The sequence below is a fragment of the Cupressus sempervirens genome, chromosome 5 (assembly GCF_028749045.1).
Source record: "Cupressus sempervirens isolate cs-2001-9-10 chromosome 5, ASM2874904v1, whole genome shotgun sequence".
NCBI classification, from domain to species: domain Eukaryota; kingdom Viridiplantae; phylum Streptophyta; class Pinopsida; order Cupressales; family Cupressaceae; genus Cupressus; species Cupressus sempervirens.
This window is the reverse complement of record NC_143122.1, coordinates 973,394,861-973,466,949: the sequence shown is the minus strand read 5'-3', so window position 1 is coordinate 973,466,949 and position 72,089 is coordinate 973,394,861. Positions and strand designations below refer to the sequence as shown.

The 72,089-nt window shown below is 36.2% G+C and overlaps 1 protein-coding gene and 1 long non-coding RNA gene across 3 annotated transcripts in view; one reads left to right on the top strand and one right to left on the bottom strand.

The window, feature by feature from the left end:
* LOC149559195 (uncharacterized) overlaps window positions 1-4,937 on the top strand; it is a 24,193-nt gene extending 19,256 nt beyond the window's left edge. The window contains exon 2 of the long non-coding RNA XR_016364327.1: window positions 4,326-4,937. This is a non-coding gene — a long non-coding RNA (uncharacterized LOC149559195). The remainder of the gene's footprint in view (window positions 1-4,325) is intronic.
* A 14,798-nt stretch (window positions 4,938-19,735) lies between these two features.
* On the bottom strand, window positions 19,736-62,092 carry LOC149559194 (putative RNA-dependent RNA polymerase 1). Of its 2 annotated transcripts, XM_089833123.1 has the most exons (5): window positions 61,419-62,092; window positions 60,433-61,221; window positions 58,400-60,306; window positions 56,669-56,819; window positions 19,736-20,733 (listed from the first exon to the last, which is right to left on the bottom strand). In XM_089833123.1, exons 2-5 carry the CDS (start codon window positions 60,946-60,948, stop codon window positions 19,972-19,974), a joined length of 3,336 nt encoding a protein of 1,111 aa, XP_089689249.1. In that variant the 5' UTR covers window positions 60,949-61,221; window positions 61,419-62,092; the 3' UTR covers window positions 19,736-19,971. The 2 variants fall into 2 exon arrangements, with proteins under 2 accessions (XP_089689249.1, XP_089689248.1); XM_089833122.1 differs by having other exon boundaries at window positions 60,433-62,092.
* Window positions 62,093-72,089: the final 9,997 nt, after the last annotated feature.

The window sequence follows — 72,089 nt, the reverse complement described above, 5'->3', positions numbered from 1 at the left end:
CATAAACATTGATAAGTAGGCTTGAGAAGTTAACTATCTTGGATGTAAATTGCATTAATTTTCAATGCCTCAATTTGGAAATAGGGGGGCATAGAAACTGTTTTAAGATTCCACAGAATCGCTAATCCCCCGGAAGTGCCAACTGAGTGTACGAAAAACCTGACCAAAGCTGGCGAAGACCAAAAATTCTTGCCGCACTTTCAATATCTAACTTTGTCTCTTGCACACAAATGAAATTTGCTTTCGCCTGATCAAGAAACCTCTTGATCAGAGTTAGGAACTTCATGGCCGCTTGGGAGAGACAATGTCTCTACCAGATCTGCAGCTTCTAGCAGATGTTGATGTGATTTCCTTTGTCTAGGATTGCCAGACTTAGCTTTAGATGATTTAGCCTTAGTTTGGGAAATGGATTCGACTTCCTCAATTCCAGCATCATCCAAATTTCCTAGCAAATCTTTAGCCTCAATTAGTTCCCCATTGCCAGCTTCTGCCCTTTCCATCGACACCAAGATGTGAGGAGTTACCAGCATATCTATTGTTGTAATCGGATCCGTAGGGATATTGGCACTATCCTTGGGATCACAAAAACCCTCACTAGTTTGCAAGGCAATGTTTTTTAGCATAAGTTGATTGTTGTTTATAATTGTTGAGGCTAATCTTGCCTTGAAGCCCGGGAGTTGTTTCGAGTCTAGATTTTCATCACCAGTTATTACCAAATGTATTGATCCACGGTCCTTATAGCCAGATCCTAGTGCTCCCACCAAGAGACAATCCATCAGAATTGATATCCTCGGCTTTAGGTTGTTGAGGAAAGGATTCCTGGGCAAAGGGGGAATTTGCGCGATGTGGCTTGCCAGTTGCGAACAATAGTTGATCTTCCAGAGCCGAAGCTTCTTTTCCTCTCCCTTGCTGTTTGGACAAGCAGTCTACTTCTATATGACCCCATGCTCTATGATTTCCTTGACTTGAATTTCTTGCCACCATATTCCTTCATCTAATCGAATCTCAATGGCCTTTGGCAGGAGGGGACAAGGATTTCAAAGAATGCAAATTCTGGCATACATACTGAAATCTTCTTTATCAATTGCTTTGTCAGTCTTGATGAACTTACCCAGTTTATCCCCTATTGATTTGAGGGTCTCTTCATTCCAGTATTCATACGGTAAGTTGTATAGTCGAATCCAAATTGGGACTTCATCAATCTGGGGTTGGAGTGGGTTAAAATTGGGAACCCAATCCTTGATGCAAAAACCCACACCATCCATCAAATAAGGACACATTTTTTCTCCTGGGTGTTTCCGTTGATAACCAAAAGTGGAAGGGTTTTAATGACCACCTGTTCCCCCCAAGTGTGGGTTACCCATTTTCTGATTTTCAAGAAAGTCAGCCATCCTTTACCCAATTTCATGAAGAAAGCCCTTTCTTTTCAACCAAGGATCCCCAGGCTACCGAGTTAATTTGAATATCTGCTACCTTGTCCTCAGATGTTGATGGTTTTGGCGTTGGATCTAGATCCTTTTCAGGGGGTTGGCGTAGGCGTCATTCCTTTCCTGTTGCTTTCGATGTTGCAAGTTGGATGGATCTAGACAGGATTGATTTCGATCCACATCAGAGATTGGATTTTGGGGTCTAGGAGGAAACCAAGGTCGTCCTAATCGCTTGCTATGGTTTCCCCTTCCTTTAATCATTCCAGAATCTAGCCAAAAAATAGTAATAAATCCCTATGATTCGAGGCATGGTAGGGCAAACCAAATTTTTCCTTCCATTGTATGGCGCGGGTTGAAAGTGCCTGCTCTGCCCGTTCGCCCTTCGCTCCTTTGTCATTCGCTCGCCATCCTTATTTTTAAATTAAAATATTTTTTAATTATTAGATTAATTGTTTTTGAAAAATTAAGATCTAATTTATTATTATTATTATCTTTTTCTAGATTATAAGTGTTTTGATTAATTAAATAAATTTTTAATTAATTATTTAACTATATATAAAAATAAGATTATAGTCTTAATAAATTAATTATTCTTAAGAAAAAATTATTTTTAGAAAAGGTCAATTTTTTTTTGTAAGGGTCACCCTTCTTATTAGGTTGCATATTTATTGAAAAAGATCATTTTTTGTTATTTTGGTTAATTTTTATTTAATTGTCATAAAAATTCAATTAATTATTCTAGTCAATGAAGTATAAAAAGTCAAATGTAACACTTTATTTAGTAAATTGTTTTGTCAAATTGCCTACATGCCTTATTTTATTCTCCTCTGATGTTATTTCTTATCTATACCACCTTGGGTTCTCATACGGTTTTTTGTTATGTGTCTATGCTACATATTCTTGTAATGATGCATGATTTATGTTTCTTGTGATCCTTATCTTCCAAAACTATGGTGTTTTCATTATTTTTTCATGCTTTGAATGATTTCACATATTCTCATCTTACAATTCCATCTTTATGATGTTTGTCATATTCGCATCTCATGATTATAATCATTATCATACTATGCATCCAGCATGATGCTTATCACATTAGGCTATGATCCTAGTCATGTTTATATGTTGCATCTATGATCCTTATCATGTTTACATCATGATGATTCTCATATTATTTCTTATGTGCATCATTGTGTATTATCTTGTGTTTATCTCATTTTGAAATATTATCTCACCAACTTTTATTTTCTTAATATGTTTCTAGATCTACATTATCATATTGTTTGTACTAGCAGCAATCATCTTTACATATGTTGTCATGATCTTGTTCCATCTATTTACATCATATATGATTATCCATCAATTATTTGCTTACTTCCACTATCCTACCTTTTAACTCAAATGGTTATACCTCTTTTATGATCTTATTTCTACTCATTACAATCTATGCACCATCACATTATCCTACACATTTGGATCCTATCTCTTCAATATGGGCTCTTAATCACATCTAATTTTATTTTTTCCCACTGACTTAACTATGCTCTATGAGTCATCTCGACAAATTGAGTGGCACCATGCATTGTGCCTTTCCTATCTACTTCTTAATGTATAATGTTCTAAGAGTGATACTAAGGACACCATAACCTCCCCTACATTATTTAAACTTTTTTACGAGTTGGGTTTTCTTGCCTCACCTTGATGGAGCCCAAAAATTAAATTCCATTTGTGTTTGATTTGAAATTTGAATGTAACATTAATGGCACAAATAAGATAGAGAATGTGAAATATCAGCATGCTTTGAGGTGTTTACTTCAAGGACAATGGCTAGCCATCATTGAATTGTTTCAAGAGCCCTACACCATGATGTTATTGGCCATGGGCAAAATCCAACATATCAGAGAACCATGGGAATCATGCACTCTTATATACAATCCACTTGCAACACGGATGTAACTAACTATTGTGAGTCATCCTATGCAATATATACATAAATTTGATGATCAAAAAATAAGTACATGAAAAACACTAAATATATCTGCCACTTCATTTTTTATAAGGATTGATTTGATAAAAGTTGAAATATAATGTTCAATAATACCACTAGAGGCAAACACTTGAGCAGCGCATATATTCTTCAAATTCATTTTTATGGGGATGTAAAGGGTTATGATTTCCAAATTGATCACAATAGAAAATGTTACACTATAAATGCGAATATGCCTAATGTGTCACACAACACTTTTCTCTTCATATTCGATTTTAGCAACCACCTGTGGAGGATAACATGATGATCATATCTGAATGTGAAATAACAAGCATATTGGAGGTCCCAGGATTCTGTTCCGGCCAGTACTTATGATTGGTAGAATGTATCTTCAATTAGGATAATGTAAAGAATGAAAGTCAACGGATTTCTACAGGTTACATGCAACTTTAAAAAGAAGGAACCAAAGTAAATGTCATTGCAAAGAGGATATGATTGAAGAGTTATGAAGGAGTCTGAAGATCATAATGGAAATCAAAATGTACTGCATGTGAGCACAAGTCGAAAGCAATATTATCATTGAGGGAATATTTGAATGGCACATCATGAAGCATGCTCGTCGAGGAACGTTGGAAGGAATTTCCATAAGCATTTGCTTGCAGTTTTTACATTGTTTTAAATTTTTGCCTTGTTCTATCTTCAAAACCTTCTATCATAAATATGGCACAAAAGACAACACAGATATTTTATGAAGACGCAAGAACCACTTCGATAGAAGGACTCGTTGATTTTCGAGATGTTTTGAATCGAATATAGTTTGGACTAGTTTTGCTAGCGGAGAACTGTTAAGGGGTTATTTTTGCTAATCATTTCTTTACAGTTTATTTCTAATTTATTCTTTTGTTTTGTTGTAGGAATTATGGACATACATATTGGGAGGATTTTGTATGGGCTAACGTGATGCAGATTCAAAGTGATTTATCGTTTGAAGTAACCCGCGCTTATAAGACTGTTAGTTCCGACTGCTAATGTGGGTGCAAGAAATGCGACTATCATTTTCCTTTGAAGGCGCTCATAGGAAGTGAACATTACAAGCCAAGGGAGAAATATAGTTGCTTGCTAAAAATTGAATCACATTACAAATCAATTAACATTGTTTAATAAAGCAATGATACAACTGCCAGTTATAGCACAAGGTTATATTAAAAAATATTAAGCATTAGTTAGTTTCCTATGAAGGGTTGCGATGTTTGGTTGAGAAACCAACAACCCTCTATAAATATGTGTTCTATAAAATCAAATGGTCATGATTCATATTGCTCTAAAATTCTGCATATTCGAAAATATACAATTTCTTCATAGGGAGAGTATGAAGTTTGAACCAAGCAAGTGGAGATTGAAATTTTTTTGAGCATAAACCTTGATGTTGTCTGAGATCAAGTTGTGTTGAATAGAGCATCAGCAATCTGAGTGTCTTCAATACAAACTTTCCAATAATAAAATCAGTAAGAGTTTTATTTGTTCCAGAGTTAAAATTTATATGATTTGTCCTTTATGATCATCTTATTATTTATTTGTTTATAATTCATCATCACGATAAGTGGATCAAATTGTTTGCTCCTATTTAAATCTGATAAATACAAATATTATTGTTATCTTTATTTGTATCTATTTTGTCCATTAAATGGTTAAAACATTATAGACTAATTTAAATAAGTGAAAAGCGAAACAATTTGAGGCATTGTGATAACTGAATCATTTACAGATATTAAATAACCAGTATCATAAAGTTGTATGTGAGAAATATGTATTTGACTTTATTACCTAATTAAAATTTGGCACTGATCATTAATTTGCTCATGATTTTCAATACATATGCTAGCAACACTTTAACCTCTTTCCTTTAAGAGTTTGATCTTATTTGTCATAGTAACTTGTTTTAAAATTTTCCTTTCAACAACTCACAATTCTAATAAAGTAATCAAAGTTTGAAGAATAATAATTATTAATCATAATCTAGAAGGTTTCCTTGAGTACTTGCCACTTGAGGAATTTATTTTTGTGTTATAATCTGTTGTAAATCATCTTGGATCCAAGTTTTTCTATCAAGGATTCAGGTGAACAGGCCTTGGTCTAGCGGAGCCAAAAGCGCAGAGGATTTGAATCAATTTGATTGATCCTATCGAGTTGCCCAAAATCAATTAGATACCCAGCATTGAGTAGGCAAGGCTCGTAGGTTTCTAATCAACGATTTTGATAACCAATAGATTAGCGACTCTACTGGGGAAAAAAGTCGCAAGTAAGCTTTGCATATTTACTCCATCAGACCAGTGTAGAGTTTCATTTAAACATGATTTTGTGGTAAGTTTTTAGATTTTGTCTTTCATAAGCATTTACCAAAATCGTGAATGTATTATTAAGTTTACTTTCAGTATTTTTATTTGTTGTTTTATAATTTTTAGATTCTATAAATTAGTTTTCTTATCAACATTTAAGCAAAAAATTCATAAGTTTCTTCTTGAGATTCTAATTGTGTTCAAATCCCTAATTCTCACTTAATCTGAAGTTTTTTCCATTTCACGTAAAAATTTGAAAGCAACTAAGTCTAGAGTTCTATTGTTATTATTCTCAAGTTATTGTTGGTATTAACTATGTTGGATAAACACCTAGACATTTCTTTCTTTCTTTTAAAGAAAAAAGAAAGTGGCGACTCTATTGTGTTTCATTGATATATTTTATTGAAGAGCCTTTGTTTTCTGTTGAGGTGTATGTGGAGAAGAAGATCAGTGAATCCCCGACCTAAAAGACTTGAGCAATTAACTTTTGAGAAAAAACCAAGAAAGAAGAAAGTTAAAAATCCAAAGTCAAAAATTTTACGCAGGACACAAAAACTTTCAAGAAATGACCAACAAACAACTCGAGATGTGTGAATCAAGTCATAACAATCCTGAAAAGGATGAAGAAAATTGTAATCCATTTTTTCACATCCCTAGGGTAGATGAAGTTCCAGAGTACGAGATAACTCGTATTGAGGATGACGAAGAGCAAGAACAAATAATACAATGGGATATGATAATAAAAAAGATGGCTGAAACAACAAATGGTAATATTGCAATATTGACCAAAACGCTAAAAATGCAGTCGGATGATATTCTTGAAAAAATAGGGATATCAAAGGATCTTATTGCTTCCCCATTTAGAAAAGCATGTAATGAAGATAAATAAGATTGGTGGAGGGAAGAAAGGCCCAATCAAATACAAAATGAAGTGAATACATCACCAAAGTACAATCCACCTCATAGAAAGAATATGGAAACACAATTTGCTACTAGTCATGTTAATCCCTTATATGAGAACAAAAGGGATAGGAATCAAAATAATAATTTTAACAAACATTTCCATAATAATCAACGGGCATGGAATAATGGGCAACATACTAGAGGAATTCTGCAAAATGGTGGAAACGTTAGACAGTCCTATGGGTTGAATCAAAATAATAACAAACAAAACATCCAAGGTCATATGGTGCACAATCAGGGCATTAGAAATCAAGTAATAAGGCAGCCTATGGCAATTGAAAGATATAGACAACTTGATTTCAATGGGATTGGAGGATATCCAAATCCAATATCAAATGACTAAGGAATGCTATCCCAAAGTTTTCAAGAAACGGAACGAAATCTATTGAGCGACATGTGATTAATCCGAAAAATATTATTGAAGATTTTGAGGAAGACCATGAAGACGTATTTATGAAACTTTTTGTTCAATCATTAACTGAGGATGCTACAGAATGGTATAGAAGTTCTTTGGATGGATTCATTTCTGGATGGTGTGATTTTGCTGATCAGTTTATTGAGTAATTTGGTGATCACAATGATGCATCCTTTGCATCACATGAATTAACAAGCATTAAAAAGAATACAGATGAGTCAGTATTAGAATTCAACAAAAGATTTAACAAAGTTCTCAACCGGATTCCAAGGGAAACTAGATCGGTGGATTCATTTTTTATTGATTTCTACTTAAGTGTATTTGATAGTAAAACCCATTATGAGATAAGATCTCAAAGACCTTCTTCGTTGCCACAAGCTTTCAAAGTTGTCATGACAATTGAAAATGATAGGAAAGCAACAGGCAAGATTAACAAAAGGGATGACCCGAAATAATACAATCCTAATTTAAACCCTAAGAGGGATGAACTAAAAGAAATAATGGATATGTTAAAGGAAATAAAGGTCAAAAAAAATAGAAATGAAAGACCATCATTTCATAGAAATGACAGGGTAAGACTTCAGGACATGCCTTACAACACAAATTGGAAGGATGAGAAACCAAAAAGACCAAACTATGCCAAGGACACCCTTGATCCTTTAAAAAATTCAACATTGTTGATGATGGCCCATGTTGTGATGTATGTAGACTGCCTCATGATCCTAAACATTGCATTGTTGCGCAAACTATTTTTGAGGAAGAAAGTCGGGAAAATGAAGAGAAACTTGTAGTCAACACCATATCATCAAAACCATTGTGGGGTAGGGATGAAGATGACTCTACAGATGAAGACCAAAATTTTGATTGTTATTACAGGGGCTCTAATCAGCAACGTTGTGTTCAACAAGTGTTTTTCGATGAGAAAGATACACCTACTTTATGCAGATTAACAGCAGAAGAGAGAAGAGCTTATACTATTGCAGCAGTAGAACATGCTAAACACACTTACCAAAGAAGAAATAAAGATAGTAATGCTGATCAGGGTAGTCCTGCTGGTATATTTGCAAAAAATTAGTAGCAAGTAGAAACACATAAAAAACCTAGTAATCAAGCTCAAGCCAAGCAAAAAGAAGGTAACCAACCCTATAAGCTGACCAAGCAAATAGTCGTGTATACTAATGGTAAGAAAATATCTGACTGTCATAATTTTATGAATCATGCTTTGTCTCAGTTAAAAGTTATTGTACCTCTAATGGAAATGATGAAATTTTCTGATTACAAGGATGAAACTTTGAAGATATTATCTAGCATAGAAGATACTAGTAATAAGAATGATGTGAGAAATAACGAAGAGCCACCTATTGTATATTTAGGAACAACATTGAATAAAAAGTCAAATCAAGTAGACCCATTTTATCTAACATTGTTGATAAATAATAAATTGGTAAAGAATTGTATGATTGATTATGGCGCAGCAGTTAATATCATGTCTGTTGATGTAATGAAAGAGATAGGTCATACTCCTTTTGGTAAATGCTATGCTATGAATAATAGATATGTGCCTATAGTTGGAATTATAAAAAATGTTGAATTTATTTTTCCATCATTTCCACATATATCATATAAAACTAACATTACAGTAGTCGAGATATCAGCAAGTTATGGCATGTTGTTATCTAGACAGTGGTCGAATTTGGTTGGTGGTCATGTGCAGCTAGATTTGTCTTATGCTACTATATCTTTAGGGGGCAAGGAAATCAGAATTGAGACGGAACCTCAGTCGCATTATTTGGTTGAGGATTATATTCCAGATCCTGAAGTAAACTTTTTCCATTCTGACATGGATAACTTTCAGGTAAGTATAACTAAACCTGTTCCTAAAATTGTTAATTTGATTTCAATACATGCAAAGGAAGATTGTAATAATGTTTGGCAAATGTTCTTTGACAATGCTTGTAGTAAAGAAGGAAATAGGGCCGGTGTTATATTTGTTTCACCATCAGGTAAAAATTCTAAATTTTCTTTCTTATTAAATTTTGAATTTACTAATAACGTTGCTAAATATGAGGCTTTAATTATTGGTCTTGATATTGCTAAAGCTTATGGGATTAAATTACTCACTATCTTAGGGGATTCAGATCTAATTGTTTCTCAAATTAGGCATAAGTTTTCAACTAGGAAGCCAAGGTTAAAACAATATTGAAATTATGTATGAGATTTGCTAGAATTCTTTGATGCCTTTTCTATCAAATGGATTGATAGGTCAGTTAACTACTTGGCTAATATAATGGCTAACCTTTCTATTAGGCAAATAGATATCCCATTTGATGAGGTTATTCAAGTAGAAAAGAAAAAATAGAACTTTGATACCAGATAATGTACAAAACTGGCAAGTTTTTGAGGATGATAGAGATATTATTAGATTTTTAACCTGTCAGGAGGATTATGAAAATCAGTTCATTGATTGGAATGGATGTGTGGAAGAAAAAGATGGTAAGGAGACATTATTCGAAAAAGAAATAGTGCAATTAAAAATAAATAAAATACCTAAGGGTTTAGTGGCCTTAGAGCAAATCTTTGATGAAAGGACAAGTGCAAACAATAGTAAATTCACTAAAATCCAAAATGATATTGAGGAAATAAATTTAGGAAGTGAAAATTCTACCAAAAAGGTTTATATAGGAAAGAAATTGTCATCCAAAATAAGGGCTGACCTGATTTCCCTATTAAGAAAACATAGACATATTTTTGCTTGGAGTTATGACGAACTCAAAGCTTATAGGGAAGACTTGTTTCAACATGAGATACCTTTAAAACCTTATGTGAAACCATTTAGACAGAGACAACGTCCAATAAATCCAACCCTAGCTCCAAAAATGAAAGATGAACTCATTAAGTTAAGAGATGTCAGAATCATTAAACCTATTAGGCACTCTACATGGGTTTCAAATTTAGTCCCAATGAGAAAGAAGAATGGTAGTATATGATTATGTATAGATTTCATAAATTTGAACATATATATCTTCCCTTAAGGATAATTATGCATTACCTAATATGGAAATTTAATTGCAAAAAGTAATTGGTAATGAACTATAATCTATGATGGACGGATTCTCAGGTTATAATCAAGTTAAAGTTAAAGAGTCCAAACAGTATAAGACTACTTTCACGACACCTTGGGGTACTTACGTTTATGCTAGGATGCCTTTTGGGCTAAAAAATGTGGGAGCTACTTTTCAAAGGGCAATGGATGTTACTTTCAATGGATTAATTGATTTAATTATGGTAGTTTACTAGGACGACCTCGCCACTTATTCTAAGAAAGCAAAAGATCATTGTAAGCATTTAAAGAAGATATTCATAAGAGCCCTTGAATTTGGAATTTCTTTAAACCCTAAAAAGTGTCAATTTGGGGTCATTGAAGGAAAACTGTTAGGTCATATTGTCTCTAAGGAAGGGGTAAGAATTGATCTAGAAAGGGTAGCAGCCATTGACAATATTCAAATACATAAAACAACCAAGGGAATCCAATCATTCTTTGGGAAAATCAACTTCATGAGGAGATTTGTTTCTAATTTTGCTGAGATCATTAAACCTATCACTAAGATGCTTAAAAAGGGAGCAAAGATTGCTTGGGATAATGAGGTTGTATGAGCATTCACTAAGATAAAGAAAGCTATAAAAGAGGCTCTAGTTCTGAAATCTCCTAATTTTAAGAAGCCTTTCCAATTATTTTTGTTTGCTTCTTACCATACCATAGCCGCTGTTATGTTACAAAAGAATGATGAGGGGCATGAGCAACCAATTGCATTCTTTAACAAGAGTTTACGAGCAGTTGAACTTAATTATGATATAAATGAAAAGCAAGCATATGCTCTTTTTAAAGAGGTTAAATCATTTCGACCCTATTTAGTTAGAGCTATAAGTCATTGCTTATGTGTTGAATGTCGTCATTAAGGATATATTTAGACAGTCTGAAACTACTAGGAGACGATGTCGTTGGATAAATCAAATCCAAGAATTTAATATAGATATTCAAATCAAAAAATTAGTTGAAGGACAGGGATTGGCTAAGCTTATGGAGGAATCAAATTTGGAGGTCGTACAAGTAAATCAGATTGACGATGATCATACTAAAGTTAATATTGAGAGATACCATTGGTACACAGATATAGTTTATTATTTACAACATACAAAATGTAGAGATGATTTGAATGATAATAAAAAAATAACTATTAAATTACAGACTGCAAAATATGTTCTAATTCAAAGAAATTTGTATTGGAGAAATCAGGGTGAAATTTTATTGTTTTGTTTAGATGTTGCCCAGTTAGCAGTTATTCTCAAAGAGATGCATGAAGGAGTTTGCAGCGGTCATTTTTCAACTAGGACCACAGCACATAAGATATTGCGAGCAGGTTACTACTAGCCTGAACTCTTTAAAGATTGTAATGCCTATGTTCGAAAGTGCAAAGCTTGTTAGAAATTTTCGTGAGTGGTGGACATAGTTGGATTCTAGTGGCTACCAATTACTTTACCAAGTGGGTAGAAGCTATACCCACTTGACAATCTACACGTAAAGTAGTAATTAAGTTTCTTACTAAAAACATCTTAACTAGATTTAGAGTTCCTCAAAAGATTATAGCAGATAACGGTATGTGTTTTAGATCTAATGAGTTTGCTGAATTTTGTAGGAAATATGACATTGGGGTATCATACTCATCTCCATATCATTCCCAAGGCAATGGACAAGCGGAATCTAGCAACAAAAATATTCTGAAGAATATCATAACAATGTTAGACAACAACAAGCGTGCTTGGGATTCGAAGTTGAATCTAGCATTGTGGGCAGATAGAATCATGGTCAAAAAGTCAACCGATTTTCTCCTTTCAACCTAGTTTATGGGAAAGAAGCAAAGCTTCTTTTGAGTAATGTATTGCCTATTTACAAATTTGTTACTGAGGAACAATTAGAAGATATCAATTTCATGGAGAATAGATTAAATGCACTAATTGAGCTAGATGAGGTAAGGAGGCTAGCACAGGAACAGAATATTAGTAAGCAGCAATAGGTTAAATTTCTTCATGACAAGAAATCTTCAAACTGATCTTTTAAAGTAGGTGATTGGATCCTGAAATGGAATGCAAAAGACCAAGACAAAGGAAAGCATGGCAAGTTCGAGGCTTTATGGCTAGGACCGTTTATCATTTTTGAAAAGGTTAGGGAACAATCTTATTTTTTGTAGGATGCAGATGGTTGCATGCAGGATTTCCCAGTCCATGGACAGTACCTTAAGCCATTCTTTCAATAAGCATGAAAAAGGGAGTACTACTTCCTTTCTTCGTTTTATTATATTTTTATTTTATTTTGTTGTTTAGGTTTGTATATGTATTATTTCATGAGCTGATTTCTCCTTATGTCTTGGCAGGTCTACTCTTCCAGCGATAGCTAAGGTTCTCACTATGCCCATAAGGGGCCTATGTCCCTAGCAAGAGCCACTAATGGAGCTTGAAAATTAAATTCCATTTGTGTTTGATTTGAAATTTGAATGTAACATTAATGGCACAAATAAGATAGAGAATGTGAAATATCAGCATGTTGGAGGTGTTTATTTAAAGGGCAATGGCTAGCCATCATTGAATTGACCATGACAAGGTATAAGCAGTACATACTATTGTTTAAGGAGCCCTGCACCATGATGTTATTGGCCATGGTTGAAATCCAACATATCAGAGAACCATGGGAATCATGCACTCCTATATACAATCCACTTGCAGCATGGATATAACTAACTATTGTGAGTCATCCTATGCAATATACACAGGAGTTTGATGATCAAAAAATAAGTACATGAAAAGCACTAAATATATCTACTGCTTCATTTTTTATAAGGATTGATTTGATAAAAGTTGAAATATAATGTTCAGTAATACCACCAGAGGCAAACACTTGAGCAACATATATATTCTTCAAATTCATTTTTATAAGGATGTAAAGGGTTCTAATTTCCAGATTGATCACAATAGAAAATGTTACACTATAAATGTGAATATGCCTAATTTATCACACAACACTTTTCTCTTCATATTCGATTTTAGCAACCACTTGTGGAGGATAACATGATGATCATATCCAAATGTGAAATAACAAGCATATTGGACGTCCCAGGATTCTATTCCGGCCAGTACTTATGATTGGTAGAATGTATCTTCAATTAGGATAATGTAAAGAATGAAAGTCAGCGGATTTCTACAGGTTACATGCAACTTTAAAAAGAAGGAACCAAAGTAAACGTCATTGCAAAGAGGATATGATTGAAGAGTTATGAAGGAGTCTGAAGATCATAATGGAAATCAAAATTTACTACATGTGAGCACAAGTCGAAAGCAATATTATCATTGAAGGAATATTCGAATGGCACCGTATTTGAGTGATACATAATGAAGCATGCTTGTTGGGGAATGCTGGAAGGAATTTCCATCAGCATCTGCTTGCGGTTTCTACATTGTTTCAAATTTTTGCCTTGTTTTATCTTCAAAACCTTTTATCATAAATATGACACAAAAGACAGCACAGATATTTTATGAAGACACAAAAACCACTTGGATAGAAGGACTTGTTGATTTTTGAGATGTTCTGAATCAGATACAGTTTGGATGGGTTTTGCTAGCAGAGAACCATTAAGGGGTTGTCTATGCTAATCATTGCTTTACGGTTCATTTCTAATTTATTCTTTTGTTTTGTTGCAAGAATTATAGACGTACTTGTTGGGAGGATTTTGTACGGGCTAACATGATGCAGATTCAAAGTGATTTATCGTTTAAAGTAAACCGCGCTTATAAGACTTTGTTAGTTTCGACTACTAATGCGGGTGGAAGAAATGCGATTATCTTTTTCCTTTGAAGGCGCTTACGGGAAGTGAACATTACAAGCCAGGGGAGAAATATAGTTTCTTGCTAAAAATTGAATCACATTACAAATCAATTAACATTGTTTAATAAAGCAATGATACAACCGCCAGTTATAGCACAAGGTTATATTAAAAAATATTAAGCATTGGTTAGTTTCCTATGAAGGGTTGCGACGTTTGGTTGAGTATCCAACAACCCTCTATAAATATGTGTTCTAGAAAATCAAATGGTCATGATTCATTTTGCTCTAAAATTCTGCATATCCGAAAATATACAATTTCTTCATAAGGAGAGTCTGAAGTTTGAACCAAGCAAGTGGAGATTGAAATTTTTTTGAACATAAACCTTAATGTTGTCTGAGATCGAGTTGTGATGAATAGAGCATCAACAATCTGAGTGTCTTCAATACAAACTTTCCAACAATAAAATCAATAAGAGTTTTATTTGTTCTAGAGTTAAAATTTATATGATTTGTCCTTTGTGATCATCTTATTATTTATTTGTTTATAATTCATTATTATGATAAGTGGATCAAATTGTTCGCTACTAATTAAATATGATAAATACAAATATTGCAAATATTATTGTTATCTTTATTTGTATCTATTTTGTCCATTAAATGGTTAAAACATTATAGACTGATTTAAATAAGTGAAAAAGCAAAACAATTTGAGGCATTGTAATAACTGAATCATTTACAAATATTATATAACTAGTATCATAAAGTTCTATGTGAGAAATATGTATTTGACTCTATTACCCAATTAAAATTTGGCACTGATCATTAATTTGCTCATGATTTTCAATTCATATGCTAGCAACACTTTAATCTCTTTCCTTTAAGAGTTTGATCTTATTTGTCGTGGTAACTTGTTTTAAAATTTTCCTTTTAGCAACGCACAATTCTAATAAAGTAATCAAAGTTTGAAGAATAATTATTATTAATCATAATCCAAAAGGTTTCCTTGAATACTTGCCACTTGAGAAATTTATTTTTGTGTTATAATTCGTTGTAAATCATCTTGGATCCAAGTTTTGCTATCTAGGATTCAAGTGAACAGGCCTTGGTCTAGCAAAGCCAAAAGCGAAAGGATTTGAATCAATTCGATTGATCCTGTCAAGTTGGCCAAAATCAATTAGATACCCAACATCGAACAGGAAAAGCTTATTAGGTTTCTAATCAACGATTTTGATAACCAACACACCTAACTAAAGTTTGTTCATGCTCTTAGATGTAGCATTAGATACATATGCTTGGATGAATACCCTATGTATTTACATAGTTGTTATTGGCCATTGTGAGTCACATTAGTATTGTTCTATCACTTATATGAGGGACAAAGTTATACACTTATTATTCTATATGGCTTTACTACACTTATTATTCAATATGGCTTTACTACACTTATTATTCAATATGTTTTACCATCTCCTTACACAATTCATTTACCATAAATGTTACCTTACTTAATTGACATGTGCACATTATCAACTTACATTTACATTTCATGTATGTTATGCCTCAATTTCCGTGCATCTAATGGAGGCAATCAATTGAAGAGAAGCTATATTATGTCAATCCTTCATTGAGATTATAGATAGTTACATGTGTAACAATGCCAAACTGATTATTAACACATAGTATGAGATGGTAAGAGCATGATTTTCTATGTCATCTATGACAACCACGTAAACAAAGCACTACCACTTCATCCTACTCATTTTCACAATTATTGATATTGAAATCATCTTGTAATTAAGCCAATAGATTTATTTCCTAGCAGACTTGCGTCGGAATGTTCCAACTTTCCGCATTGTCGGACACCATCAAAACACAAGCCGGTGTCGGAAAACAATGTACACGATAAAATGTAAGCAGCATTCAGGTGTATCAAACACATATATGTTTGTTGTAGGTGTTAAGAGACAAGTCAGCATATTGGAAGGAGCTATGTGAGATAATAATCAACATCAGCATACGCTTGGAAATTGGAATGAACCACTTGCCCAGTTACACTTCGTCACATGAAAAAATATTTGCCATGACTATGATACTTCAGCAACTCTCAAAAATGGAAAATAATATGCAGATACCCATGTGCAAGAAGAGGAATAAAACAAGAAAGAGATTGTAAAAGGACTGAATGCACATCATCGTGATTTTTCCTTTTCTAGCCAAAGTGGATTGTCGGGAAGTGCAAGACGTGATGTCAGGAGAGTATTTTATCCAATGTAGCCATTGTGTTTGGACATACGGAGTAGCTATGAAAGGATGCAGTGATAGGAGTTATGAATTCACAATAAAAAAATGAAGTCAAGCAATACGATGAAACCAACGATAAAAGTCGAATGGAGGACTCTAGGTCAGATATCAGTGGCCCTGTTTGGATTCCAAATGGTTGAGACAGCATCTTGAAAGCAAGCGTATGCAATTTCAAGTAGGGTGGCTACACATTGTTGACATTGGCTATATCGATAATGCAGTAGTGAGGATGCAACAGTTCGCTTCCAGTTCCATATATAGCTTCATATCATTGCTTCAATCAAAACCTATTATTGATTCCTGAGCTAGATGAAGAGGGGCTGATTGAAATTTTCAAATATGTCAAAGAACCATAATTTCAAGTCAATTTTTCCTTTCGCTTTACTTCTATTTAGTATGTTTCATGTTTTAAGAGAAATTTAATTTTATGTTATTAGATGCTCTGTCAAATGCCATTATAAATACGAAATGATAGATACATATTGTTTTTTTAATTGTTTATTTCTATTTTTGGATTACGTTTTAGAAAGAAGTCCCCTATTGTTAGGGATGAAAACGTGTAGGCAGTTAAAAATTTTCCTCAAAATTTAAATTGTAGAATAGGTTTTATAATAAATTATAATACGAAAAAATAAATATTAGAACAAAAATACTGAAACACGAAGAAAATAAAAACTAAGAATTAAATTAATGAAGCACAGAGAAATTTCATAACCTTAATTCAAAATAAATTCATTCTAATTTTTTTCCTTCAAAAAAACCATTAATTGTAAATTAATAAAAATTAAAAAATAATATAAAGTTCTTATGTTTGAGAAGAAACATAAAATTAGGTAATAATTAAAAATAATAATATATATAAATATCAAATTTACTATAAGCTTATAAGTTTTATTTTGAATGTCGTCATTATTTTATTTGGATAAATAATTAGAATAATGAACATTTAGGGAGAAGGATACGAATCTTGTGGGTTTGAATTTATATATGTTATAATAAATTGATTTGATTGTATAATAGGTATGCTTTACATTGTTAAAAATGATTAAAGAAGTGATTTTATCAATTCAATAGTTTATAGATAATGAGAGGTGAATGGTAGATAGGGAAAGTCGGTGTATTAAAGAAAGACATATGGATATATATAAAAAGGAGATATAGAAATATAGAGTAAGATGGAGAAACAAGATAGATATGATGAGATAAATACAATTTTAAATTACTGATTTTAAATAACTAGGTTTTTCATTTCGTATAGGAAATATTAGTTAATGGATAAATAATGAAGGATAGAGAGAGAGTAAGGAGGTGGGAAGAGTGTATAGATACATGGATAAGAATCAAACATCAAAGTGCACAATAGTTATGAAGGGAGAGAGAAAGAGGAGGGAAGTGGGAGGGTGAGAAATAGGAAGAAGAGAAGAGGGAGATAAAGAAAGTGAATGATAAAGATATATGAGGCGATAGATGAATAGTGGATAGATAGATAGATAGAGCACATACATATGGTAGATCAAATAAAAATAGAGAAATGGAGCGTAGATGCATAGGAGAGAAACATAAAGAGGGATAGGAGAGAAACATAAAGAGGGATAAGATAAGATAGAGATAGGGAGGGAGAAAGGATTGTCTATGCGTGTGAATAAGAAAGATATAAAGACTATCAAGATAGAGAAGTATATTGGGAGAGAATATGATTAACTATTCAAGAACGTCATGAAAAGTATAAAGACTATGGGCTTAACCCTTGCACCCTTCAAAGGTGCAAGTGCTAGTTGTATTTATCCTTGCATGACAAAAGACTATATATTGCTCATTTTCCCTTTGTCTTGTAGGTTTTGATGGAGTACATGTGTGAAATGATGGGATTACATATATTTTCAAAATCGTCCATCATGTGGACCCAAACATCTTTTCATATGTATAAAAGTTATTTTTATGGATGTTTAGACGATGAGCATGGTTTGCCAGCAAGGGCACAAAGCCCATTAGCTCATTTGCCCAACAATTTTAGCTACTCCATACAAGAGCAGAAATCTATAGGTTGAAGCATCTTCAAATAAGAGACAAAGAACAAGGGGTGCCCATTCCATTCACCTAGGGCACAATGTCAGCCTCATCCTTTATAATGTCAGAGTCTTGCAATCACCATTTAGTTTTGTCTATTTTACGAGAATGCCTCAATGCAAATACTATCAAAAAATGATGAACTTGTACATGGAGTTGTTCTTATTGGCCTATGTTACTTCTCATCCCCATCTGGACACATTCCTATAGATATTCCCGACTTTTCCATGTACAACAATTTTCAATATATTCATTCTTGTCCCTCTACAACAATTATCATTATATTCATCCCTGTCCCTTTATTATTCCCATCAATATTCTTTTACTAAATATTTTATTTCCACCTTAATTCTACAATCTTTTTCCCTGAGTCAATCTCACAAGTGTGGAAGCAATCCCACACCCATGAATCTAACCCGTAAAATTGAATATTCAAACTCAAACTATTGACCAACTCTAGCACATTGCTCTCCTGTCTAGTGTGTAAACACACATTATTGCATGATTTAATACTCTCTGCGTTTGTATTTCAAAACGTTCAATTGCATCATCTGAATCCACGCAGTCATTGAAAGACGCATTCATATCTTAAAAAGGAGCACACTAAGAATACTTAAATTGGATCACCTATAAAGAATCTACTTTTGTGTTGCATCTCTAGACAATTTTTGCATGTCTAAAGATCAGTCTCAATTATTTGAACAACTAAAACTGGTACTACCAATCGGGTATACCTAGAAGAACATGACCATTGTGATACAATTATCTATCCCATGTGTTTTTAAACATCACTAATTCTTAAAATTTAGTGACTTCAGAGGGAAACAAAAGCGTATGAGTGCATGATTAGCAAGATTCGTTCTATAGGTCAACAAATATATTTGCACATTCAGAAGTGAGAAAACCTCAAGTTTAATCTATTGAAGGGTACAATTCTGGTCAACATTCAGAATGAAAAGCATTAATAAATTACCTATTCATGTGAGACTTATAGACTTCAGTGCCTACATCAGAAATATCTGTAACAACATTCCTAAGATTCAAGCATCTTAGCCCCCTTTACGTTTAATTACTTACAATTGTTTAGCCTTAAAAAAGGTTGTTTACCTTTTTCAAATATTTCCAGTTTTTAAGAGAACAATATCAATTTCCCCTGGTTACATCAAATAATAATTTATCAAAGAATTGATAAACAATCAAGTGACAATGTTACTATAAAACAGATTTAATTGTAAATATCCCAGTACAATGCCAAATTCAATTAATCAAAATAAATTCTGAAAATTGCATAGTTTGTACTACTGAAGAGGTTTTGATTGAATATTTCAAATTGAATGAAAAGTAACAAAATAATTATGAAATAAAATATGTAAATAAGTGACTAAGATTTTATTAAATGTAATGCTTGCACCATCTTGTCTACAACTTTTAGAAGAAAAAACAATTGTATACTATCTTATACAAAAATATATTCACATTATGGCCAAAATATCTTTGATATTTTTATAAATGTTAAAAGAGGCGAAAACTAATCCAACTCCTTGGAACCAGGCAGCATCACAGTAGAATCAAGGGCTGATGCATTAGAATTCAGTTGACGTAAGTTACAGTTTTAGTTCATTGTATTTCTTAATATTTAGTAGTACATCATATATAATCCATGGAAAGCTGATCAAACGGTTTTCAGACCAAAACTTTGAGTGGTAAGTGACATGATACCAAGCAGACGCAATAGCAGCATCATTCTGGTGCACTTGGCAGCTGTCATGAAACCATCCCCTGGCTTCAGTACGAAGGGACCTCACTGCCACCATAACTTTCTCCTTGATGTCACCATATCTCTTCTTCTCTTTGTCAAAGAACTTAGAGAACAAGCTAATGTTTCCACTCACAATTTCTGCTTCACTTTGTACACCATAGTGTTCCATCAATGTGGCTAACTTAGTGTCATACCAACTTTTATGCATCAATGCATCTTCAACATACTTCTCAAATCCTTCAACTTCTAGATCCTTGTCATATGCTTTATGGACATCTTCTCTTGTAGATATTGACACACCGTAGCTCTCTTTTGCTATGTCCTTCACTGCTCTATAAAGCTTACCGAGAACTCCAGTAGATATATACATGGGCTTATCGTCTTTCTCCATGAAATCTGGATATTCCTTTGGGAAAAGGGATAGAGGCATCTCTGCTGGTATGCCTGTCTTTGGGAAATCAACTGCCTTGGATTGAAGCCTTGCCAAAAGTTGGCATTTCTGACTTCGTGCCTTGTTTGGTTCTTTGTCAGCATACACTACATGTGTATTTGCTATAACACCTAAGCTATCATTAAGCATATAGTTTACAAAATATTCTTGTATTTCCTGCATCACAAAGTCACAGATGAGATCAGTTGTGATTCTAAAAATCAATATGCATTAGGCATCATCTACGCTGACTTTCAATATCTAAGGTATATATAAGCAGCAAGTTTATGTTACAGTTTCATGTTAGGTATTTTCTACCTAATACTGATATCTTGTAAAGACCTTAAGGTCCATATGATATAACTCTTTGTTTTTTACTTTGAACTATCATATTCAGAAACAAACTGATTGCACAATATAGACTCCGGAGAAGAAAATGCAAGGTACACCAAATTGCTTATAAATCATTCAGATAGTTAATATTACTAGACAGATTCAGAGCACCAATAAACAAGTTCAAGATAGAAGTTGCAAGTTCAGGAATATAACGTATATAGAACTGATATAGCATCTCTTAACAGCAACAGTTAAGCTTACAGATTACACAGATCTCTTTGGGGTTTCATCCCAAGATCCAATGTGCTCAAGGGAACAAACAGAATAAATATGGTGCTGGGTATGAACACACTGGTTGGTGGGTTAGGGGCTGTGTCCTTTGTAACATGGCCACTGCCTTCCTCACTTGGGCACTGAGACTGTCGCCTCAACTCCCACCTGCTCAGAGGAGAAAACAAAATATTCGGCATACCAAAAACAAAGTAGAGTCTTCAATATATACCCAATTGGGGTGGTACATTAACTGAAGTGTAAGGCAAGTAAACAATCTGATTGAATTCAGCGAAGAGATGTCAATCTGTGGAGATGCAAAACATATTTAGCAGAGATTTGGCTGAAGTTAGTAGAAGCTTCCAGTTTACAAATTGTGACAGACAGTTGGCACATGGTCAGCACATAGCTGTTGAAGAAAAACCTTACAGTCCCTAGAAGTCAAAGAAACAAATCTGATATCTTCAAGAAGTCGGTTGACACTAAGAGACAAGGAAACAAGATTGATTTCTCCACAAAAAGACAAGAGTGTGTAGGTAGCAGCCAGCACCACCATCCAGGTGGCTCCATTTCACGGGTTCATCGCAGTCCTCCCATCCTCTGATTGCTTCACCTCAAACAATTGCCGGTTCAATTCCTAATTCACTTCAATTCAATGTTGTTCCGCTATCCTGGGTACTGTTCTTGTGGATTCTCCGATTATCTAGACATTATCATGCACAGACTTGAAAGAGCGCTATGTAAATGTTCAGAATCTGCTATAAATGACATCACAGTGACGTTAGCTCCTTTCCCCTAATTCTCAGGTGGTGTTGTGCATTTCACCTGAGACACTGCTTCTTCCAATTCCAAATTGTTGAATCTCTCTGATAGCCAATAATTTGTGCCCCCTAATTTGGCAGGCAGAAAATTCATATTGTTCTCTCCATTCAATTTCTGTTCTCTAAATAGAAATTGGTCCTTTGTTGTGTGTTTATCAATTTTCAATATATATGCCTGCAATATTATTTCTAATACAAAATACCCATCCAAAACCCTCACCCCATGGCGTTGACTTCACATCGCTTTCTCCACTTTCAAGAACTGTCTTGGATCAAACTATCAGATCGTGACTTAATTGGCACAGAGATTGTTTCCTGTTATAACCAATCAGCAATAACAGTTGCCACAGCAATGCTAACACTTTCCTCCATTAATTGTTCACCCAATGGGTTAATTGAAAATCTCAGAATATAGACTCATTTCTCTATCTCTGCCAAACAATTCTTTTTGTTCCCAATTGCCAATTGTAAAATTATCAACTCCAAAATCTGAATACTCAGTTTTCATGATAATGTCATCTTTGTTTTCTTATTCATAGACCTTGTTCAATATACGCCCCTATCAGTGTTACACAATTAACTATTCCATTTCTCCTTGTAAGTAGGCTCCGTATAAATGTTTGTAGAACAACATAATTAGAAAAAAGATGGATCCTAAAAAAGCTTAGGAATTTGCTCCATATTTGGCAAAGCATTCAATATCCAGTTATTGCAATCATAACTTGTTGATGTGAGTTTTGTATCACTACATAACATATTAGCAATTGAATATCTGATACGGAGTATCAAACACACAATTCCTCTCTTGAAAAGTTAGTGCTCATGGGATATGAGAATAAGTCCAATGTTCCTTACACTTGTGGATACTCGCTTAGTTTTATCGATGTGATTTGCTGGTAATCATGTAGGCAGCCTTATGCAAATTGTTGAGGATGACTTGGACTTTGGTGGGAAGATGGAGATGGTGATTCGGTGTGAATGCTAGATGGTGTTGACGGAGAAGGTGATGATGATGGAGGGTGAATGTTTCTCATGACTTACGCTCCTCTAACTTTCTTCTTCAAAATTCTAACTCCCAAACTACTTGCTATTCTACTCCTACTCCTATGGATGGAAGATTAGCAAATGGACAGGGATCGAACCTAATGAAAGTTAACCAGCGGCTCCACCTCCATAGATGCAATGATTCAAAGGAAAAATAAACTAGTTTGCCACACAAGGCTTCCCAACAAGCCGCTAGGATGCTAGTGGTCTAGTATTGATCCCTATCAAACATCTACCAATGCTACCATGCAACTATTCATCTACTTTACTCCTACTTAGCAACTTGAAATACAATCAACTTTAACAACTTGAAAGGAAATTTTACTCTACCTATTTGGAAGTAGAAACCATGAAATAATACCAAAGGCTCTTAATCACCATGCAAGTCACAACAATGAGAAAGAAATAGCAAATTTTGGCATTATCTTTGCAACAATTTTCTCTGACCATTACAAATGAGAGCAAATGGCCTTATATAGAGGCCAAAATGTACAACCGACAGTAGAGATAAAGAGGCAAAACCGACGATCCAAATTGAATCCTAGAAACCCTAATTAGGGTTGCCACCCCATCGGCCAATGAGAAGACGCCACCTCGTCAATGGACCAAAGTGACCCTTCTAGACCCTTCTCTAGCCTTGGCATCTCACTTATAAAGTGTGAGATGCAACAAGCTTCAGGCATAGAGAACTAACAAATGTCCTTTTACAAAAGGTATTTACACTTTGTACAAAAACTTTGTGTAACAGAAAGTTAATACATCAAGTAATTCTTTGGTAGGTCCCATTTCCGTTACATCTTCACAAGCTATTGGTTCTTTGGTTGGCCACCACTATTTTGAATCTTCAGCATATGCAGCTACTATACTGGCCAATGATGAATCTTGTTGTGGTATTTGCAAATCAATTTCTACCCGAGGGTTTTCACTATTTTCATCCTGAACTGACAAAACTACTTTTACTCTTGTTTGTTCCTCTGTCATGCCCACATCCTGGGCCTCTGAACCTATAACTGAAATTGATTGCTGACCTTTATCCTCATCCTCTCTCTGATCTGGTGCTATTATATCAACAATCTGTACTTCATCCTCCTGCACTTCATCATCATCTGTTTCAGCTTCTTCAAATTGACCTTCTGCTAGTTCTTCTCTGTAACTCTGCAATGTTTTGAGTGCAGAAAGAAATTGTTTCACGTTTCAATCAACCACAGCACCAATTTCTCGCCAATTTCGTCCACTTCAAAAGCTTGAAATCTTGTTCGCGTAAGATGGAAATGACAAAATCTTCTACAATATAATCTATTTTTTGCTCACATGCGAAGCTTTCATTCCTCATTAATGAACTACAAGTGAAATAGAGTGGCGTTACCTTCCCTTTTCAAATTTGCACCATTGATCTTAGAAAATCCTACGATCCAGGAGTGAAAACGGGGATGACTCATCTTCCACTTGACATGCTGGCAGTCAAACCAATGAAAATTCTCCATATGTACTCTTCCTTCACTGTTGGCATTTCCAACTGGACCCACTAATCCTTGAGGACACGTGTCGCCGAGTTGCTATCTCACTATACATAAAGAGTGAGCATATTGCCTATGCGATATAGCGACAACCATTGATTTCATCTTGATCGAGCGGAGGACGTTTGATTCATTACTTAATACAAATGTGGTGGGCCCCCTATCCATTTGCTTTACTCGCTATGTCGCTATCCTTAACATTCGAGCAACTCTCCATAGCGATGAAGTGTAACATCAGGTTCTTTTACAACTACAAAATCAGCTAAATTTTAATATTCTAATTATCTGTTGAGATATATCTAAACTAATACTGAAGTTAATCTAAATTCTAATTCTATTTTAATTACTGAATTTCAAATTCATTCTAACGTTTGAAAATACTGAAATTTAACCCTGATCTAGATTATTGTAAAGAAAAACTGCAAACTATCATACTAAAAAGATTCAATTTATGATACATCTATTTACAGAGAAAGAATATTTCAGTTATATATATATTGCATAAAAGAAATAAAGAAACTTGAATAAAACAAAGATACGTATTGATTTACTTGAGAGATTTATCCAATTAATTGACCAAGCTTCGACTTTGGTGAGAGAAGAAGCATTAACGTAGGCTTAACCTCCCAACCGCGGACCTTTTACTTATCCCCACAAGTTCTAAATAAATAGAATGGCCCTCCCTACCCTGAGGTCAGGCTTGGGATGTTCATCGATCCAGTCATCGGAGTACTCAGGTGGGTTGAGGTCCCAACAGCTATTCGATTGAATAGCTGAAGTATTAGGACAACAACGCGATCATTTTGTTGTGGCATGTTTGCCCTTTTATTGCCCTGGCCAGGGATTTCAGAGGTGGGTTTTTATAACCCGATCTCCACCGCTCAGCTTGACAATTAATTATCAAAGTGGAATTACATGAGCTTTTCAAATTATTTTGTATAATATCAATTACTGATGTCTTTCTCGTTTTTCTTTTGTCAGATTCATCTACACCTCACACCATCAACAGATCTTTTGATTGGTGATTCCTCGGTGCCTGAATCTCTTACATCTTATATTTTTTCATAAGATTATGACTCTGCATGCTCAGAATTTCTTTGGTATTCAAAGTTGATCATTATTACTGGCTTTGATTGATTGGGACAGAACATTTCATGACACAGTTCTACAGATTTATGACATGGTTGACAATGGTATAGTTTTACAATCAAAAACATGGTTGAATGAAGTGGTAAGAACTAACAAAATAAGATGAGAACAAAAGTCTTACTACTTCCTTTATCGACACCATCATAAGTATCTACTACTTTTATTATTATTCATAGGTACAAGCTCTTTGTTGGTATTTTCTAATATGATGAGCACATGGTAACAGCAGGACCCTATTCAGTGCACCCAACTCTTACATTTAATATCAACTCGACCCAGAAATGGCAAAGAAAAACATGAATGAAAGAAGTTAAGAAGATTTATCATATCCTTACTTGGCTACGGATTCAATGTGCCCTGTTTTGAAAACTCTTCAATCTACCTGCAAATTCCACTGCTTAGTGATACGCAAGTAAGATCTCATTTCTGCTCAGTAGTATGATATCGCGCTAGGCAAAATTAAAGTTGCAGGTGATAACGTCTTTCAGAATAGACGATGATTCTTAACCGGGTTAAATGTATATGCCATATAAGAATCTTAGTCGGATAGAACAGGATTCATAGCAAAAAAAATAAAGAACAAACTCGGGTTGCAGAACATAGAGGCTCTGACACTATGGTGGAATCATAAACAGACGAAAATTGTTGTTACCGCCCGAAAACGACAAAGACCACATATAAATTGATATTGCACGGCTTTACAACTTCTACCGTTACAAAACTACAATGCGATTTGAATTTCCATCGATTGGAATATGAATTGTTGGAACAAAAGGTGGAAAAAGGTTTTATTAATATAATTTAATGTTATATTATTATTTTGGTTAAATTATAATTAAGTATATACAAGGTGACATTATTGTATTATAGATCTAATATAATAGTGCCACTTTGCAAATATTTAATTATGATTTTAATCAAAATAATGATATTACTATTAAATAAAGGTAAGAATTTTTGTATTTAGTTTTTAAAATCTTATATTATTTTTAGCTCATGTAACTTCCCACTTTGATATTTGTTGTCAAGCTTTAACAATTCTGCCATGGCGACTTTTGATCAAACCTGATATTCCTGATAACTAGGTCATATGATCATTCCATTTCCGTATGACCTCATTTCGTAATGTTCCCCTCCTTCTCGAGTCTTTATCCTGCAACCTTCAAAACAATCATTCTCGCCAAAACATCAATTTCATTATTCATAATTTGTTAAATAATATCGTTAGGAATTTCATCATAAATAATAACTGACTGAACAACGGCTAAAAAAAATATTTTCATGATCACAACGGCTAGAAACTATATTAACTTCACATGAACACAACGGCTAAAAACTATATATTCATTTAGTTCTTTAAATCGATGCAACGCCTTAAGATAATTGCTTCAATTTCACATGAACATGAATAAATAAAACAACGGCTATAACTACCATGATGGAACAACGACTAACTTCACTTGAACTTGAAAATTTATTCTGGTTCAACGACTAATTTTAACTAAGAGAAATTAGGGCAAAATTTGGGATGTAACATAAAGCGACAGCCGTAGATCTGAGCTTAATCTGAAGGTGAGGAAACTGCATTACATCCATATAACTATGGTGGGTCCCTTGGTCGCTATGTCGCATTGGGTAAACAGTGCACAACTTCTCATAGCGACTTGGCGATGATTGTTGATCTGATCTTGATCCAACGATTACAATCTTTCATCTGACTTCTGACTTGGGCGTGGGTCCATGCTACTAATGACGTGGGAAAGTCCTATCAAGCTGGTATATAACTTAATATTCTAATCCTAGCTGTAATACCATGTGATTTACATCCCACCACATGCACATTTTTAGGCTAGGTGCTATGTCGCTACCAGTGAGGTGCAAAGATTTTCCGATCGCGACATAGCGACCTTTGGTGTTCTCAAAACTTCTGGTGCATACGTGTTTCCAGCAAGATGCCACTATGTCCAGAAGATTGTGAGATTCATGTCTGACAAAGCAGATGTTTGGGACCCACCTCTTGGAATTGTTACCGCATTTCTGTTTTCTGTCAAGGCACTATGTCGCTAACGGTGGGATTCTTTCATTTTCCGACTGCGACATAGCGACCTCTTTAAGGCTTTAAAGATTCCAGCGCTAAGAATTTTTTTCCATTTTTGCCATCATTACCACAATCAATGCTTCTAACAAAGAAATAAAGTCACATGACCAAATTTAACGACAAGAATTTCGACACCCGTCCATTTCATAATCTCTCGTCTTTCTCAATTTCCGGCAAGGCGCTATGACACTACCGGCGAGATCCATTATTTTTCCGCAAATACAAACTAAATTTGGTGCCGGGAAAATCTCTACTTTTCAAACATGATTACAATAATTAATACCTTTGACATAGTAATAAAAGCACACGTCCATAATATCACTTTGGACTTTCATGGTCACTGGATTTTTCAAAAGTTGTCATCTGCTATACGCTATGTCGCTATCGATAAGATGTAAACTTTTTCCAATCGTGACATAACGACTCATCGAAAAAACTGGATTCTAGTGACGTCACTTGCACTTCGAAAAATCTCTACTTTTCAAACATGATTACAATAATTAATACCTTTGACATAGTAATAAAGCACACGTCCATAATATCACTTTGGACTTTCATGGTCACTGGATTTTTCAAAAGTTGTCATCTCCTATACGCTATGTCGCTATCGATAAGATGTAAACTTTTTCCAATCGTGACATAACGACTCATCGAAAAAACTGGATTCTAGTGACGTCACTTGCACTTCATTATATTTGGTTCCTTTTCCCATTCTGACAATTCTGACATGAAGCACGTGACTAAAACGTTTTGAAACAATGCAGTTTTCCGATTGTCGAGTCTCCACTTTACAACACCGCCAGTCAATTTCATGGCAATCACTATGTCACTATCATTAAAACACTTGCATCTTCACATAGCGACGATGTGATAGCCGTAGATTTTATAAAGATCAAATGGTGTGAAACAAAAAGGGTAAAAGGCACTTGGGGGCACAAAAGATTTAAACGGGTCAAGGAATATTCGAAATTTGAAAAGCTTCGCGCCCGAATATATTCAAAAAGAATGCAAGACTTAGGGTTTAATAGGTTTTTACTTAGGTTATTAAAATTGCAAGGCCAAAGAACCAAAAACCCTAGCAGGAAAACAATGGATTCAACTCTGATTTTTTTAAACCAAGACTAGAAGAAAATTACTTTGTAAAAGATCAGACCAACATTGGGGATGCTAAATGTTTCCATTTAATGAAAATATAACAATTAATGTCATTAAAATCGGATTTTGGCTAGCCAAAAGCCATTTTTCAACATTAAATTACCAATTTCATTAAAGGCTTAAAAATTTTCAAGGCAATTTTAATCCATTAAAGCCAATTTTTTGCAATTCAATTCAAATCGATTTTGCTAAGCAATTTTAGTTTTTGACAAAAATAAATCATCTCTAGAGTCTAAAATCGATTTTGCAATTTGATTTCATCTTCACAAAAGAAAATTTTTTTTCACCAAAAAAATTCAAGATTTTCCAAAAACTCAAATCTAACAAAATTTCACTTTTTGAAAATTATCCAAATTTACACAATTATATCCAAATTTTCAAAACAAATCGTCTAAGTACAAAATTTACAATTTTATCCTGCCAAGTGTTGTTCTTTGAAATTTGATGGCCTAAGGATAAAATTAGTCATTCTGGAAAATCAAGCTTAAAAGTGGGTGAATAATAAATCTAGCCCTCTCCCCTTTGGCCTGAAGGTGTTCAAGACTTAAAATTTTCAAAAAAAACTTGAATCAAATTTTTTTGGACAACTCAAAAATTTGCCAAGGCGATTAAAAAAGGGGGGTCCCCAAAGTTTTGGGGTGATGGTGCGAGAACCTCACAACATAACTTTCTCTTGAATTCAGATAGAGAGCATCTTCAACTACAAGGTTAGCTACAACCAAGGCTCCATAATTGAAAGATGCTTCATCCTTCTCATAGTCATCAATGGAGTCAGAATCAGGCGTATCAATTATTTTCTTCACTCTTTGATGACCATTTCTCGTAACGGCCTTCCTCTTCTTTGGCAGCCTTCTTACCTTTTTCCTCTAGAACATATTCTCTCAAAATCTTTATTCTTCTTAGACCTCCCCTCGGAGTTAGGGTCCAAAGCTTCTTGAGATGTTTGAAGCTTCATTAAGTCAAAGGTTATTGTAATTACAACTTCAGATGTCACTTTTCCAATGCAATAACGACCAGTGATTTTGGTGCTTTGCTTTGCATTGTCTGTAGATGATGCAGATTCCCAAGATTCAGTGATTATTTTCTATGATGAAGGGCTTGGTCTTTGAACTTAAGTTTGGAATCCCAGCTTTTGACATTGAGGTCAATGAAAAGGTGACAAAACAATTGTTGGGGCAATTGATGGAGCCAATTCAACTATGGATCTCTACTTCCAAACCACACTTGTATTATTAGGAAAACTGTCAAATATTTAAACAATTTCAAACCTTTTTTTTTTGTATTCTCTCCTTTATCTATCTTCCTAGCATGGTTGTCCCTTTGCAGAATGTTTGGGCATGTAACAAATGAGTAATTTTGAAGATAGAAACAAGTGTTTCCGAGTGTTAGGGTTTCTGGCAATGGTGCAGTGGTAACTGGTTTTGGTGGTGTGATGGCTTCTAAATCTGGCAAGGGCACTGGTTGCGGAAGCAATAAAAATGGTGCTAGGGCTTCTAGCAATAGTGCGGTGGTAACTGGTTCTAGTGGTGTGATGGCTTCTGAATCTGGCAAGGGCACTGGTTGTGGAAGTAGTAAAAAAAATGCTAGGGCTCCTGGCAATGGTGCGGTGTTTGCTGGCTTTGGTGGTGTGACTAGGACTGGTGTGACAGCTTCTGAATTTGGCAAGGGTGCTGGTTGTGGAAGCAATAACAATGGTGCTAGGGTTTCTGGCACTGGTGCAGTGGTAACTGGTTATGGTGGTGTGATCAGGATTGGTGTGATAGTTTCTGAATCTGGCAAGGGCGTTGGTGCTAGTGCTAGGGTTTCTAGAAATGGTGTGTTGGGTACTAACTTTGGTATTGTGCCTTCTGTATCTAGCAAGGGCACTGGTGTTGGTGCCAGGATTTCTAGTAATGGTGAGGTGGCTTCCGACACGAGTTCTGGTGTGGTGGTTGTCGATTTTGGTTCAGAATCTGGCAAGGGTACTTTTTCTGGTACTAGGATTTTTGGCATTGGTGTGGAGGTTGTTGGTTCTAGTGGTGTGATCAACACTAGTGTGTTAGCTGCTAAATCTGGGAAGGGCCTTGGTGTTGGTGCCAAGGTTTCTAATAATGGTGTGTTGGGTGTTGGTTTTGGTTTTGTGGCTTCTGAATCTGGCAAGGGTGTTGGTGTTGGTGCTAAGGTTTATGGTAATGATGCGGTGGCTTCCAATGCAGCAGATGTTAAGAAAGGGTTTTCATATGCTCAGTCCTTGTGCAAGGGTGGGGGTTTGGAAAAGGCCACAAAACCTTTTGTCTCTCTTCCAATCCCCACCTACAAGCCAATATCGCTTAATCTGAGGGATGAGTCTCTTGTAGAAATTGAGGAACATACTAGGGATCTCTCCAAGGATTCTATTATTTGTCATTTTAAGGGTTTTTGGCCCACTCTCTCGAAGCTCCATGCATGGATTTCGAAGCATTGGGATCCATTTATTACGGCTACTATTGAGATCTTCCCTTTGGTCAAAGGTTTCTTCATTGTTTCTTTTGTCAATTCTAAGGATAGGAAGGCCATTCTTTGTGAATAGGTCTTTTCTTGGGAGAACCACTTTCCTTTAATGGTTAAACCATGGCATCCAGATTTTAACCCTCAAAACCAAGTCTTTCCTCAAAATCCCAACTTGGGTAAGGCTTCCTAATCTTCCTCTTCATTTTTGGGTGAATTCTATTTTTATGGAAATTGGCAAGGCTTTAGGGGATTTCCGTATGGTTGACTCCCAATCTTTTGAGCATTTCCATTCTACTTATGCTAGGATTATGGTGGATATTGATGTTTCAAAAGGTCACCCAGCTGAGATTATTTTAAGTTATTCAAAGGGATCTTGGACTTAGTCGCTAGATTATGAGGGCCTAACTTTCAGGTGTAAAAAATGTTTCAATACTAGACATATGGCTACTAAGTGCGAGATTGGAAAATCTAGAAATAAACGACCCTCCTCTTGGTGGAAGGGTGCATTGGAGCAACATTATTTAGTAGTCAAAATATCTGCTCCGGTGGATGAGGTTTCTAGATTTGTAGAGTTGGGGGCTCCATCCTCTATATTGTAAGTTATTCCTTCTGGTCCTTCTCAATGGTGAATGCTTCTAATTCCAAGATGGATGCTCAAATTTCTTATGGGGTTGGTCCTTTATCTGTTGGTTATCTTGGATTCTTTCAGAAGGAGGATGAGACTATTGTTTCTAGTCAAGGTGTTAAATCCGGTGTTCTTGGTGTAGACTTGGTGTAGACTCTGGTCAAGGTCAATCTAGTGGTTTTGGTGTTGAGACTGCTAATTCTGGACAAGGTAAGATGTCTTGTGCTACGATTGTTGGATCTGGTTATTGTATATTTGCTAGCATTGGTAATGTTTCTTCTTTTGGTTCTAGTATTGGCACTTTCAGCTCTAGTGCTTGTAATTTTGCTACTATTGGAATTGGTAATCAGACTGCTGGTATTAGCTCCAATCTGATGGAAGAAGTGATGACAGTTGGTCCTTGTCAAAAGTTGGACGAGTTTCCCTCTATTTTGGATTCTCAGTTTTGGCAGTCTGAGGCTGTGATGGTGGAGGAGGGATGGACGACTGTTACCAGGAAAGGATCTAAAAAGACCCACCCTCAATTTGATATGAATTTACGCTTCCACAAAAAGGGAGTGAAAGGGAATTCTTAGTCCCCTTGTTGGTTGGCCAGTTAAGAGTTCCTGTTGGTTTCTTTTCTGGTTTTTTTTTGTTGGTGCTACTAGACATATAATGTTTTTCTATTGCAACTTGCTTCTGGTTTTTAGAACTTACTTGGGGTATCTGGTCCCTGTATAACCTTTGTTTGGATCCCTTTGGGATGTTTGGGCTTTCTCTGAATATCTTTTGTGTCTATGATGTGTAAAGGGGTTTCGGGTCCCCTCAAAACCTGTTTTTACCTTAATCTAAAACAAGTGTTTCAAAGTTATTTGGATCGTCAAAGAGGTCTATTTTCCCTGCTCACAATGCTCTCTTTTGAGTTTGCAAACAATATTTTTGTCTCCATGCATTTGTTCACCAGCAGCACTGCATCTTTCCTTTTCAAGGTTTGCTTCAGCTCTAAGATTGCTCATCTTTACTTTTCAGTCTTCCTTTGGTGACATCATTGTAGCTACTGAGAGGTAACAGAACCTTGACCCACTGCACCAAATCAAGTTTGTAACCTTTTGTGGGAGATCTTTCGACCACTTCAATCAGATTTGCATTGATGTCAATCTCAACCTTTGCTTTCACCAATTGTGTTTGTTTAACCTCTAGCTCTTTGTCAAACTATTTAGGATCTTCACCATCATTATCTTCAATTGTTGCAATTGGTCTTAATGGAAGCAAGATAATCCAAAGCCTCATAGATACACTAAACCCTAACATGTGGTGTACACTATTTACATTTATCAATTCAGGGCCAAAAGAAAGGTTAATCACATAAATGGCATGATACACAATTTTGCCACTATAATGCAGTCAGCCAAGGAAGAAAAGCAAAAACAATTCATCCAGGTTCCTCTGCCACTATCTATACACTTCATCTTCCTTGATTTTTCTCAGGTAAGTGTACATCCATAGATTGAAGATCCACATACAAATAGCCCTCTTTAAATGGAGTATTTTTATGTGAAAAACTCTTCATCACTTTAGCCATCTAATGAACCAAGGGCATTTTCCCATGTAACAATTCCAATACTTAAACAAGAGCAATGCTATCAGTGCTTATCAATGCTCCATTTATAATGCAGTTGCTCGGAGACACCATAAGTTGATTGGTAGTGGCTCTAGTGGTTGCAATAGTCCAGCATTTTGGCATTTAAGTGTTGACGTAGTACAAAGCAAGAGAATCCCCAAAGGGGATGTCCTAACCCCCAGAAAATAACCACACAACAGAAACACAACACAAGATATAAGATCTACTACCAAACACAATTCTTTATTCACAAAACAACTGATTACATGCAATGTGTCGGGCTGTAAGGCCTTCCCGATTACGGCCAAATACAAAGAAAGTAACAATTCTGCAAGATCCCTCAAGATCTAATCCAAACCCTAGCTAGCCCAGATCTGTAGCACCACAGCACTCTAGTAGAAACCACCAAGCAAGATGTAAACTTATGCTCACAAGCCACCAAGCAATCTCTTTGTTTCCCAAACCACAGCTACTAGCTCTTCTCAAACTTTGCTCCTTTTCCACATCCTCTTCTCCAAGCTGGATGATTATGACTTAAGACTCCACAAGACCCCTTACTTATACCCAACTAAGCCACAAGTTGGCCTAGAAAGTTGAAATTAAATAAACCCTTACATTAAATACATGTTGAGCCACAAGTCGTCTTACAACCGATATTAAATACCAAATGCCTTAGAAGGCTTACAACACTCATTAAATGCACCTAGAACAAATAACCAAGACCCAAATAGGTCCACACAAACTCCCACAATCGATTTATGTCACAATCTCACGCCAAACACATTAAATGCTCCAAGTCGATTGATCAAATCCACAAGAACTCTGTTCAACAAGCCCAAACTGTCGAGCACCAACAACCACTAGCCAAACACTATCAAGTTATTGCAAGCATTGCCGAGCAACATATAGTGTAGATACCAAGCAAGCCTTCAACAACCGAGCTCGCTTAGTGACTGAGCTACTCAGCCAACACTACACCCAATAACAGTCGAGGACCACTCCTTTGGTGACCAAGTCCTCAACTCCAAAGCCAAAATCCCTCCAACATGGAGGATTGTCAACTACCCTAGGATACTTTGCATTAGACACCCAACGTGCAAAAAGATGTTCTCAGTAGCTGGATGAACATCTTCTGGGATTCAGCACATAAATCTCTCACTGTTTCTTCACATACATGTCCTCCAAGTCTTCGACTTGCACACTCTTTCCCTTGTTCCACTTTTGCTTCTTCACATCCATCCTTAGTGTGCCTCAGGTTTTTCTTTCCATGCTGATCTCTAACCCTCTTAGAATCCTTCAACTCAACTCAGCTACCAATACTCAGGTTCCTTCTACCAAGTTCTTCATTCTACAAAGGAATCAAGGAATGCTTCCTACCACCTTTCTCAATTGTAATCACATTCTTAACACAATCATGCATAGTCCCACTGTAATCATACTGCCAAGGTCTACCAAGCAATATGTGGCAACTATTCATGTCCACAATATCACACAACACTTGATCCTTGTACTGCCCAATCTTAAAATCAACAAGACACGGCTCCCTCACTTCCAAAGCATGATCATCTTGCAACCAACCAATCCTATAAGGGCAAGGATGTCTCATTCTCTTCAAACCAAGTTTCTAAATCATCTCCTCAACAACAAGGTTATCTGTACTACCACCATGCACAATCACATTGCAAATTTTACCACCAAACTTACGAGTCCTGAACAAATTGAGCCTTTGGCTAGATTCCAGTGTCCTCTTACCAAACAGTACTCGTCGAGCCAACAAGTTCTCTCGTTCCTCAGAGGTTCAATGATCGAGCCTACAGCTCTACCATCACTAGCCCTCTATGAACACTCATAAGCTCTATGTCCTTCACCACAACAAAAACAATTACCTTTAAATTCACCTCTACGTGTCCTCTTCCTTGGCTCAATAGGTTTGGGTTCATCTTCTACACCTGGTTTATCCTTTGCTGAGTGGTCTTGCTTCTCTTTCCGTCAGGAACTTCCTTGATTTCTCTTCAACTTATCTTCTACCTTCAAAGCATACTGATAAGCATCCTCAACCGATCAATTTTCAGCATACCAACCTCATCCCGAATATTGAATCTCAAGCCATTAATGTACCAAGCTACCTTCTCCTTAGACAATTCTCTATGCCCAAACCAAATAGTCAGCTTGTAGAACTCCTCGGTACAATCCTTCACAGACATATCCTTTTGCTTCAAATTCTGCAACTTCTTAAACTACTCAAGTTCATAATCAAAAGGAATGAATTTAGCCTTCAGTTTTGTCACCATCAATCTCCAACGAATGATCTTCATTTCACCTTCCTCTCTTCTCTATCTCTTTGCAATTCTTTCCACCAAAGAGCAGCATGCCCTTTCAACTTAGTCTGTGCCAACCTTACTCTAAGTGGATCTCCAATATCCTCTAACTCAAAGTAGTCTTCCAATTCACCAATCCAATCAATCAGGTCTTCAGGATTCAAAGTACCTAAGAAATTAGAACCTTCATTTTATGCTTCAGCTTCAACTAAGATCTAGATCTAGCAAACTGACTAGACCTATCTCCATAGGTCTCTCCACACGATCAGTTTTGTCCTCACCAATTGATCCAGCAACCTCGAAGTCTTCAGGTGCTTCCTCATAACCATCTTCAATACCCATATGCCAAGGTACACCAACAATAGCCCTCATGATCTCATTCTTCATCAACTCCATCTCAGATCTGAAATCTATTTTAACCTTCTCTGAGATCCTCGTTTCCACAACATCACAGAGATCTTCAATCAACCTAGGGTCCAATCTTCTCAGAGGTATCTTCCAAGATCTTCGCAAACCCTATGCAATAAATCCACAAGATCAATTAGATCCCCGCTCTGATAGTCTTCCAATTCACCAATCCAATCAATCAGATCTTCAGGATTCAAAGTACCTAAGAAATTAGAAACCTCCATTTTATGCTTCAGCTTCAACTGAGATCCAGATCTAGCAAACCGACTAGACCTATCTCCCATAGGTCTCTCCACACAATCAATTTTGTCCTCACCACTTGATCCAGCAACCTCGAAGTCTTCAGGTGCTTCCTCATAACCATCTTCAGTACCCACATGCTAAGGTACACCAGCAATAGCCCTCATGATCTCATTCTTCATCGACTCCATCTCAGATCTGAAATCTATTTTAAACTTGTCTAAAATCCTCGCTTCCACAACATCACAGAGATCTTCAATCACCCTAGAGTCCAATCTTCTCAGAGGCATCTTCCAAGATCTTTGCAAACCCTATGCAATAAATCCACAAGATCAATCAAATCCCCGCTTTGATAGTCTTCCAATTCACCAATCCAATCAATCAAATCTTTGGGATTCAAAGTACCTAAGAAATTAGAAACCTCCATTTTATGCTTTAGCTACAACTGAGATCCAAATCTAGCAAACTGACCAGACCTATCTCCCATAGGTCTCTCCACATGATTAGTTTTGTCCTCACCACTCGATCCAGCAACCTTGAAGTCTTCAGGTGCTTCCTCATAACCATCTTCAATACCCACATGCCAAGGTACACTAACAATAGCCGTCATGATCTCTTTCTTCATCGACTCCATCTCAGATCTAAAATCTGTTTTAACCTTCTCTGAGATCCTAACTTCCACACAATCACAGAGATCTTCAATCACCCTAGCATCCAATCTTCTCGAAGGCAACTTCCAAGATCTTCACAAACCCTATGCAATAAATCCACAAGATCAATCAAATCCCCGCTCTGATAATCTTCACCCCAAGTCCTGGTGTAAACTACTTGAACTTCGATGAACTAAACCTAGCTTTGATACCACTTGACGCAGTGCAAGGCAGGAGAATCCCCAAAGGAGAAGTCCTAGCCCCCAGAAAATAACCACATAGCGGAAACACAACACAAGATATAAGATCTGCTACCAAACACAATTTTGTATTCATAAAACAACTGATTACATGCAATGTGTCCGGCTATAAGGCCTTCCTGGTTACAGCAAAAAACAAAGCAAGTAATAGTTCAGCAAGATCCCTCAAGATCCAATCCAATCCCTAGCTACTCTAGATTTGTAGCACCACAACACTCTAGTAAACACCTCCAAGCAAGATCTAAACTTGTGCTCACAAGCCACCAAGCAATCTCTTTGTTTCCCAAGCTGCAGCTATTAGCACTTCTCAAACTTCGCTCCTCTTCCACATCCTCTTCTCCAAGCTAGATGATTATGACTTAAGACTCCACAAGACCCCTTACTTATACCCAACTAAGCCACAAGTCGGCCTAGAAAGTTACAAATTAAATAAACCCTTATATTAAATACATGTTGAGCCACAAGCCGGCCTACAGCAGATATTAAATACCAAATGCCTTAGAAGGCTTACAACACTCATTAAATAGGTGTTGTCTACGGTGCAACATATATGCACCATTATTCAATGGAAATATAAAAGACTTCCACTATTTAACACTGGCTAGGGGTGCATATATGTTGCCCCATAGCCACTGGTCATTAGATACACCTAGAACAAATAACCAAGACCCAAATAGGTCCACACAAACTCGCACGATCGATCCATGTCACGAACTCACGCCACATGCATTAAATGCTCCAAGTTGATTGATCAAATCTGCAAGAACTCTGTTCGGCAAGCCCAAATTGTCGAGCGTCAACAACCACCAGCCAAGCACTGTCGAGCTTCTTCAAGCATTGCCAAGCAAGCCTTCAGCGACCAAGCTCCTTCAGTGACTGAGCTCCTCGACCAACACTACACCCAGTAACGACCGAGCACCACTCCTTTGGTGACCAAGTCCTCAACTCCAAAGCCAAAATCTCTCCCACATGCATGATTGCCAACTACCCTAGGATGCTCCTACATCAAGTGTGAATCCTGCACTGCAGATGCAAACAGACAGCTTCCAATGGACAATTCAATGCTCTACCTACAGTAAACAGGTATTGGAAACAGGATAGGCGGGCATACAGTAGAAGGAGAATAAGGTATATCCAGAAGGGCTTCCACTAAAAGCCTCCTTCGAGCTGGTTCAATCAGAATTGCAGATATGGGAGAAGATTTTTAGGCAGACCTGATAGTACACTATCATTTATGTATGCTGCAAAGCCCTTAAAATTGTGAGGTTGTCACACCATCAACCCATTGCAAATGGTGACCCCCTCTTTTTGCTTTGGCAGTAGTAAGTAGTGGTCCAAGGTGATCATAGTTGGTAGCAAATTTTTGCATCTCCAAATCTTAGAGATGAGTTTGGGCAACATTGCTAATTTAGGAGTCAATCCAATGGTCCCATCTCTGCAAGATAGTAGAGAGATGATGAAGAGGAATAAGGTTGGAGTACAGACAGCATGAACGCTAAAAGGAGATATGACCAAGACATGAAGTGGGGAGTTGAAATGAAGACAATTTGAAGGGACATTAATGAGGGGAGTCAGAAATGAAATTGAAATCAAGATAAAATCAGAGTTGGAAAAATGAAAATGGAGAACTTAACATGCAGGTCTGAGGCAAAATTGAGGGAAAATGATTTAAAAGGGGCAATTTTTTCTTTACGTAAACAAGAACTTGGATTTCAAAGGGAAGAAAGCGCACTTAAGAAAAATTCTCACCCTTTGAAATAGTCAAAAGAGCATGGTGGAATCTATTCCCCCTCTCAAGATTCCCAATCTCAGCAACATTGTGCAATCCACTCCTCTCAAGATTTCCAATCCTAACAACATCATGGAATCCACACCTCCCTTAGGATTCCCAATCCTGACAACCCCTCAATTTCCACCCAAGATAAGGTCTCCAATCAAGTAAAATGACAGATCCCAGTTTTAATTAATGAAAGAAACCAGGATGAATGGGTGGAAGGGTGAATCAAGCAAAGTTCTGTCTTGTAGTCAGAATTTGAGGAGCAGATCCGATGAAAATTAGATTAATGAAGAAGGAAGAAATTGTGGAAAATGAAGTCTACGACACGAAAGGTAAACAACGGGCAATGAATTTATTGTTTTAGGAGTTCCCATGCAAAGGGAGTAGTTCTGATAGCATGGTGGAATGCACTACCCACTCAGGATTTCCAGTCCCAACAGTGTGGTGGAATCCACTCCCCTCTCAGGATTCCTAGTCCCAACAGACCTCAAATTTCTACTCCTAATTAAACAAAAATTTGAATCCCTCATAATTCTTATCATAAGTTGAGGTGATTTCAAGCTGCAGTAAAACTCAATCTCCTTTATATACAAAGAGATACAAAATCAGACTTCAAACTTGGAGGAATTCATGATTAAGGATCAGATCTCAAGACAAGAAAGTGAATGAAAATTGAATTTTAGGCAAGTTTCAATCAATAAATGATGAAAATCAGAATGAAAAAATATGAGGATGAACCTCAATGACAAACTTGAAGTCATTAAATATGAATGGAGGAGGCTAAGAAAATGAATAAATCAAGTCCAGAATTGGGGAAGTCCCGACAACATGGTCGAATCCACTCCCCTCTCTGGAGTTGTCTTAAAAACACCCGAATTTCTACACTCCAATTTTGATCCAACTTCAGTTTTATATTGCTTCTTCCATGGAAATATGAGTATTTCAACGCATAAATAAGAACTCATCAAAACAAGCCTGATTAAAGTGAGTCAAAAGATCAAAATCTCTATGAGAAATATAAAAATCTGGCCTTGAACCAAAGAAAATTCATGATCAAAGTGTCATTTGCCTCCTTATTTCCTCAGAAGCCAATGCGGGCTTCCTGGCTGCAGAGGCGGAAACGGAAGTGGACGAATGCGGATGCTAGAGTGGATGTGGGCAGAAGCTGGCAATGGCTTCCACCCACCTCTGACTGGCTGGGAGCGGCTTCTGGCCGGTATCATATGTCTAACAGTCACTTGAAAAAAATTGAGCACAACTTACAGGCAAGAATAAGATCTTGTAGTCTTAGTCAGGAACTCTAGACTTATATAGAACAAATAGTCAAGGTACTGGAAGACCAAATACAGAGAGTCCACTTGTCAAACTTACTGGCCAAATATGCAAACACAAATGTCAAAAACCCTTGAACCCTGAGATAAAACAGGATTTAGATAGATGTTCTAAACAATAAAAGTGTCTTCAGTATTTGATGGTAAACAAGTGGTACAGGGTTCAAGTATTGTGAAGGTAAGGCAACATCTATAACATTGAGGCCTACAGCCCATTTGGACTCAAAACACATTGCAACTATGTATGCAATCTGTTGTATAATAATCCAACCCTGACTTCTTGACTTCATATGCTGATGCGCTGTTTTGCAAATACCCATGGAGCATTGTCCCTCATCTCAATCAAAAAATACAGGTCAGGATTTTGTAATTGTGATGATTTGCTGATTTGCATTTGAGTCATGAACATAGACGGATGTGACATGTTTTATAATTTTATTGAATGTTTGGATTTCAATTTTAATGTGTACTGGTGAAGTATCATACAATCATACTAAGTCACAAGGTTCGAGTTCGAGTTCGAATGCGACAACCATGAAGTTCGGATGAAGTTCGCGAGGTCAAAAAAATTCGCCTTATATATTTTTTAAATATATATATATATAAGTAATTATAGTAAATTAATGAATAATAATAGCTGAACATACAAAATATTAATATCTAATAAAATACATAAACAAAATATACATGAAACATTAATGTTTTCCTAATAAAAATATTTTGCTATTGATAAAAGAAAAATATTAATATTTTACTAAAAAAATACATAAACAAAATATATATTAAATATTAATGTTTTTCTAATATAAAAATATATATATTTTACTATTGATAAAGAAATAAAAAAAACACATACATAATAATAACAATATAAACTACATTATAATAGCAATATAAACAAAATTATTGTAATTTCAACCGAAACATCAAATGAAATAAAAAATTTAGAAATGACGACCAAGGCTTGTTCATCGCCGCTAAAGATCATTGAGAACCTAGGAAAAAATATTTGTTGAAGTCAAAATAAGATGGAAGAGTAATCGCAAACTGCAATCAATGGCGGGTTGGGGAGGAGAATCGTGAAACCACCCTCTTTCTTGTCTGTGCGTTGGCTAAAACCCCCGCTCTTTCCCGTTCACGCGTCAGACAAAGCAGCTGACAGTGAGAAACTTTTAAACAAACCAAATACAGTTGTTTTAACACAAATTTGTTACGAATTTTATCGAACTTTTATGAACCCCTGAATATTCAATGGATTTCAAACTTCATCTTTGAAGTTCACCAAACCCTATGACTTAGCTATCATATATATATATATATATACACATCTATATGCATCCGCACCCCCCCAAAAAAAAATCGTGCACCCACTTCTTGCATCCATATCCAAATCCACATCTGAATCGGTAACTAAGCTTATTTCAATAAGAATTCTTGATCCAATTGATTTAGTGTAAGAGAAAAGTTCATCTAAAACAAATCTAGATGCAATTTCACATCATGTAAGTTTTCAAATTACCTTAATATCATTTATACTTATCCTTTTGTGAGCTTAATAAAAAATCCTTTGGTTTTGCAAGGATAGATGAAGATGCTCATGGACAAAGAAGGATTATAACAAGATCAAGCTCAAGACTTCAAACAAAAAGATAGTTCGAGGTCGAGGATCAAATTGAATATGCGAACTCAAAGATCATGATCAAGGAGTTCAAAGAGCAAAGAACAAGAATGAACAAATTTGCAAATTTACAAATGAAGAAGATTATCAAAACTTGAACTTCCTTTTGAAATCCAAGTTTGTTTTGATGGCCCAAGTACATGGATTGACTCTACAAGAATATTAAGGTCAAGAAGCCAAAAATGAGAAAATTCCAAGAACGAGGATGAAAAGTTTGTGAAGACAATAATTTACATGTCATCGCTATCAAGCTAAGGCTGGGAAATGTGGTGTATCAAGAGATATCTTCTCATCAAGAAGGGATTTTTCAAGTCTATAAGATAATCTTTCTGAGGTGGCCTCCACTCATCTTTAACCAATCAGAAAATCCTAGTTGCATCTGTTCAAGCACATTGAATCATATTATGCCAAGTCTACATGCGGAAGGCATCTAGTGCCTCTACCTAACCTATTTTTTAATTGGTCAATAGAAGCTATGTAATTTTCTTTTTGGTGTTGCTTAATTGTAATTGGCTAGCACTTCATGATTGTGAGGGATAGTTGAATTAGGGTTGTTTAGGATTAATCTTGGCACTTAAATTCAAATCAATCTTGGTTTTTCATTATAACTAAACTACTATAAAAGATCAAGGCCTTCTCATTTGTAACTAATTAGAATTAGATTAGCAATAGCTTTGGAGTAGAGGAGAAGACTCGTTGAAATTGTTGCCATAATCCTATCATAGTAATTGTTGATCCATTGTTGGTCTTCATGGTGGACTACTTCTGTTGCTTTGGAGTATTGAATGGTTTCTATATTTCCTCACTTAGATTAGGATTTCATTTTATGTTGGTTAGAAATAGTGTTAGTTGAATGGAAAATAATTTGGATGCATCTTTGGTTAACTCACTTAGACCAAACCACTAGCTGCGTGTTTATTTTAAGTTTGATCTTGCATGGTCCACTGGCATATTTATGAGCTTTGTTTCGATTGCCACTTGTTGTAGCGCCTAATAATACAATGTTGTAATTAAAGATAGTTGGGATTGGGTAGTTGTTAGCAAGGGGAGGTGTGTGTTGGTCTTCCTAACCAACCGACCTTTGTTTAACAACCTTGGAATGTGAATATGTACTTGTTGTTCTGGGAATCAATAAAATATATGGTTTCCCTCGCCAAGCTTGGTACGTATGGTGATTGCATTAAATATTCTTTTGATTCCTGTACAATTGAATGTATCCTCTATTATTCTGGTTGATGTCCATTCTACATTTTGGCGTTGTTGCCTAAGTTCAATCCTAAAGGTCATATATAAGATAGAATGGAGTAATGGGCAGACCATTTCTTCCGCAAATGCAAGTAACAAATAGTGAGGAGAAGAGGAAGAAATTACAAGGATTAAGTAACACGAGATCTGGTGGTAGCCTGGGAAGTATCTGTCGACTAGTACATGCAAAGGGAATCCCGAGAGAGAGCGGTCCCAAAGAGCACGATACAAGGTGAACTTTCAGTGCCACCAGCAGTGTACGACCTTCTCAGCTAAATTCCTCAATTGCTGGCAAGGAACTTGGTATGCCTGGAGGAAGAAAGAGTCGAAGCACAAAGTGAGCGAAGAAGGCAACAAGTGCTCCAACAATTCACTAAAAGAAATACACAAGAACTTCAAGAGAGAATTCAAGGAAGACAAGCAGGCAATAATATAATTCATGCTCCTACTCCCAAACAAGGACCCAAGGCAAATATGAGAAGAAGTTGAGGGGGAAACTGCCTTATGGTGACTCCTACGGAATAGGGAACCGGAAGAAATACGTCGCCATTTAAGAGAACTTGAAAATCGATCCCTGGAGCCAAATCAAGAAGAAGAGAATCTAATTAAAAATACAATATAAGGCATTGCCAATTTTGCAATCTCGAAAACACGGCAAAGGAAAGAAGGGTAAACAAACCCTGAGACCCCTACACGTATAGAACACTGTGGTACGCAAGAACAAAGTTCTAGTCACGGAGAGGAGGAACTAGGGGGAAAAGGAGAAGCCCTTGGAACAAGCACTCAAGAAACCCTCCCAGCAAGAGGGAAAACAGTTCCGACAGGAGGGAAAAGGATAGCCACAAAAAAATAAAAAACTTCCAAGGTTCACAAGAGACGAAACAGAAGACCTTGTAAGGGATTGTAAAACTTGCATAACTATATGGCAGGCAAATGGAGAAAATGACACTAATGAATGCCTAAAGGCATTTCCTACCATCCTACAGGGAATGGCTATTGATTAATACACAGACTTGGAGGCCGGGAAGGCCACATGGAGGGACTTACATACTGCTTTTGAGGAGGAATTTTGACTCTTACGGGATGATGATGAGATCGTAACAAAGACATATAACACAAGATAAGAATAAATGAATCTGTACGGGCATATAGTAGGAGACTGAAGGAGTTGATAGGTAAATTGGATAATAAACATGTAGATAGACTGAAGAAAAGATGGTTTATTGAAGGGTTAACCCCATCCCTATGAAGGAAAATGAGAATTGTTCCACCATCATCATTTGCTGAAGCATGTACATGCGTGATGGATATAGAAAGTGAAAGCTAAACTTCTAAAGGAAGGAAGCATGAAAGTACAAGCGAGAGTTCCAAAGAAAGTGGGGGTGAATCTAAAACCATACAAGCATTGCGGAAGGATATGATGAGGATGATAAAGGAAATAACAGGAAGCAAGGAAGAGAAAAGGGAAGGAAAAGAACTATGGTGTATAGATTGTGAAAAGGAGGGACACACGAAGAACACTTGCCCCAAGAAGGCATTTTGCAACATATGTCAAGTAATGGGGCATTCCATCAAGGATTGTCCCTACAATTTGAAAGCACGCAATGCCCAAGTATTTTTTACTCAAGGAGAACTATCCACACCTCCCACTACTTCCCTACTCAACACTAATACGAAACCATCACCTGGAGGGTATTGGACTAAGTTGCCGATTCGGGTTCGGGGACGGGTTCGGGTTCGGGGTTCGGTTCGTGGATTCGGGCAATTTTTTATTTCCCCATTTGGGTTCGTGGGTGGGTTCGTGAGTGTATATATATATATATATATATATATATATATAAACACACACACACAAGAGAAACATGCATAGTTGCAAAAAAAAGTCATTTCACAATATGAACAATTGTTGCTTGATCATTGATCAATGCCAAATGCCAAAGGGTTTCAAGTCCCTTCAAAACCTGTTTTTACCTGAATCTAAAAGCATTAAATACTCGCTCATTAATCTATCTTCATGATTGTAAAGAAAATTATACATTGAATTACTAAATTGCAAAACATAGACTAGTTCATCAAATAATACATTGAATTACTAAATTGCAAAAGAAAGACTAGTTCATCAAGTAATAAAGATTGAAACATGATGATAGATGACAAGTTTTTAGTAGTTTATCAATAATCATAGTATCAAATGCCCTTCAAGGTTCAAATGGATCATCACAAAATGAGGGATCAATGGCTTCATCTCCAACTGCAACTATATCTAGATCTTCATCATTGGAACCCAAACTGGTTCCGCTAGTCCCATATGCTGCTATATCATCGTCCTCCTCCTTGACATAAGGGATTAGATGAGTGAAATGTTTTTTATTAAATTCCTTTGAGAGTTGCATAAGAAAACAATTAAAAAAACACACTCTTTTATATTGTTTTAGCCTTGGGTTCGCTGTGGGTTCATCTGGGTTCGCTTCAGCAAGGACCCAGACGAATCCACAGTCAAAACTAAGGACCCTGCCCGGACCCGTATGGACCCGAACCCAAATCCAGGCAGCAAGGGACGAATCCGGCAACTAAGGTATTGGAACATTAGGAGAGGTAGCAAAAATAACAGCAATAACAACACACCAAGGAGCTGAATACAATATGACTCCATAGGACAATCCATGATACAATGCTAGAGATGCAACGAGTGGGAGCACTTTGCCCATGATTGTCACAATGGAGGACAAGGTAGGGGGATTCTTTGCAAATGGTGTGGGCCTGGAAATCATGAGGATGTGAACTGCCACAAACAAAAGAGCGTGAACATGTTGGAGGTGGTAGAACCAGAAGAGGAAGTCTTAGCTATCACTCGGATGCAAGCCAAAAAACTCAAATATCTAGATGCAAGTACAGAAAATGAGAGGTTGGACAAAGCCAGCAGGGAGATCCAAGTGATGATGGATAAGGAAGGGAAGGTAAGTACACCTAAAAACTCCTCTACCAAGTCCATTATGGAAACTAACATCATGAAACAAGTCCTTGAGACCACAGTACCGATAAAGATTAGGAATTTGTTGGAGACCCTACCACAATTAAGGGTGGCGATAGAGCATGGAAACATAGCACATGGAAATAGTACTAAGGAGGAACCATCGAAGGAAGAAAAAACGGGTAAGGACAATAACCTTGTATTCACCATAGGAATGGGAAGAACTCTGGCGGTGGTGGAGATGGAGATTATGGGGTGCAAGTTGACCAATACTATTCTAGATGGAGGCTTAGGTGTGAATGTCCTCCCTGAAGAAACTTGGAAGGCTCTTGGGAAACCAACCCTGTAGCCACCTACCTTCCAATTAGTCCAAGCAAATCAACATGGGATCAAGCCCATTGGAACCTTAATGGGATAGAAAGTGGTGATTGGGACTCGGCAATTCTTCCTTGACTTTGTAGTAATTTCCCTGGAGAAGAAGGGGTACGATGCATTATTGGGGAGAGGATGGCTAATCTCAGCAAAAGCTAATCACTATTGGAAGAAAAATACCCTTTCCATTGAAGTTGATGGTAGGAAGCACAAAATTGACCTAAGGAACCAGTTGGTAAGTCAAGAACTCGCCTCTAGTTCAGAAGCCGAGCGAGAGGATGGTAATGGAATTGAGCTAGACGAAGAAGGCATACTACGGCTAGGAGTTTAGAAGATGAAATGATTCCCTTAATGGCATGTTTCACTAGCAAATGGGGGATTATGAAGTATTTCAACCAAAGTGTAACATGTTACAGGTTCAGGAGATGGAATCTAAGGGCGGTAATCCAAGGTGTTCTAAGGAGCACATAGAAGGTATAGCTTCAATTGATGATAACCCAGCACACACATTCCAAGAGGAGAAGCGAATAGTGTATGAAGAGGCTAAACTAGAGAAGTTGAATTTAGGCGAAAAGGACCAGCCTAAGGAAATATTTATAGGAGACGACTGGGATCCTATTTTAAAAAGTAGCGGCATTCAAAATTTCTTTAGGATAAAGATGTGTTTGCCTGGACATACAAGGACTTAAAAGGAGTGCTACCTAAACTATACATCCATCGAATACCTTTAGTACCGGGAGCAAGACCAGTACGAAGGAGACCTTATCGGATGACTAAGAACTACACGGCTAAAAGGTTCAAGAGGGGATTATGAAGATGCTCAAGGCGGGCATAATATTCAAAGTGCAAACCAACGAGTGGGTGTCACCAATAGTTATATCCTTGACAAAATATGGAAATCAAATCAGGATTTGTGTAGACTTCAGGTACCTAAATGCGGTAACTATAAAAGATCCCTTCCAAATTCCCTTTACAGATAGTATCTTCGATGAAGTAGCCAGACAAGAGATGTAATCCTTCATGGATGGGTTTTCAGGAAAACAATCAAATCAGCATTGCTGAAGAGGATAAAGTAGTGGAAGATGGAATATATGCTTATAACAGGATGTCGTTTGGGTAGTGTAATGCACCGGCCACATTTTGAAGAATTATTTTGCACATATTTGATGGAATGTCGTTAGGCAATTTTAAGGCTTTTATTGATGACTAGTCTATCTACTGCGGAAAGGAGCAGCACCTTAGGGTTATAGGAGAATGCATGGAACAATGCAAATGGGCAAGACTAGCATTAAACCCAAAGAAATGTCGATTCATGGTCCCCCAAGGCAAGCTCCTCTAACACAGTGTGCAAATAAGGGTTGAAAACATATCTTGATAAAATTAGAGTCATTGTGGACATGGAGACTCCCACGGACAGGACTGGTGTCAAATCATTTTTAGGACTCTTTGGGTATTACAGAAGGCTTATAAAGGGATTTGTAGAGGTAGGCATGCTAAGGTGGCAGCCACCTTTCTCCACCAATCAACTAATTTCAGGTCAAGGTGTCCAAGTTCAACGAACCTGATCTTTTCTTTTATCAAGATAAGGGATGCTTTCTTCAATGAGAAAGCAATTGATGAGATATTTATTTTTCATTAGTTCTCATTAGACAAGCATTGCAAACCCTAATAAGGGTATAGTTATCTTAATCTTGGTTGTCAATCTTAAATTGATTTCGTCCCTCCATTTTTTTTTGAAAACTTGTATAAACAACACTTATCTCATTTGTTAAAAAAAGAGATTCAGAAATTGTTGCATTAAAATTGCTTACATAAATTTATTGTTCAGTTTTTAGTGAATTTAAATATATTTTTGCAAGTTGCATTGTTTATGTCTCTCATTTAGAGTAGATTTTATCTTCCAAAGTGTTAGATTAAATGAAGCATTTGATAGGAAAGCTGTACATGGAATGAATATGTTCACACCTTTTATAGTAAGATGAATTTCAATTATTTACCAAGTTTAGTCTGAGCACTTGAAATATACTTAACTTCTATTGTAAAAATCTTTTGAAAAACTTAGGAAGATAGCATCATCCTTGGGGAGTTGTTGAACTTGGCAAAGTTGGGATAGGTTTTAGATTCCACTTCTGCAATCTTGTTTTTTGAGTTCATATGATTAGTATAGAATTAGCTTAGGGTTAAAATTACCTTCCTAAATCCTCTTCTTTTGCATTACATTTTAGAAATCTTCATAAAACACAAAAGAACCCCCAAAAATATAAAACAGAAATTCAAAAGTTGAATGATGGAATCTTTAGTAACCACGTAAGTCCCCTTGGAGGTTTTCAACAAATCATTCTACCCCAAGAGTATATCCTAAACAGAAAAATCGCATGCATTTGGAACCTTAAAGTCGTCTTTGTGATCATGCAATTTGGCTACTTAGCTCATTGAAGATTTTAATCAAGAGAGGATAGAGTAACCCTAGTATTTTATTCTGTCTTGTTTGTGTCATATAGAAAACACCGACATGCCCCTACCAAATTGCTTCCAGTTGCAGCAAATGTAATTGTGTCCATTTCCTATGATTGGCCTATTAAAAAAGCGGTGCCAAAGATGACACTAAAAATGTGGTGCTAGCTTTCATACTATCAATTGGGAATAAAGAAGACTTAAAACAGAATTAAAGTATAAGCTATCAAAGGGCAGCAGTTGAATAAGGAAGGCTATGATTCCTTCAAAGGATGGTTCATTGCATGTGAAACGTTGTGAGTCCCTCAATAATAAGAATAAATAGAGATCATTGCATTGTGGATAGATCATCAATCAATTGGAAATATGAAGTGACTTTGCAAGTAAATAATTACAGCCAATGAGGCAAGTTCTCCAAGAAAAATCAAGCGATTTATGATCTGAAAGCCTTAATCTCTCGTACTGTCCTTGTACAATGAGAAATGGGAAGCAATGATATGATGAAAATTACTCTCCACTTTGCAATTCGCACATTAGGAAGAAAGGATATCTCCACTAAGGTCAAGGGTTGACCCAAGCTCTTATAAAATATGTTCCTCCTTGGATGTGTAAATGATGGAAGTCGAAGAATGACAAAATGATGCAATTGATCTTAAAGAGAAGACACTTGAAAGCTGATCAAAACAGATTGATATGCACTAATGTTGAGCTGAAACTGACGGAAATGAAAACTGGAAGACAAAGATGACCTGCTCTAGAAACTTCAATCAACAATGGCAGGGACAGGGCGAAAGTTGATCTGTACCTAACACTTTCAAATGAAACTTTCATGAAATCTACAACTGTTCTTGTACTGCCCAAAAAGATTCTGATGGCTCCATAACTTGTTCTTGCAAACTAAAAAAATGGAGAAAGAAGGTTGAGAAGGAGTTTGCCTCAATCAAACCCCAGTTGAGGAATCAACCTTAAAATGAAATAAAAACAAAAGTGTGTTGTCGTGTAGTAGAGGCTAGATCTAAATAATGACGCATATCATACCTTGCAGATGCAATTACTTCTTTAAATGAGCTCAAGTATGTTGATGCAATAGCTTTGACTAAGCACAAAACCCCAAAAGGAAATCATGCAAGAGAAAACCTCATGGAATAAATGTTGTAATTCGACACAATTTTTAATTGAAGAGAAGACTCGAATGGTGGATGTGGATCTCCTTCCTTGATAGAAAATTCATTTGCTTGGCCTCCAATGGGGAAAGAAGCTAGATCTATGGAAAAAAACACCTTGATTGCTTGAGAGGAATGAAGACTTGAATGCTTGACCTAGATGACTCTTGATCGCTTAATTGCTAAGAAATGGATAATTTTATGCTCACAATAGATAACGGATGCTTACAGTAGATAGTGGATGTCATGGCGAGAGGTAGGGAGTTCATATACATTTCACATCATTTTGGGGAGTTAAATCAAAGCAAGCCTTTCAGGGAGTTAAATTGAAGCAAGCCAACCATGGGTCCTAATTTCCCTCCCAAATCCTAGCATGGAGCTTCGGGCTGAATTTAGGCTGAATTCCCCGAGGACACATCACCAATGGTGATTTATCCCTCGAAGAACAAACCCAGATTTGATCTGGGTGCTAGGGAGAAGGAATGAGTTTAGGATAAGAAAGAACAACTCATTTCGAGGTCAAAGCAAGTCAAAAAGTCCAAAACTAAGTGGATAGGTCCTAGGTGAGCAAGTGAATTATGGGATTGGATGGATAATGAGAAAACGTGTCTAGAAGTAAGGGCGACCCTCGAGTTCAAGTAGGATTGAAAGAGATAGAGGACCAATATTTGAAATTAGGTACCCTTCTAATGCTATATAAGGTCCTACCCTAGAAAACATTCTAAAGTAGGCCCAAGATGATCCTAAAATTGAGCAAAAATTAAGTGCTTACAATTCAAGACTATACATTTTGCCCCAACTTTAGGAAGAGTATGAGTTCCCGCTCATCCTCACGCTAAAGGAAGAAAGAGAGGAGAGAGAAGATCATAGGTGAATTGCAAAGAGATAAGATATCGATAAGTTTGAGGATACAAACCTCGAAGCAAAGGATATCAACTTGAACATTTATGCATAAGGACACAAAAACGAAACAAAATAAAAGGAAAACCAAAGACAAAAGGCACAAACACAAAAAAGAGGCTTGTACTAAAACTCTAAATCAACTAGTGAAAGAGACCTCGATCAAAAATATCCCCTCTACTAATATCATGTCAGAAAGCTATTGCAAGAGTATAAGTGACCACATGGAAAAGGCAAGAGCATCGTCAAAGATGATACAAAACTCCATGATCTAACCACTAGCATAGCTATCAAAACATGGAAAAACAGAGAATCCACCAAGCTATCAAGTTGCATTATGCTAGGCGGTTCATAGGAGAAGAGTAGAAGAGCTAGCAAGCTATGTTATGCTAGTTATACTCATTACTCATCCTATAGAGAGAGAGAGAGATGAGAATTGATGGTCTAGCAAGTTGTATTATGTTAATCAATTCTACCTCAAAAATTTTCCCATAGAGGTGGTTTTGAAATTATTTTGCACACAGGGGCACAAGGGCAGCTTTGAAAATGTTTTGCGCATTAGGGTAGCTTTGAAAATGTTTTGTGCACAAGGGATGCTTAGGGATCAGTTCTATGGAAAGCATTGTCTCCATGCGGATCCATGAAAACAACCAGGCCTAAAGAAAGCATAATCTCCTTAGTGATCAAACAAACAAAAGAAATTGGTTCTAAAGAAAGTATTATCTCCTAATGGATCACACAAACAAACAAAAACTACATATTATACAAGGGAGGCCGCATGTATGCCCCCTTCTTATGATGGAAACATAGGTGGCATCATAAGAGAACAACGATACCTACTTTTTGATGAAAGTAAGATACAACAATATACGCCATGAACTTAGCGAATAGTAACAACTCTTATTAGCTAAGGAAAAGATATTGGTTACAAGACATCTAGCTTCAAGAAGATTTCTTGACCAAAGATAACAGTTTCAAGGGACGGAAGGAAAGAGAATAAGAATGCACAATTTTAGCCACCCCATTGCTAGGTTAAAATAGGATTCTTGATGAAGGATGACATACTTTAAAACCCAAAGGGAATTTTCTTATAATGAATTTAGGTTTACAAATAAAAGAGTGGTTGTGATAAAGGATGCATGCCTCTTGTAGAAGAAAGAATCTTGAAACATAACGAACAATCCTTGTAAGAAAAGAATGTCACAATCATAAACAAATGTCACTATACTAAGAAAAGTAGATCCTTAAAAAAAGAAAAAATAAGGACATAAAACCTTGCCCCCCAAGTGTGAAGGCAAGATATGAAACATCTTATGCACCCTTAATGAAAGTTACTTTATAATAGACATACAATTTGAAAAAAACAAATTGTAAGGCAGATAAGTCTTGTAATGTAAAACAGACATATTTGTGTCGAAAGGACATCACATTATAAAGTAAGCAAGTCACCAAAAACAGATGGAAAATTATTTTTCTGACAAACATGGCCCTTTGAGGTATGAAAAAAGAAAGATTCAGTATACATGTATCCTGCATGAAACAAAGCATCTCATATTAGAAAAAGAAAAACTATGATGAAATAATACAAATCCATAAAGAAATAATGAAGAAGATAAAGGAAAAAGGATGTCACATTATGTCAACTTAGTGGTCAAGGCCATTATAAAAGGTATGCACTTCAAAACAAGGAGGAAGTTAAAAGAAAGCTATCAATCTCATTACAAAGAAAGATCTCGATCACCAACTCTATGCATGCAAGGACAGATATGCACTTCCAAACAAGGAAGAAATTAAAGGAAAGATATCAATATCATTACACAAAAAGATCTTGATCAACAAGTCCATGCATGGAAGGACATCACTACGCAAAAGAGATGATCAAAGAGATAATGGATCCTTAGAGGAATATGAGAACTTGCCCCCCACGTGAGGAAGTGAGGAGGAGTTCCTATTATGATATCCATAATGCACATTATTCAAAGAGCCTTGCCAAATCGAGAACAAGATAATAGGAAAAAGAAGATGCTAAAGTATATTTTTCATGTTAAGGAAATGTAAAAGATCCAAAGTTAAACAGAGAAGACATCTATCTAATAAATATTGAGCAAATTGTGTAAACTCAACACAATTGACAAGAGAATGTTTGTTATTATGATGAAACACAAAAACTCACCATTAGTAAGTCTCTGGTTCCTTGGAAAATATGTCTATAAGGGAGTTGAATTCTAGACGCATATCTAATTCACCATAAGATTCTTTTGTCTGAAGCTAAATAGTCACCAAAAGGTTGTGGAACAATATCAAGTAGAAGTTTTGGTTGAGATAAGGAATGAGGAGTAAAACCTAGACCACATTTAGTGTTTTGTGAAGGAGGATCAATAGGGACCTATACCTTGTTCATTGATACCAAGTCCTCCATTATATCCTTATTAAGTGGTAATATTATATCCCAAGTTGTAATTAGATTTTAATTTAGGTGCGGGATATTCATCTTGACGCTTGTGAAATTGGGTGGTATAAGGAAGAATAGGAGGATTATTCTCCTTCGAGAGGTCCTTATCATCATTCTTGGCATCCTTAGGTTGTGAAGAAGAAGGGTTATCCAAAATCTCTTGTCTACTCAGTATTTTTGGAGAGAAATCATCCAAGAAATGTTTGATGTTAGAATTATGAATAACGCCTTGATAAAGGTAAAGTTTCTAGGATCATCAAAGGAATTGCACAAGCTAGCCTCTTTGAGACTATCTATTAACATAAGTTGAGGAAGAGAAGATCTAGTACTCACTACAACTGGATAATTAGGAGCTAGATCTCTATCACCCAGAATAAGATGGTAGTATGCATAGGAGTAGAATTAGGAGTTGTGTTTAGGTTTATTCACAAAGACCCTTATGTTATCTATATATTTCATACATTTTGTTAAATTTTGAAGAAAAACATGAGTTGTTGATAAAGGTCTTGAAATATGCCTTATAAGGAAGAAGAATGTTTGTCAACCTCAAAAAGCTATATGTAAGAAAACCACGAAGGAATACAAACATAATGAAATGCAAGAAACTATGATTCACCCCATGTGTTTGATAAAGAGAAGAAAGAAGAAAAGTAGAGACTAGGTTATCACACACCAATCCAATTTAGTGAACTCCAAAGTTAATGAAATTTAAATAAGGACAAAGTGGTATCAAATACCAACATCAGAATGGAAATGTTATAATTCTAGCTCACCAAAATGTACAATAGGGGAACCTATAAGAAAATAAAGGGAATCTAACACCAAAATCAAAAGAGGAAAAAAATGTAATACTTCAAAATTACCAAAAATGTACAGTGGGAAATCGAAAGCAATGCTATGATGCAAACTACTTCCCACTTCGCGATTTACACATTAGGAAGAAAGGATATCCCCACTAGGCTCAAGGGTTGACCCAAGCTCTCAACTGGAATAAGATATGTTCCTCCTTGGATGTGCAAATGATGGAAGTGTAAGAATGACTAAACAATGCAAACATTAAAAAGTTGATCAAAATAGATTAATATGAACTGACAGAATCAAAAACTGAAAGACAAATCTGAATTCCTCCAAAATTTTCAGTCAAAAATGGCAGGGACAAGGCAAAAGTTGATCTGTATCCAGTGCTTTTGGATGAAACTTTCACGGAATCTACAATTGTTCTTATACTGCCCAAAAACAATCTGATGGCTCTGTTACCTGTTCCTGTACACAGAAAAAATGGGTAAGGAAGTTTAAAAAGAGGTCTGCCCCAGTCAAACCCTTGTTAACAGATAGAAATACACGTAAAACATCCATTTTTAGGGTTAAGAGAAAAATACACTTATATCACATAACTCTCATGGATTCAACCATAATGAGGGTTGAGATAGGAAGGACATGATGAGGTGCCCTAGTTATCCCTAGCCCTAGCTCCAAGAGTGGAAACTGTCCCCTTGGCCTCATGAGGTCTTAACCATGCTCATGAGGTGACGTACCTAGCGGAGCCTATACATTGTTCCCTTTCATCATGCTATCTTTCTCTCCTCTTATGATTGAGGATCCCTTTCTAAGTTACCTCAATAACTAACCTATAGGGGCTCAACGGGGAGATTGCAATAGGGTGCGCTTAACTTGACTAGGCCCAAGAACAGAATCTTTGTCCCCCTTTGCCTCATGCAATCCTTAACCAATCTCATGATGTGGTGTACCTAGTGAGGCCTCAATGTTCCCCCTCCTTGCACTTACTTTCTTTCCCTAATATGATAATTATTGTAGGTGTGTGATATTGTCAATCATGGCTATAAATACACATGTATATCGCACATAGCTATTATAAGCATATACATATATTAGAGATAAAGTCTGCAGAATATATTGATATTCACATCTAATCAGGTATGAGTACAAATATTCCTTCTGACCATGCTAACTAAAGGTATTACTACAACTCAATCTACTGTGGATAATACTGCTATTCGGTGTTGATCTATGCTGCTTATTTTATATAATTCTGCTGCCTTCTCTGCTTGCTTTTGTAATTTGTTCTCTTAATAATGCCCTTCTCCATCATGGCCCTTCTCCTTTTATATCCTATTTGATTCTTGGAAGAGTGGTGTCCCTTGAGAGACATACTCCTTGTAATTTAAATATTTCTTTCATAACTGGACCTCTTCATTTTTGTGAACTTGATGTTTGGTGATCTTAATCGCCACTTTGATTAGTCAATATGCCGATAGGTTGTTGTTTCCTTGATCACTGTTTATGCCCTTCAATCAATGCCTTTATGGCAATCATTTTATTCACACTCTTTACTGTGTTTCTCATTTCTGATCGGGGCCATGACAAATACAATAGCTGTTTATTGGGTTTGCATGTCCATTTGATTTCTTTAGCAATCTGTTCCTTCTTCAGCATGTTGCAGATTTATTGATTTAATATAGTAATTAATAGATCGGACTCTTAGAAAATCATGATGTCTCATGGATGTGATGATTTTCTGGTATTTATAAATTTTATGCTGGGGATATGACATCTCTCCTATCCCATAACTTGAGCGGAAATTAAACATTAAAGGAAAATAGCTATAAATTGAAGAAGAAACATGATATAAAATCAAGATAAATTATTTTCAGAATTATCTAAATATTAAAAAATTAGTGCTTTCGATTTAGATTATATTTATAAATATAAATGAAATTATCATTATAGAATTAGAGATATTGTTTATTGAAAGAATGAGTAATGTAAAAAAGACATCATAAGTACACACCTCAATTGTCACTTCATGATCTAGTTGAACAGGTGGTCGACCAACATAATCCATTGGAGGATCTCGCTCAGGTGGAATGAGCAGTTCATCCCAACTTATAAAGTATAAGTCGCCATCCAAGTCACTCCCAGAACATTCATTTGGATGAGGCCTAAACAACCAATAGCAAAGACTTATTCAATCTGAAATTATGTAAAATCCTAAACCCTCTTTAATTATTTTTTAGCAGGCATTATATGAAGCTTCAACCCAAAAATTAGATAGATTAATGAGTAGCATAAATACTCTTCTAGAACCTATCAACTCTCCTCTATATGTTTCTCATTCTGAACTGTGCAATGAAGATAGTACAATATTTTGAAAATATCTGAATTTTCTTTAGTCACCTTTTCATAACTTTCTTGATGAACTCATTATTTAGTCAGAAAACATCTTAAACCCAAAGCCCTGCAGAGGTCAAAAGGGACTACCATTTATTCTTGACAAATCAAGAACCTTTAAAATTGCATTATTGGAAGCAACGTCACAAATTTAATCACCATTTACCATGGCAAGTTATAATGATATTCCAATCGGTCAAACATATTAAAGGCCAAAGTTCTTAATGGTGTAATTTAACTGCACGAGATTCACTTGAGTCTCACAAATGTATGGAATAGAACTTACCTCATGCAGAAAACCAGCTCAGTTTTAAACTCAAGCCAACAATATTTGCTATGCCAATTTGTAATACCTTATAAACAAGTTATTGCTAAAACAAAGAAGTTATCCAAGAACTAAAGAGTTCCTAAAGGTAAAATCTTCACTTCGCTAGCTAGCATGTTATTCTCAATCGGAATGTGCCTAATTCTATACCAGCCCATCAGAAAACGAGCACCAAGCTAGAATAAATGCATAGTTCAAGGAAGGAAAGTAAAGATGACAGTAAGACAGGTGAGCTATCAAATTGGTTAAGTTACAAGGTTATTTAAAACAAAGCTGTCCATTGCAGGCAGGAAATATCAAAATTTACCTATATCTGGATTTCTTTAAAGGTTCAAAAAGCAATTGGCCCCTCAATTTTTTGAGATTGATGTGGATGCTTGCAATAGAGCAAAATTAAAAAACTCTCCTAGTGATTTGACACACATACAAGTAGAAGCATGGAAGTGAGAGGTTTATTCATGTTATCCTTAGGTACAATTTCTTCCTGTAACAACCATATCCTGAGGACATCATTCAGGCTGAACATACACCTTGACTGAATTGAAAGGTGGGAACGGGGCTAATCAAAGAGTTACAGACAGACAGACAGAAATTTTCTTTGGTTGGATTCCGTTGCCTGCTCACAATGAAGATGTTGAATTTGTGGACATATTGACAGTTCCTCTGCAATGTAGTGCTATATTTATTTCCATGCAAATAGTTAGTTTACCTGTTATTGCTCTCAAGCAGGGTTGAATGTTGTGGAGTAGACATTTTCTTTTATGCCCAGTACAAAATATCAGCTGAGTTTGACATTAAACTTATGTTTTTGGAGTCATAAATTACATACTAAGCCCCTGAAGAAATTTGGGAACACTGGGCTTTATCTGGCTGCTGTGAAACATTGCACCCGCCATAGCTAGATTACTTCAAAGAATTGCTCTAAATTTTTTTGACTAAATGTGTACTTTAATGGCATTTTCTAATACAAATTATTTATATGTAATTTAACCAAAAAAAAAAACAGAACCTTATATACTTACTCACCTTTCTCCCTTTTGCGGGAAAACTAAGCAATCCATCATATGATGAAGCGTAGGAACATCAACAGCATGCAATACTCTTATGTCACCCGGGTGAAGGCATGGATTTTTCGCAACAATAACTTTGCCTTGTAATATACAGTTCTTGTCCATTTCTTTGGATCCAGAATCAGAAAGTCCATCGTCAAAAAGCTTGGTGTTTGCCCTAGATACTTGAATAAATACCTGACCATAGTTTAAGGTCCCAGTTTCATCCAAACATCCCATCAGGGTGCGGCCTTTTGAGACATATATTCGGCTCTTGGTTCTTAACTCTGCCAATTGACATTCTCTGAATGCTTGGAGCATCATTGAAAGATAAGGTTCAGTATTTGGACTGTATCCCCCCATTAGCATCTCAATCAGACACTTATGATCATCTCCAGAGAACATCATCTGCAAGGTATCAGTAGCCATTTCTCTGCTGACCAGCATTTGATCTAAATGGAACATTGCCTTTTTCTGCATGCATTCAAAGTTCTCATCTGGAACACCCAAAGTTGACAGCAGCGTGATTATTTCACGGTTAAGAAAGGCAGGCAAAAATCTGCTCCAATTTAAAATATCCAATGTTGTACTCTTTGAATTGAACTTGAGCATACTTGGTCGCAGAGATAACTTGTGAAATGAAGTAGGATCAACTGCTACAACACCTTTATAGCCACCATACCTTATCTGGAAAGCTGAAGGTGGAGGGAGACCAAATTCACATATATTGGCTATCTGTTTTGCCAAACTTACGGAAATCTTCCCAATTCCATCTGAAAAGCAGTATCTGATGCCATCGGTAGAGACCTCGATATCAGGAATAAGGACAAGCTCATGCTCACGAACATTTAGTGACTTCCTGGAAGAGCTAAATGATTGCCCCATTCTTGCTGCACACTTGGCTACGTTCCTGATACGCTTGAATTCGCCCATCCAATTTCTGATGCTTTCGGCACTAATGTTGTCATTGGAAGCAAACATCCAGACTGAATTTTCCCTCAATTGACTAGCTGAGAAAGCTAGAAATTCAAACCTTTTGTTGCCTATAACAATGCCCTCTTTCAGAGTAGTCAATATCCTATTATATATTTCTGTTTTTTGTGGCCTCGCTAGGAACCCATATTCAGTTTTAGCAGTTAAGGCGGTAGAATGGAGCTTGCCCCAGTCCTCATCAACAAAAGATACCCTAAGGAAATCATCAATATACTGTGCAAACTGCCTTGTTACCCGATTTGAAGTATTAAGCTCAGGGCCCAGAAAGTAGACCTTCGAAGGAGTAACTAGAGCCCTATGAAATTTCATTATGCTAATATCTGTAGAAATTGTAGCAGATTTCAATTGATTGTGTCTAGCTCGCAACTTATTTAATTGATTTCTAAGCCATATTTCTGGTTCAAAACATATTGACTTGAATTTATGCAGTTCTGCCAATGCCAGATTTATGTGTAAAGCTGGTGTCTTGCCGTTGTGTCGTAGTAAATCGAAAAATTGAGGACAAAGTGTTGGGGCACTGAGTATACCACGATGAATGAGAGAATTGACTTGGAATAGTATATCATAAGGCAGATTAACACCCTCTGGAGCACTAATATTCGGCACCATTCGTGGTAAGGGTGAAAAGGAATTGCCACTTTCTAAAGTAAGTTCCTCTTCCATCGGTTTGTGTAAAGGAATGCTCTCAATGATTTTACCAAGTTCTACATTATCGGGAAGTTCCAGACAAAATGAATTGGACTGTCCAATGCTACAGAACGCTGAGAAATCTGTTGTTCGAACCCATTGAAGGTCAGTGGCCTCTTTACAATATTTGTAACGATCCTCACCAAATATTTCAGATAATTTCTGCACGGCCACCTTATAAAATATTCTTGGACCGGACTGCAACTGATACAAGCAAAATCTCAGATTCGTAGTTTAACCACCAGGAGAGAAAAATAAAGTAAAATGACTAGGGCAGAATCTTAGAGAATACAATAAGCATCTATAGTGCAATGCAGAAAGTAAACATACCTGAAAGAGTATAACCTGCCTCCCAGTTTCTTTCAAAATGCCCGTAGAGGTCTGAACAATGTCTTGAAAATTGAACTCCAGCTTATATTCCACTCCACTTTCAGTAACAAAAAATTTTACTGTTTTTGACTTTAGGGCAAACTCGGCAACAACATCAGTTGCAGACCATAGAACACAGAACGCATTATGGAACACCGGGCAGCCTGCAAACAGCTTCATTCTGCCAATTGAGTAAGTTGCTCTGGGAATCATGTCATTTTCTTTAGTGGAAAGGACGATGTTAGCATTCTGAAACAAGAGAAGACCCATTTGAGAAAGTCTACATACTTCTTCTTTTGCTTCAGGGTTTTCAAATTGGACCATGCCATATCCTCTGGACTTCCAATTTATCCTTTCAGTCTTGATTTCACAAGCAAACACGCTGTCATTACCAGCGATGGCCTCCAGATATTGCACTAAATCCTTGGCAATGATCGTTAATGGTAAGTTTGAAACATTAACAGTGCAGCTACCCATGATTAAGCCAACAATCTATAGAAGCTCAATACCATCTCTTGAAAATTTTGCATGCAGGACACACACAAACAAACTCTACATCTAAAATCCGGCATCCACCATCACTAAGCCCTGTTTGAGGTTCCCATTTTCCTTCTCCAGAAAACCAAACCAGAATCTTTGGTACCATCAGAAACCATCTAACATATCCCTATAACATTAGACCGAATTGCTTGTAGCAGTGACTGTGAGTTAAGCTTACGCGAAAGCCCAAGTCCTTAAGTCCACGCCTGTCTATTCAAAAATCATTGACGGTTATCAGAATTAAAGAGCTGTTTCATGTTCTCATAAGCACAAACAGTGTCTTAGTCGTTTAAAATGAATTATTACACTACAATAATTACAGGAATACATTATCTATTTTTGAGTAAAATGCACTAAAAACAATGATGGGTTTCTTCAACTTTTTCAAGATCCTAAAAGCAGTATACATAATCCTGCCAATGGTTTTGCCTGTCAGGTAGCAGCAAACCGCACAAAAAAGGACAGTTTTTTTCCGAAAAAAGACTTGTCCGCCCTCAATTTTCAGGCCTGCTTTCAGCCCTTTTATCAGGAACGTTAGCCACTTTTTCTCTGTCTTCCTGCTGATGTTGTGCATATTCACTGTGTATATTATATGTCTCCAATTCGGTATTCGCCATTGTAACCGATTTCCCAAAAGTCCCAACTCACTTCTATATTAAAACTAGCAATCCGTGAGGTCTGTGATCAATCACCCCGACTTTTTACATTCTCCTGATCCTCTGTAATTATTTACTGTGTACATCCTTTATCACGCATTGGAAATAAAAGATGCATATGGGTCGTCTCATAATCCAATAAAATTCAGTAGAATCGAGAAAGATGTGAAATTGGTCACGCGGGGAGATGAAGAGATGCATGATTACAAAGCGCTTTATAAGATCTGCATTTATGGCTATGCAGCTGTGTTCTCCGTGACTCGCGGGGGTGGGACTCAGAATTTATGCTAAAAAATCATGTGACTGACAAGACGATCAAACCTGGAATTGAAAAGCAAAGTGAGAGGAGGATATACACACGTTGAGGTGTTAGACATGGTGCTTTTCCATTAATACGATCTATGGAGAAGGTCGGGAATGGGGATGATCGATCATTCAAGTGATTGATTATAGGAGCGTTGCATATAAGGTTACCCTAAAATCGATGCACTTTTCATGAAATTTCATATAACTATGAAAATTAATTAAAATGTGGTCTTTCATAAGGAGTCAGCATACATGCCTTATTTCTCATGGGATTTGAGCTAGCTAGGGACCTGTCTTTCAAGATCAGAAGTTCTGCCAACTTCCAAAATTAATGTAAAAGGAGTATGCGGTTATAATTGTGAGTCTTTTTATTTATTGCAATTATGAGATTTAGATTTAACCCACAAAAATATTTGTAAAATAATAAAGAATTACGAGGTCTAAACTTGTTTATACATGTTTAGCCAATCAAGATTATATTTGGTATGCTTTAATCAACAAAAGAAAATAGTTGATGTCTTTGTGGTCCTAGATGTGCAAAGATGGTTGTAATGATGGTGTATACAACATTTTAACAAAGATTTATAAATATGAAAAGTATGTAAGGAGGTAATATGCAATGATAGAGGAATGAAAATAGGTAGTTTTCAAAAAAAAAAAATGGATGCATTGGGTGTATATAGTAAAGGTAGGGTTGGTGAAGAAGCCGCCCATAAGTGAGAATAACAAATTTAAAATAATTATTGACACTAGTATGCACAATGGTGCCAGAGTGAATACCAGTGTATGATTGTGTTTGTGGTGACTTTGTGACATAAGCAAGCATGAGCCAAAAAGCCAACAATAGAAGGGTTTATGCTTTGGTGAAACTATGTGTTTTTAGGCATTTTAGATGTGTTTTTGGAAATTTTAGGAATAATGTATTTAAAATAATTAGTGACACTAGCATGCATAATGATGTATCAACATGAATACTAGTGTATGATTGTGCCCATGGTGACTTTGGGACATAAGCAAGGGTAGGACATGAAGCCAATGACAGAAGATTTTATCCTTGGTGAAACTATGTAATTTTAGGCATTTTAGGCTATAATATAATTTAAAGGGAACCAACTCATGTTTATTATTGATGAACCATAAACTAGTTGCACAAAAATAAATGAAAACTATATATTATGCACATTTTTCCTCTACAATACAAGACATTTGATTTTCTTATGTAAAGGAGACATCTAATAAAGCCGAAACTTTTGATATAGGTATAAAGGAGACTTGTAATACATGTTGGACTTTTAATACATAAGAAAACTCATAATGTAGGTGTGACTTTTATTATAGGTATAAAAGTAGACTTGTAATACAAAGCAACTTTTGGTATAGATGATCCTTCTAATATAGGTTGTTCATGAGCTAGCCATGTCAACTTAGCTAAAAGAGCCTTTGGTTGGTGGAAGATGTATCACTCACCTTCTAATGTTATAATATAAAAGTTAATATTATTTATGGTATAAATAGGGTGTAATGCCCCACCCAGGAATCCTTGGACACAAGGATCAATTAAGCACGAATATATATATATATATATATATATATATATATATATATATATATATATATATTTATTTATTTATTTATTTATTTATTTATTTATTTATTTATTTATTTATTTATTTATATTTATATTTTTATTTATTTATTTATTTATTTATTTATTTTTATTATTATTATTATAAAGAATGGTTATAACATTGAAACCACATGTATATAAATATATAACGCATGCAGAATTCTTCCAACACTGGAAAATATTCCCAAGAAACTACTAAGTCCATAGGATTGTTACATGTGTTCACCAGTTCGTTATGTTTAAGTGATTAACATGCAAGAGTCCATCCAAGTTTACTTTGATATAAATTTCCATAATGAGGTTCATTTTAAGCCAAAAATATAATTCCTACCATGGTTAACCAAACAAGTTCATTTATAAATGAATAGCATAAACAAACATAGATACGCATATAATTATTAATATGGTGATAGATAATTGATATGTATTGCATTGTGAAGATGTGTCTACCAAAAGGATATTCAAAAATCCAATTTGAATTTTTTGACCAAGGGAGAAAGTGCCCTTTTTCTAAGATATGATAAAATCTAGCAGTTTATTCTAAAACAAGTTTGGCTCTAGTGCGATAAAATAGGCCACCTCGTATAATAACCATTCCTAAATCTCATGAGCAAATGAATACTCATGTGATGGAATTCTATGTTGTATGGAAAAGTACATGATTATATGATAGAATGCTTTATTGTACAATAATCTACATTTATGGCCTTAGGGAAAAAGATAGGAAAAGTAACTAAGAAATCTAGAGGTGCATGTGAAAACCTATGATGCAAACATCCCTATCTATGTGAGAACACATCTTGAAACTGTCATGTCCCCTTTTCAAATAATTAAAAATAATAATCTTTGCTAAGGTAGGCAGGCCCAAAAAGGTGAAGTTTTGGAAAAAGGGGATAATCTTTGGAAGCTAATGGACTAATAAATGAAGATTATTATTAAAATATGTTTTATTAACCCCTCTTGGACGTGAGTTAGGGTTATGCCCTCTTTTAAGGGGTTTGGAGGCATTTTGGGCTGATTCCAGAACTTGATTTTTGCTCATTTCTTTGTTATTCTTCAGAGGCTACCAAACTTGTGGAGAAGGAGACCCAAGAACGAGAGTTTGCAGGTTTCCAGGGAGACCCAAGAACGGGAGTTTGTAGGTTTCTAGGAAGGCTAAGGATGGGAGTTTGAAGCCATTCCATGTGCATGCTCATGCAGAGTTTGCCTTTGTGCTGAACAGTGCAGATTTGTGAGTTTTCGGGTGTATTTTTTGTAAGAGTTTGGTGTTTCCGGTTGAGTATTTCAAATCAGTTTGGGTTGCTACTGTATATCAGACTTTTAAATGTTAAAATAGAGCTGAAAATATGTATTTGGATATGATTATACTTATGTGATAGATTATTAAGTTTTTGTGGTGATTCCGAGCTATTTTGTGCTATTTTTGGGAGCCCGACAAGCATTGTTTTTGTCCTCCGTTTGGGAGCTATTGTGTGCATGTTATATAGATCTAGAAATGTCATTTTATAGGCTATTATGTTGCTCAAATTTCTGTAAAAATGTCCACTTTCAGATTTATAGGTAAAGCTATGAAGCTTTTGGCACTATTTCTGGCATACCCAATTTGGGGTTTCTTGAGAAATTTGGTGGATCTTTGTGATATTAGTTGTTTGATTTTGAAAATCTGATTAGAGGCGTGAAATATCATATAAAATCATTAAAGGGACATTTCAGTGGTATCAAAGCCATGATCTTGCCAGCTTGAGGGTTTGTAGAAGTTTGCATGTCAGTTTTGACAACTACCCAGATCTTGCATGTCAGTTTTGACAACTACCCAGATCTTGCATGTCAGTATTTATGGTTGCATGTTGCTTCTAATCAGTTGCATGTCAAAATTTATGGTCGCATGCAACTAAGTGAAAGAGGAAAAAGATATTTGCAGCGAGAAAAGTATAAAGAAATTTTGATCAAACCTCCAGTTGAAAGTAAAAGTACAAAATCCAAGGAAGGGAAAAGTATGGCTGATCTAGATGAGATGGCAAAGAAATTCTTCCAAGACATCCAAAATACTCAGCAGAAAATAGTGGATTGTTTGGCAGAAACTAGAGAGGCTTTGTGAATATTGACAGAAAAACTACAAGGAGTTGCATCTATTAATGAGAAAGGGAGCACTTCAGAGGAGCCAAGAAATCTGAAATCCACACCATCTAAATCAACCAAAACTATTTTCTTGCCTACAGATGAGCCACCAGTACCAAATCCAGCCATTAATCCTATGGAAGAGGTTACAGATAACTTGATTACATTAAGAGCTACTTACAATGACTTAGATGATGACTTTCGTAGTTCGGTTCCTTTTAGAGAATATGTGGATATGATGAACACTTTGATGCCCAAGAAAGAGTACAGAAGGGAGCATGACATAAGTGGAAGAGAGCTCAAAAATAAAATAAGCAAGTTTATAGCACCTACTTTTGATGGAACAAATAAAATTTCAGCTAGAGCATGGCTACAAAAATTACAGACCTTCTTCACACTTAACCCCATGAAGGAGAGTGATGTTGTTCAAATTGCAAGTCTACACTTGGAAGATGCAGCCTATGATTGGTGGTATCATGGAATGACTACTCAAGGTCATGATCAGGTAACTACAGTTGATGATTTTAGTCAAAGAGTGATAGATAGATTTGACCTCAAGGATGATGATTATGAGGATGTTGTTGTGCATGATGGTGAGATACCTGGTAGAGATGAGCAGACATTGAGCATTCATGACTTTTTTGAGAGAGAGTACCAGGCACAGTTAGATGCTTCGTCACATGAGGTTGAGGCTAGTAGTACTTCACATGATTTATCCCGCCAGTTGAAGGTGAGTGAAGACAGTATTGTGACTACATTATCTCATCATGACAGGTATGTGGAGTTAGTTGGTATTGGTCATATTACTCAGGTGAGGAGTTTGCTTGAGTTACTAGCTGATTCTAGTTTATGGATATGGACTCGAGATTGTTATATTAGCGTTTGGGATTCAGTTGACTGGAAATCTTTAACACTTTTTGGTAGCAGTGATTGTTTGGGTGCTATCATGGATTTGATTAGCAGATTGCGAGGTGTTGTCTTTTCTTGTGATAGCAGCTTGTCCAATGTTGGTATTAGTTTTTATACACCGGTGTTGGGCTTTGTTCATATATCCAATCGACCATTTTTGTTGGAATGTGTTGATGGTCTTTCATATTTGGTAGTGTGTACAGATGAGTCCCAGGGTCATATTGGCATTGATGACATCCAAGAGGATGTAGTGGGCAGTTTTGAAGACTTAGTTTCCTTGGCAGTTTCTTTTGGTACAGAGGAGTTGGATAGCAGTGCTACAGTTTTTGATACTCTGTTTGTTGATATGAGCTTTGGAGTTGATTCACAGGATATGGATGGTAATACTCTAGAGACTAGTAACTTTGAGGATACTCCTTTAGATAGTGCATTAGAGGAGGTTTGTAGGAGACAGTCTAGCCAATGCCATCATGTGTCTAATCAGTTGAGAGTTAGTGAGCGAGACATTGCTATTGCTTGCCAGCATTTTGATGCTGCTCATCAGTTCTTAGATGTTTATGGATGGGGTTCTCCTACTAGTGATGAGTAGGGAGGTAGTTATCTTTCCTTGACAGAGTTCCACTCTTTATGGGAGGCTATCCAGATTCTAAGACAGGATTATATGCAGTTGGTAGCCGATAGAGATTATCTTATGGAGTGGGGTAGTATAGCATACGATGCATTGTTGGCCAAGGAAGATGAGGTGAGTGAGCTTACTTAGCAGCTTGAGGTGACTTCTGAGATTCTTGAGAGTACACAGTTGGCTTTCAAGGAGTCACAGTTTCATTTGGCTAAGGTGACCATGGAGTTAGAGCAACTACAGTCTTTACTAGATTCTGTACAGTCACAAGCTGTGGTGTCTGATGATCCAAGGATGTCCATGGTCGAGATTGTCAAAGATAGTGGAGATGGGGATGCATCCATCCTTGATACTAACATTGGCATATCGGGTTCATCCCCACTAGAGTCAGGTTCAGTTGAGTTGGGTGTTGCAGTAGATTGTTGTGGTACGCCTGACATGGTGGTGACCTCTAGCACTAATGGCATGAAGACTAGAGATGTTGTATCAAAGACCATGTGTGATGTCGGTGAGCTGATAGTTGGCATGGTTCCTACTAGTAATACTACTCCCTTAGCGATGTCTTTGGAGGTAGTAGTCAGTTCCAACTTGGTTAGTGATCGATTGCAGTTAGTTACATCTGGATTGCAGTCTGATCCACTGACTGAGATTGGTGGATTCTATTAGCATTACATTGTAAGGTATGCTCATCAATTTACCTTTGATGACCATGTTGATGAGATGATGATACAAAGATGTACTTTGGTTCCTAGTGCTTATCATCAGTTATGGGATAGTTTAATGCCTCAGGATGAGAGTTGTGATGGGCACGACATGGCAATAGGTTCTACAGTTGACAGCTTGATAATACATGACTTAGAGCAGGAGTTTCAGAGTGATGCTTCAGCAGGTGTTGTTATTGATTCTACTCCTTTGGCTATGACATCTCCTAACTTAGCTGGTGATCAGTCACAGTGGGTTGTATCACTTGTTCATGGTGAGCTGTTGACTGAGGTTGGTTTTTTTTATCAACATTATATTGCAAGGTATGTACATCAGTTAGCATTTGATCCTTTTGTTGAGGAGTTGATGGCAGGAAAATTTGGTTTGGGTTCCAATTCTTGTTGTTTATCTTGTGATGGCTTTTCACCATCAAGGGTGCATGGTAGTTATGGTTATGAGACAATGGTTAGTGATCTACAGAGTTGTGTTGACTGCAGGCGTTGTATAGTGTGTGGATTCTCCATACTTGTTACAGTTTCATTCGGGAGCATTCACCATTGTTGCAGAGTTGGATTGTACATTCTATATAGGCCAGTGGAATGCATTGATGGTATTTACTGTGGTTGTAGTCCACTTTACTTGGGTTTTGATGTTCTAAGAGTTTGTGTCTCATGGGTTTCTGACTGTGGAAGTTGTGATTTTGGAGTTTGGTTGAGCTATAATTGCCAGTTTGATTATGGATTCCTCTTGGTCATATTGCAGAGGATATTGCAGGAGCTTGTGTTAATTGGTAGTAGTATAGTTCATGACTACATTTGGGATCCAGGTGGATTGATTGGTTTATTGTTTAGCCATTGCTTGAGGACAAGAAATTTTTGGGAGGGGAGGACTTGTCATGTCCCCTTTTCAAATAATTAAAAATAATAATCTTTGCTAAGGCAGGCAGGCCCAAAAAGGTGAAGTTTTGGAAAAAGGGGATAATCTTTGGAAGCTAATGGACTAATAAATGAAGATTATTATTAAAATATGTTTTATTAACCCCTCTTGGATGTGAGTTAGGGTTATGCCCTCTTTTAAGGGGTTTGGAGGCATTTTGGGCTGATTCCAGAACTTGATTTTTGCTCATTTCTTTGTTATTCTTCAGAGGCTGCCAAACCTGTGGACAAGGAGACCCAAGAATGGGAGTTTGCGAGTTTTCAGGGAGACCCAAGAACGGGAGTTTGCAGGTTTCCAGGAAGGCTAAAGATGGGATTTTGAAGCCATTCCATATGCATGCTCATGCAGAGTTTGCCTTTGTGCTGAACAGTGCAGATTTGTGAGTTTTCAGGTGTATTTTTTGTAAGAGTTTGGTATTTCCGATTGAGTATTTCAGATCACTTTGGGTTGCTGCTGTATATCAGACTTTTAAATGTTAAAATAGAGCTGAAAATATGTATTTGGATATGATTATACTTCTGTGATAGATTAATAAGTTTTTGTGGTGATTCCGAGCTATTTTGTGCTATTTTCGGGAGCCCGATGAGCATTGTTTTTGTCCTCCATTTGGGAGCTATTGTGTGCATGTTATATAGATCTGGAAATGTCATTTTATAGGCTGTTATGTTGCTCAAATTTCTGTAAAAATGTCCACTTTTAGATTTATTAATAATAGGTGAAGCTGTGAAGCTTTTGGCACTATTTCTGGCATACCCAATTTGGGGTTTCTTGAGAAATTTGGTGGATCTTTGTGATATTAGTTGTTTGATTTTGAAAATCTGATTAGAGGCATGAAATATCATTTAAAATCAGTAAAGGGACATTTCAAAAACTAGACCTGCCTCAAGATGTTTGTCAATGTCTCATATGGAGGAAGTTGGGGCCCGCAGTCTAAGAGAGGAAAATCGTACGGACATGTGGTATATTTGTGGGTCTCCATCAAAATCACAAGGAGAATGATCGCACAAAAGTGTGTCGTTGGGTTCCTGGGCATGCCAAAATATTTGCAATTATTTATGAGTTAAGGAACACAAATATAACTAAGAATTCAACAAATACAACACTTATGAAAAGACTATAAAAAAAGAGCACAAAATACCAATGGAGTGCAAACCTTAAAGACTAAAGAGAGCTCCTTTATTGAGTGGATTTGGTATAAGATGAGGAATGTGTACTCAAATGGTATGCTCAAGCTTCAAGATGTGGAATTGATAAAAATAGAAGCAAATGGAGATTATGGCTATGAGGTTGTCAAAGGATTTTGGTATAATGATGGTAATTTGATAGCTTTGAGCTCTCAGATCAGCATTATAACTTTACTATGGGTGGTGGATGATTTTTGAAGGGAGAAAGTTTAATTTATGGGGAAATAGAAGGTGAAATGGACAATTAGGATACAATCTTGAGGAAAGCTCAATAGTGGCTAAGATGTATTTGAAAGAGATCACATAGATTGTGCTTTCTCAAATTGATCTTATTGTGACAAGCATTAGAAGGAGAGAGAGTTGAAAAGATGGGGGAATGTGACCATTCTAGGAGATGTGAGAGGGGACAAAGGTGTAAGAGTTGTAAGGGATGTATAAGTGCATTTAAGGTGGAAATTTAATGCACTTGGTTGGGGAGTGAGAGGATTTGACATGAGAGTTGACTTGGCTTGGGTTAGGATTTCTTAATCTGTATGCTTAAGGTTGTGCAAAGGATTAGGGTGAAATTATGTTTGGATTAGGATTTAAGTATGGTGCAAGTGAGAGTTTATGGAGAATGCAAGAGGGCTACTTAATTAATCAAGATTAATTAATTAAGTGGGCTTAATATGGGTGAATGGGTTGGGTTGAGTTTGAACCATAGCCCATGGGTTTGGTTGAGGTTTAGGATAGGGTCAAGATTTATTTAAAAGGATTATTTAATCAAAAAGGGAATTTGGGGTTTAATTTAAACAAGATTGTGTATTTTTTAAATTTAGCAGAGGAAGATGGATTTTATTACTTATCAAACTATGGGTTGTCATTTTGATAATTAATTGGACTACAGTTAATTAATTAGATAAATCAGCTAGGGGGATGACATAAACCAATCAAATATTTAATTAATAATGTTTGAGAAGAGAACACAATTAGATTACTTAATAGTGTAATCAGATTTAAGTGTCTATACATATACTCAAAACTCTACATCAAGGAAAAAATATCTATACCAATCAAAGGAGCAAAATTTACCTTTAGCTTATGGAAATATATGTCCTAACTATCCTTCAAAAATTGTACTACTTGAATTTCTCCACAAAATACATATGCAACTATCTTTGTTACCTCTAGGTTTGTAGGACTAAAAAAATCATAAGACTTTCCTCAAGATCCTTTTTGCATAACTTATATCTTAGAAGTAATGAGACTCCTCAACTCAACAAATCTTTTATGTACCCACCCCTTTTCATTCTCAAGAACACTTATCTTATCCATCAACTTTGATACTTCCTTGCCAAAGTCAGAGATAACTTGGTTTGATGATCTATAATCATTTACTAGCTTCTCCAAGCTCTTATCATCTTTGTTGATAAGTTTCTCCAAATTTGCTACATGTTTAGCTATTCTAACACAGTAAACATATGTTTTCTTCCATGTTGTAGTGTAAGCCTTAATATCCTCTAACTGTCCATCTATTAACTTGGTAGAATTTGTGACAGATTTGCCTACCTCAGTAAAACTTTTGGCCTTACATATTCTCCTTGCTCTTTGTTCTTGTAGTATCACTCCCAATTGATTCATGTAAGTCATCCTTGTAGACACCTAAATCTGATTACATCAATAGCTAATCATATTTAGTCATCTCCTAGGACATTATTGATTAAATATTTACTATTTAATTAATTAATTGTCATCCCCTAGTTAATTTATTTATTTAATTAACTATAGTCCAATTGATAAAATTAAATGATCACCCAAAATCAATTTATCAATTAAATCCCTCTTCCCCTATTAAATTGAATAAATCATCAAAGCTATTCAATTTAATTCCATACTCCTCATTTTATTAAATAAATCATTTAATAAAAATATCTAAAATCCTAAGAGCCTCCCTAAACCCTATCCTAACCCTTAATCCAATCCATTCACACATACTAACTTCACTTAGCCACCTAACTAACCCATCCCATCAAATCTAAGCC

What these genes read in the sequence shown, in the direction of transcription:
- LOC149559194 (XM_089833122.1), bottom strand. Translation starts at nt 60,948, where the DNA reads ATGGGTAGCTGCACTGTTAATGTTTCAAACTTACCATTAACGATCATT. An exon ending in TTCCCGCAAAAGGGAGAAAG is followed by an intron (nt 56,820 to 58,399) that starts GTGAGTAAGTAT and finishes TTGGTTGTTTAG; the next exon opens with GCCTCATCCAAATGAATGTT. An exon ending in ATCATGAAGTGACAATTGAG is followed by an intron (nt 20,734 to 56,668) that starts GTGTGTACTTAT and finishes TTTGTGATGCAG; the next exon opens with GAAATACAAGAATATTTTGT.